This window comes from Ricinus communis, chromosome 5, assembly GCF_019578655.1.
Source record: "Ricinus communis isolate WT05 ecotype wild-type chromosome 5, ASM1957865v1, whole genome shotgun sequence".
Taxonomy (NCBI): Eukaryota; Viridiplantae; Streptophyta; class Magnoliopsida; order Malpighiales; family Euphorbiaceae; genus Ricinus; species Ricinus communis.
The window spans coordinates 10,519,479-10,591,567 of record NC_063260.1 but is presented as its reverse complement, the minus strand read 5'-3'; the positions used below and the strand labels follow the sequence as shown (position 1 = coordinate 10,591,567).

At 29.6% G+C, this 72,089-nt stretch overlaps 6 protein-coding genes and 1 long non-coding RNA gene across 10 annotated transcripts in view; 6 read left to right on the top strand and 1 right to left on the bottom strand.

Moving 5' to 3' along the window:
- The window catches only part of LOC8281260 (protein NSP-INTERACTING KINASE 1), a 3,612-nt gene extending 3,605 nt beyond the window's left edge, over nucleotides 1-7 (top strand). The window contains exon 11 of the mRNA XM_002532844.4: nucleotides 1-7. This exon is cut by the window's left edge and continues 573 nt beyond it. The gene's annotated coding sequence lies outside the window, so the exon portion shown is untranslated.
- Nucleotides 8-22,857: 22,850 nt separating this feature from the next.
- On the top strand, nucleotides 22,858-24,861 carry LOC8281256 (zinc finger protein CONSTANS-LIKE 2). Its single transcript, XM_002532840.4, has 2 exons — nucleotides 22,858-23,688; nucleotides 24,339-24,861. The coding sequence occupies exons 1-2, from the start codon at nucleotides 22,912-22,914 to the stop codon at nucleotides 24,696-24,698; spliced, it is 1,137 nt and encodes a 378-aa protein (XP_002532886.1). The 5' UTR covers nucleotides 22,858-22,911; the 3' UTR covers nucleotides 24,699-24,861.
- Nucleotides 24,862-32,526: 7,665 nt separating this feature from the next.
- On the bottom strand, nucleotides 32,527-35,859 carry LOC112536863. Of its 3 annotated transcripts, none has more exons than XR_007215732.1 (2): nucleotides 35,634-35,859; nucleotides 32,527-34,719 (listed from the first exon to the last, which is right to left on the bottom strand). It is a non-coding gene; the product is annotated as an uncharacterized LOC112536863 (long non-coding RNA). The 3 variants fall into 3 exon arrangements; XR_003080795.2 differs by having other exon boundaries at nucleotides 32,527-33,844; XR_007215731.1 differs by having other exon boundaries at nucleotides 32,527-33,116.
- A 9,313-nt stretch (nucleotides 35,860-45,172) lies between these two features.
- On the top strand, nucleotides 45,173-45,989 carry LOC8286952 (protein GLUTAMINE DUMPER 2). The gene has a single exon (XM_002539922.4). The coding sequence runs from the start codon at nucleotides 45,392-45,394 to the stop codon at nucleotides 45,746-45,748; it is 357 nt and encodes a 118-aa protein (XP_002539968.1). The 5' UTR covers nucleotides 45,173-45,391; the 3' UTR covers nucleotides 45,749-45,989.
- Nucleotides 45,990-56,501: 10,512 nt separating this feature from the next.
- Nucleotides 56,502-58,079, top strand: LOC8263912 (biogenesis of lysosome-related organelles complex 1 subunit 2). 2 transcript variants are annotated; one of them, XM_015726385.3, is made up of 4 exons: nucleotides 56,502-56,671; nucleotides 56,767-56,823; nucleotides 57,522-57,683; nucleotides 57,784-58,079. In XM_015726385.3, the coding sequence occupies exons 2-4, from the start codon at nucleotides 56,812-56,814 to the stop codon at nucleotides 58,048-58,050; spliced, it is 441 nt and encodes a 146-aa protein (XP_015581871.1). In that variant the 5' UTR covers nucleotides 56,502-56,671; nucleotides 56,767-56,811; the 3' UTR covers nucleotides 58,051-58,079. The 2 variants fall into 2 exon arrangements, with proteins under 2 accessions (XP_015581871.1, XP_015581872.1); XM_015726386.3 differs by lacking the exon at nucleotides 56,767-56,823 and having other exon boundaries at nucleotides 56,504-56,671.
- A 1,829-nt stretch (nucleotides 58,080-59,908) lies between these two features.
- LOC8263911 (protein GLUTAMINE DUMPER 4) lies at nucleotides 59,909-60,859 on the top strand. The gene has a single exon (XM_002530768.4). It carries the CDS (start codon nucleotides 60,321-60,323, stop codon nucleotides 60,666-60,668), a length of 348 nt encoding a protein of 115 aa, XP_002530814.1. The 5' UTR covers nucleotides 59,909-60,320; the 3' UTR covers nucleotides 60,669-60,859.
- A 5,051-nt stretch (nucleotides 60,860-65,910) lies between these two features.
- On the top strand, nucleotides 65,911-66,509 carry LOC8263910 (protein GLUTAMINE DUMPER 5). Its single transcript, XM_002530767.4, has one exon. The coding sequence runs from the start codon at nucleotides 65,953-65,955 to the stop codon at nucleotides 66,325-66,327; it is 375 nt and encodes a 124-aa protein (XP_002530813.1). The 5' UTR covers nucleotides 65,911-65,952; the 3' UTR covers nucleotides 66,328-66,509.
- Nucleotides 66,510-72,089: the final 5,580 nt, after the last annotated feature.

The following is a 72,089-nucleotide window of genomic DNA, read 5'->3' as shown; positions in this document are numbered from 1 at the left end:
TGTATTATATCTATAGTTTTATGCTGAAAACAAGTTTCCAGTGCATGAAATTCCAGAGTCATTTCTTTGCAAGCAGAAATAAACCTTGTAATATAGAAAACAAACTTGAGCACTATAATTCACCATAAATTCACTTGTTAGAAACAAGGAAATGCAAGAAATTCCACAATTTGGCAGCAGCAAGAAGAAAGCAAGCAGCTTCAAACTTGGTTCACAAAATCTAGAGACAATGTTGTACTATGAGACTTTCAGACTTTGACCACTTCTATTATTGGACCATTGCCGAATACCAAACAGAACTTAATAACAAGTCCGAGCAGCAATGGTGAATTAGTATGCATAAGAAGCATATTTTGAAAGGGGAAACGTTAAGATTATCAAAAGCTTTATAAGATTTATCTTATTAGCTTGTTTTAGTTAATGAATTTTGCTTGCATAAACTAAGTTAATAAATGCTTAGTCCATGCATATGGTTTCTTTATTAGATTTACGAGCCAAGCTTTATCACTTAGCTTAAGATGTATTTTTTTTGTTAGTCTTGTTAATATACAGGTTAAGGTTCCAGCCAATTTATCTTCGTATCCAATTTCATTTGATTTTGCTCTCTATCAAAATTAGAATTAAAAAAATGGAATTGTGAAACTAAATTCTCTTTTTCTTTTTTCTCTTTAAACCCATATAAAAATAAGTATAGTTGATTTTAAATGAAAATTAAATTTGTAAATATTCGAATGGTGGTTGAAGTTAAGAATTCACCCAAAAAATGAATTTATAATTATTGAATTAATGATATTAGAGCATTTAAATATAAATTGCTAACCGTATAATTTTTAGAATACTAAACTATTAATTTAGTTCCTTAAATCAATTTGTTTCATCAATTCCTTTTCTTTTGTGTATTAGTATTATTACTAATGTATTTTAAAATAGTAATTATCTTCTATATTATTGTACTCAACAATTAGATATAAAATATATTTTAGGGTGTAAAATAAAGATATAATAATGGTTTTATTAAATAATAGAAGGCTTAATGAAGTTGGGCCTGCAAAATTAAATTTAATATGAAACCTAAATAAGTCTAAAGGCATCGTTTAATTTACAAGCCGTATCAGGTCTGCTTAAACATTCTTGCAGTTGCAATAGCTAAGAGAATATAACGAGTAAGTGTTGTGTGAGATTCCCGAGGAGAGGAGAGGAGAGGGTTGGGGTTTTTGAGTAAGAATGACGATCAATGGTATGCTTTCATTGCCGCCAGGTATAACAGTGGATCAAAATCAAGAATAGAAGCTGAGGATCAAAAATCAAGAATACAAGCAGGTTATGTTTATAGAAATCAGTTAATTTGTTTGAGTAAGTTAGTTAATTATAAATAGCATTCTAAGTAATTAAGATTCTGTTATAACAGAGTATTAACTCTGTTAACTTAGCTCAGCTGGCAATATAGTCGTTGGTAAAGAAGCGTAGTTTAATTGCCATATGTCATTTTTTATATAAAAGGATTGTACATAACTCATTTAAGATTAATGAGAATTTACTCATTTCACAACAATAATTCTCTTCTTCATCTTCTCAATTCTTATTTGGTATCAGAGCTTAACAGCAAGATATAAAGAAAATTTTAAAAAATCAAGCTTTTCTTAATTCTCATTAAACGATTCATCATTTTATTCTTTTGCTTTAAAGATAGTGCTAATATTTCTTTTAGATCTTTCTCTTTGTCATTTTGTTTTCTTTACAAGATCATCTGAACTTCTTGTTCTCTGGTTTTTCTTTAAAATCCTAAATTTCTGATAACAATGTCTTACCCAAGTTCAGAGGACCAAAATCCTTCAAGTCCTTTTTATTTACATCCGAGTGAAAATCCCTCTTTAATTTTGGTTTCACCATTGTTAAATGGGCAAAATTATCATTCCTGGGCAAGATCCATGAGGATGTGTCTGTTATCTAAAAACAAATTGAAATTTGTTGATGGCAGTATCTCTGTTCCATCAAAAGAAGATCAAATTCATCCTATCTGGGAGCATTGTAACACAATGGTTCTTTCTTGGATTATCATATCATTATCTCCATCGATTACACAAAGTATTTTGTGGATTGATTCAGCTTTGGAAGTTTGGAAAGATTTATTTGACAGATTTTCTCAAGGTAATGCTGTTCGAATGTCAGATTTACAAGAAGAAATGTATGCTTTCAAACAGAATGCTTTATCTGTTACTGATTACTTTACACATTTAAAGATTTTATGGGATGAGTATTCAAACTTAAGAATGGTTCCAGTTTGTAAGTGTAATCCTCAATGCAGCTGTGATGTTTTAAAGATTGTTAAAAATCAACAAGATGCATATTATATAATTCGGTTTTTAAAAGGTTTAAATGAGAGTTATGCAACAGGAAGAACACAAGTACTAATGATTGATCCTTTACCTAAGATCAATAAAGTTTTTTCTTTGGTGTTACAACATGAAAGGCAAATGGGGATAGGATTTACAGATTCAAACACTCAGATTGTTGAGCCTGCTGTCTTTGCAACTCAAGCAAATTCCTCATATCAAAGAAAAGTTCATGTTTATAGTGTTTTTAATGGTAACAAATCTTTTGGAGTTAATAGACCACCTGTTAGCTATGGTAATTCAAATGGTTTTAGATCTCAAGGAGGACAAAGAAGGTTCTATAATTCTAATAGTAATGATAAATCAATGTGTACTTTCTGTGGTTTTTCTGGACACACAGTAGAAATTTGCTTTAAGAAGCATGGTTATCCACTAGGGTATAAATCTAAGCCTAGAACACAAGCTTATGTCAATCAAGTGGGAGAATTCTTGACAGAAAATGATCAAGAAAGTTACTATATTGATCAAGAACAGATGTTTCAAGGTGCTTATACTGATAATGAATCTGCTGATAATGATAAAGCTGGAAGAGTTTTTAATACAGGACATGTACATGAATCAAAGGATTCTGTACCAATGATGACACAGGATCAATATAAATAACTTATGAGTATGTTGCAGTAGAATGCATCATCAAATTCACCAAAGATCAATACAGTTTCTACAAACTTTACTTTTGCTATAGCAGACTCTGGTATGCATTTTTCTGCCTGCACTTTTATTCAGAAATCTACTTATAAATCTTGGATTATAGATTCTGGTGCAACTGATCATATTGCTTGTTCTTCAGACTCTTCTACTTCTTACAAACCTGTTTTAAATGTGCATGTTACTTTGCCAAATTCACAGAAGGTAGCTGTTACACATATAGGCACAATCATGTTTAGTCAACAATTTATATTACAAGATGTGTTATATGTTCCTAACTTCTTTTTCAATCTAATTCCAACTAGTAAACTGACTGCATATTATTCTTATTGCTTGATTCTTTATAAAAATGTTTGTATAATACAAGATCCTATCAATTGGAAGATGATTGGATTAGCTAGAAAGATTCAAGGGCTTTATCAACTTGAAAAATCACAATTTGAGATTAATAAAACTGTTGTTTCTTGTTCTGTTAGTATTGTTAATTCTGTCAGTACTGATTTTTTGTGGCACAATAGGTTAGGTCATTTAGCTACTTCAAGATTGAAATGTTTGCAACTAGATATTCTGAAATCAAATTACCTATTGATTCGCATTGTAAAACATGTCATTTGGCTAAACAAAAGAAAATTTCTTTTCCTATAAGTAATTATGTAGTTGAGAAATGTTTTGATCTTCTGCATGTTGATATTTGGGGGCCAGCAAGAACAGTTTCTATTTATGTACATAGATATTTCTTGATTATTGTAGATGACAAGAGTAGGTATACTTGGCTTTATTTGTTGAAAGCAAAATCAGAAGCTAGGATACTTATTCAGAACTTTTATACATATATTGAAACTCAGTTTTCTGTTAGATAAAATGTATTAAGTCTGACAATGGTCAAGAGTTTAACATGTCTAATTTTTATGATTCAAAGGGAATTAAGCATCAAACAACATGTATTTATACCCCGAACAAAATTTTGTTGTGGAAAGAAAACATCAGCATATATTGAATGTTGCAAGAGCTTTAAAATTTCAATCATCCGTTCCATTATCTTTTTGGTCTAATTGTGTTTCACATGCAACTTTTCTTATTAACCATGTACCATCTCATGTAATTGAAGATAAAACTCCATATGAGATTCTTTTTAATACTTTTCCTGAATTTAACAACTTGAAAGTATTTGGTTGCTTGGCTTATGAATCTACTTTAGTTCATACTAGACATAAATTCACACCTAGGGCAATTGAATGCATCTTCTTAGGTTATCCAGTAAATACTAAGGGTTTTAGACTTTACAATCTTCAAACTAAACAAATTTTCATATCTAGAGATGTTAGATTTTATGAAAATTTGTTTCCCTTTCAAAGTTTGTCAGTCTTATCACAACCTGATTCTTCATTAGTATTACCTAAGCAGATAGATGTTCCTGTTTTTTATCATCATTTACCATTTGTGACACATATGCCTGTTTTAGAAATTACTCAAGTAACAACTAATTCTGTTAATCCTGTTAATCCATAAATAGTAAATGATACATTAGAAGTCTCTTAGGTCACAAGTAATCCTATTAGAAGATCATCTAGAAAAATAATTGAGCCAACACATTTAAAGGATTATGTGTGCCATGCTGTTTTAAATCACAAAAATAAAACTACTCCACATACAATGTCTAAGGTTCTAAGTTATGAACATTTAGGTAAATCTCATAAAGTGTTTATTGTTAACACTAATATAACAATAGAACCAAAAACATATAACCAAGCCATAAAACATTCTTGTTGGCAAGAAGCTATGCAAAAAGAACTTGATGCATTAGAGCATAATCATACATGGATTCTGACAGATTTACCTTCTAACAAGATCCCTATTGGATGCAAATGGGTGTTTAAAGTAAAATATAACAGTGATGGTACAATATAGAGTCACAATGCAAGGCTTGTTGCCAAAGGATATACTCAATAGAATGGCATAGACTATACTGACACATTCTCCCCAGTAGCTAAAATGACAACAATCAAAGTTTTATTGGTAACAGCAGCAGCAAACAACTAGATTCCTTAGCAACTTGACATCAACAATGCTTTCCTGCATGGAGATCTTCATGAGGAAGTGTACATGGAAGTTCCTCCAGGTTTGTCTTGTTCTAAACCTAATCAAGTCTGTAAATTAATAAAGTCCTTGTATGGATTGAAACAGGCTAGTAGACAGTGGAATATAAAGTTAACTGATGCATTAACATCTCACGGATTTGTTCAAGCACATTCAGATTCTTCATTATTCATAAAGCACCATGACAAGTCTTTTACAACACTGCTAGTGTATGTAGATAATGTCATACTGGCAGGGAATGATAAAGAGCAAATTCAAAGTGTCAAGCCTATCTTGACAAAGTTTTCAAGATCAAAGATTTGGGGTCTTTAAAGTTTTTCTTAGGGCTTGAGGTTGCCTGATCAAATTCAGGAATTAACTTATCTCAGAGAAAATACGCAATGGACCTTCTTCAAGAAATAGGATATGATGGTTCTAAACCAATTTCAACACCTATGACAACATTAACAAGATTAATCAAAGAAGATGGATCACCTCCTTATTCAGACATCAAAGGTTATAGGAGATTGGTAGGCAAGCTGATCTATCTATGTAGCACAAGACCATACATATCATTTCCTGTGCAACAGTTATCTCAGTTTTTAGACTGTCCAACTAAGATTCAGTTTGCTGCTATATCCAAAATATTAAGATATCTGAAGAAATCACCAGGGTAGGGCTTGTTTTTTCCAGCAAAGAACACATTGAACTTGAAAGCTTTTTAAGACTTTGATTGGGCTACTTGCTCTGATTCCAGAAGATCAATTTCTGGATTTTGCATATTTCTTGGAGAAGCTCTAGTATCTTGGAAGACAAAGAAGCAAGTAACAGTCTCAAAATCAAGTGCAAAAGCTGAGTATAGGGCCTTGGCAAACATCACATGTGAGCTTCAATGGATCAAATACTTGTTGAATGATTTACAGACTCAACAAAAACCTCGAGCAAAAGTATACTGTGATAACCAATCTGCCTACCACATAGCACATAATCCAGTCTTCCATGAGCGTACCAAGCACATAGAGATAGATTGCCACATTGTAAGGGAAAAAATTCAAGATGGTTTAATACATCTCTTTCCCATTTCTGCTGATCAACAGATAACAGATTTCTTCACCAACCCATTGCCACCTTCTGTTTTTCAAAATCTGCTTCACAAGCTGGGTGTACATGATATATACAAGCTGGTTATGTTTATAGAAATCAGTTAGTGTGTTAGAGTAAGTTAGTTAGTTATAAACAGAATTCTAAGTAGTTAAGATTTCGTTATAACAGAGTATTAACTCTGTTAACTTAGCTCAGCTGACAATATAGCCGTTAGTGAAGGAGCGTAGCTTAACTGCCATGTGTCATTTCTTGTATAAAAGAATTGTACAGAACTCATTTAAGATTAATGAGAATTTACTCATTTCACAGCAATAATTCTCTTCTTCATCTTCTCAATTCTTATAAGGTATTCAATTCAATCCAAAGGAGGATGAGCTTCTTTCATATTATCTATCAAACAAGATTTAAGGGTACACCAATGCCTTTGAATCTGATCGTGGGATGTGATATTACGAAGATAAGCCTCCATGGGGAATCTGCACTGGAAGGAAACAAGAAGAATGCTACTTCTTTACAACTTCAAAGAAAGCTAGCAAAATTGGGTTGCCAAAACTGCTGCTGGTGGAGAGTGGCATGGCGACAATTCTGGAAAGGAAGTCATGGAAAGGAAAACAATGAAAGTCATTGGGGTGAAGAAACGATTTACTTTCAAGCCTAGGAAAGGGAAGAAAGGAGCTTTTAAGTACTTCAACAAGCAACGCAGAAGCAACAGGATGGATCATGCATGAGTACTCTTTGATAGGAGAAAAAAAATTATGATGATGACTGCGTTCTTTGTCATAGCGAGAAACACGACAGGGGACAGAAGAAAGATGCCTGCCATGCAAGCAGAGGATGAGACAACAAGACAAGAAGATTTTCAAAGGTTTCCAGGTTAGGTTATCAGGCTAAGTCGATGAAGATGATTCACGTAAAATTTACATATGTAAATATTATTTTTTTTCTGATTTATCTACCATTATGTCAGATACTATGAGTGTAATCTTTGTGCTATGACAATTAGTTATTATACGTAATGAATGTTTAACATTGCATGATATTTCTCGCTGCTTTTTTTGATCTGAAACTCCAAACCCTCTGTTTCATATGTTTTGTTGTTGCAGGGGCCTTGTATGATACTAAAATATTTAGTCTTATTGTATATTGCAGGGCCCTTCCAGCCCTGTTTATGTACTCTGATAAGACTTGATATCATGAATTTGAGCGATAAATCAAAAAAGAATAAAGGTCCTTAAGTAGCTAAAACAAGATGATTAGTTTGAATCTTGTCTATTTGATTCTGCATCAATAATACTCTATTTATAGTTACAGCGGCAGCTAATTTTTGAAGTACCCGACTTCTAACTAATTAGAAGCTACTAAGTGCTCTTTCTTTTAATTTCAGCTTTTTCATTTCTCTGCTGGTGTGCTTGGTGGATCTTCGATCTTCAAATAGTTACAAATTATAAACGTCATGACTGTGACTAAATTGAATTATGAGATAATTGACCATATTGAAGGGTGATTCAAGATTCTAAAGGCTTACTTTGAGCTTTCTTGAGCTTAGAGACTGATTTCTAACTATAAGGATTCTGTGATCTTGTACCAAGAAAGCATGACCAGATACATTTTCCAGGGAACAATTTGCATAAGCAATTCTAGCTGCTACATCCATGATTTTCTTGGTGGAAATCTAAGATTTCCAGTATTCTTGCAGTGGGTGTACTGATGTTGCTGTGTAGTTCAATGGTAGAGGAACACTAAGATAGCACGCGCCCTTATAAATTGGAGCCAGAGTAATTTATAGTCTTTGTGAGAATTATGTATTGTCAGGAAGCTCATCTGAAGAGTGTCAAATTCAATTATTACCAGTGTCACGTTTCTTGTTGAAAATAAAATTCTAAGTATCTTTATTTTACTTTGGTTCAAAGTTTCTATTTATGATCTTTTAAGGTAGGAACAAAATTGCCAGGGAAAATACAAATTTCTTCTTTTTCCCTTTCTCCCTAGTGTATAAGACTATATTAGAGCACTATATACTTAAAAAAAAAAAAAGATTAGAAAAAAAAATAAATTTCCCAACTTGAAGAACTGAGGGTTCTAAAAACAATATGTTGAAATTAGTTGTGATTTCCAAGTTGTGTAGAAATATTAAATAATGGGCAGTTATACTAAAGTGTAAAAATCATAGTATTAGATTACTACATGAATACTGTTTATCAACAGATAATATTACTTCAGTAGCTACTGAAAGTAGATGTCAGATATTACTTCATAAGACACATTTCCAATAGCCCAGTTTGATGATATCTTAGGAATTGGATTTCAAGCCCAATTCATGAGCCCTGCACTCATGAATTGGACTGCATCCAAACCCCTTATACATATGGGTTTGATTTTATAGCTCTATAGAATTAGCCTAATTTTCTGCAACATATATCTAAAAGAAATTATATAATAAGTATTTCATGCAAGTGCATGAAATAACAATTAATATAAGAAATTTTAACATTACAAAAGCAATTAAAAATAAGACAAAAAATAAAAGAAACTACCCACTAATTAAAAAAACTATATTATTATTTTTATAATGAAGGCTTTTGAAGGTTTGTTGGCATATAGGGGGAAAAGGGAAACATTCAATAGAAATACAAGTGCATAAATGTTCAATACAATCGAGCTTCAAAGGGCTATACGAATTGCTATTATAAATCACAAATGGGTACAATTTAACAAAACAGAAATCCTCAAGTAATCATTTTGATTATTGAAACCAAACAATCCTTTTCATATCAATGCACAAACTCTAGTTTCCATTAAGCTTCAACCGGATTTTAATAGACAAATGTAATGCACCAAAATATGTTGCAACTATGATTTTCATATAAAATTCTTTTAAGAAAAAAAAGGAAGAAAGAAAAAGAAAACCCATCTATCATTTTCAAATAGACGTTCTTGAACTGTCCTCCACTATGTGTTTGTTGATTAGCACCATACGTAATAAAACAAAGAATGCATCAAAATCAGAGGAGTCTGATCGTAATGGATAGACATGATCAGCAGTATGGTTTCTCGGTCACCATAGATTTTGCCTTAGCAAGTCCTGAATACCTAGCTGCATGTGCTGCTGAGTCCCTACCGACAAGGTATTGCTCATCTAAATAGCTGCCTTTTAGCACTGACAATAACATGAATGCTCAAAGTTAAGGTTCCGTCCCACAACCTTGACTGTGCGTGACATGATTTGTACGAAGGCAACCCTCGGAAATATGAAACTCATGGACTTGTCTGCAAGAAAAAGAAAACCCACATATATTATAAGCTTAGGGATCTCAAATTTCAGAATGCTTGGCAGCAAGAAATTATTAGTTACTGTGTGGGACTTGCATGGATGGAGTTTAAGATCTCTTCGATATTCTTGGAGATAAAATTTAACCAATACAAATAATATATATAATAAATAATACCACATGTTAATATATAATTAAATGTGCTTCCAACTATATGTTATAATATATACATAGAGAGAGAGTGTTAGTTTCCTTAACTATGATGGACCGACATAATCTGAGAGTTATATGTTTGTAGACTATTCAAATTCAAATTTCAACACAAATTAATTTCAATCTAAAGTTAATAGGTTTTATTTCTCAATGTAATCCTTGGCATTCTGAACTTTTAAAAAAAAAAAATAAATAAATAAAAAAGGGTAATAGTTCTTCTTTACCTGAATATAAGATTTAGACTAGTTTTCTGATTACCAATATCTTTTCTTTTTCTTTTTGCTTTCAACCGAAAATAGTGATTTTTCTTTCTTTTTAACACTAGCTTCATGCAATTCTTGCTTTAGGGTACACTGACAGTACTCTAGAAATGAGAAGATAACGTTTAATGTTTTGACTATGATATGTGAGCAACAAATTACAGATGGAGGGGCCCTTCAGATCTTAACTTTGTTAAAAACAAAAGCTAGTGTCAAGAAAAAGGCAATTAGAGTTAATAATAATAATAATAATAAAGAAAACACTTGTGGCCAGGGTGTAAGACAAGGCAAAGATAAATGGCACATCATTATGTTCACTGGACATAAGCCACACATTATTGGATCAGAATTGCTCTCTATGATCGTGCAAACTTGTGGTGTAAATGCATCCTAATCTAGTTGCATGTCATGTGGCACCTTCGTATTGGCTGTAGGAATTTTCCTGGGGTTTTTTCCCAGAGTCAGCTTATTCTCTCTTTCAAGTTAAGAAGTAATTTTGGGTTCGACGTTAGCATTGCTTTGACAAGGAAAGCAAATGAAGTGAGCATTGATGAGATGCTGAAATGTTCTACTGTGGCTGTGGGCCTATCTTAATATAAAACGCAAACGAAAGCAAACAGTGAATGCTGTAAGAGAAAATGTATTGTTGTAATGAAGAAAGCTTGACTTCTTAATTAATTCGAGAGCAGAAACCATACGAATTAAATGTTTTTGTTTGTAAGTTATAATTTTGAATTTCCAGAAAAATAAGTACATTAGATTTGAACTTTGAAATAAAACTCCAATGATAGTTTACGTGAATACTATATTATAATATAATATTTAATTAATAATATATATATATATATATATATATATAAACTTTCTAATGATAGAAGTTCTAATACTATATTAAAGAATTATTCAACTAAACTATTTAAACTGTTAGATAAAGTTCTGATAACAACGATGGTTAATACGGTTGCATGATAACAACGATTGTATTATAGTAAACGAATAAGGTTTTCAGTGCAGGCACATGTCCATGTCTTGCCTTCCCTAAATTTAGGATATATTAATTTCAAACTTTATTTCTTTTCCACTATGAAAAATGATTTACCTACTCCACAAGCATCTTGCCGAACTAATGCAAAAGCAAGACTTTTACATTTTGAGACAAGTTTATTCATTTACATGTCAAAGGGTGAAATTCACAAATGGTCCCACAATCATTGCTTCATGATCCATTTGATGCCCCAATCCATAAATCAAAATTAATAGTACCTTTCTTCCTTATTAATAAATCAAAGTGACGGTTTTCAGTGTTTTATGTTGATGCGGTAGTCGAATTTCTTACCAGATAATATATCATTCCGCTTAATGTATCAATTTATTCTAGCCTAACATGTTAAATTGATACATTAGACAATATAATATGTTCACGGGCGAGAAAATCAATTACCACATCAGCACAAAACAACCGAAAAGTGTACAAAACAGTTAAAGAGTGTGCAAGTATACTACCGTCCCCTGATTCATTAATGGAAAGAAGGAGTATTATTAATTTTGATTTATGAGTTGCAGTACTAAATAGATATATTAGGCATAATTGTGGTACCATTTATAAATTTTATCCACATCTCAAACATATTAATCTATAGTTCCACAAAAATAATTTCATCAATTTTACAGGTGAATTATCCTGCTCGTATTGATTCTTTGTACTTACTATCCAATTGGTATCAATTCTTCGATCTTTTGCTTTTTAGTATCAAAACTTCTATTTCTATATTAATTCGGGATACTTGACCTATTTTCAGACGATTTATTCTGAAGTGGCAATTATAGACAAAATATTAGCCATATCTATAGCACAACATCACTACATATTTAGCCTAATAGGCAAGTGGGTCTAACATTCCAAATTTCTCAAAATTAAAAATAAATTAACCGTATTATAAATAAGAAACCCTAGCCCCAAATTTACCACACTCTATCTTTCCCTATACTTTTTTAGCTGAAAATTCTACAAAACTAAAGCTTTTATTCCAGGAAATTATTCACTCAATCTCCCAAAACTAATGCTGAAAACTGTAAGAAGTAAGGACGTTTGATGCGTGCAAGGGGACAAATCAAAACAACCTGAATACTTTTCTCAGGAAAATAAAGCAACCTAAATCTCTAAAAGCTTTTCATATAATCTCTTTATCTGAAGGGGTTGATTTATCATCGTTGTTCAATGGGAAAAATAAGAAAGAGAAAGAAGAGTCAAGATTTGGTACAATAATACCAACAAGCAGTGTGGCATCAACATTAAAGGAGGTTGCTAAGACTGGAAAATTCAGCATAAAGAATACACAAATCAAAGTGAGGATGTAGGGTCAAGAGAGTGGAAGAAAAAGAAAATTAGCTACAACTACTAAGATACTTTTTGTCATGCCAACGTTTTTAATAATGGAGGTTAAGAAAGATAATAATGATATTTTTGAATATAATCAATTCATTAGCAAAGAGCTTAGACTTGCGCTTAAGGACATCGTATGGACATCCCCTGCTTTAAACTTCAAGTTATTATTTCTAGTTGGTGTTGGTATTATTATTGTTGTTTGAAATTGACATGGAATTAGAGGTCTTTTTCTAATTTATTTGCTTTTCTCATATTTAATGTTTGTCCTATTTTGATTATGTAGGAAATGCTATGTGAATTATTACTCTATTATTATTATTTTATTATTGTTTCAATTAGCAAAAGAATCAACATTTAGGGATTATTACAAGCTGGAGGGTCCCATAATGACTAGATAAAGGTTGAATAGCTAAAAATTAACTGCACAACTGAGTGGCATGCATATATGGAGCTCCGGTTACTACATCATTAAAAATTAAATGAAATTTCAATTGGCATCTTGCTTTGAAAGAGATAACATATTGTGGTATGAAAGACATAAAATTAAAAAAGGTATCGATTGAAAATATAAATCCAAAAACTGCTAGCAAGAGAGCCTTTTAATCCAATTTTACCAAGACTTAGTCGCCACAGAACTCTTGCATCCAAGGTATAGCTAAAATTTAAAAATTTTCACATATTTAATAAATTAAATTTCATTTAATTTCTAATTATAGTAAAATATTCATATTTACTAGTGCATAATACATAACAGAGCATACTAGCTTACATGTGATGGAATACTTAAGACATAAATTTGCGTTGGAAGTTGAATTCAAATTTATTGAATCTTAGAGTTTTTATAATTAGAATGTTAAGAGTCATTTGTTATATGTAAGGTTTTATGTCTAGGTTCATTAAATGATTTTTTGATGGTTTATGCATCTAGAAAGTCAAGATTTTGGTTCATGTTAAATGTTAAGTCTTTGTATTAGTATAAATATGATGTAATTTTTGTATGTTGTACTATCTTAAAAAATTAAAAAAAAAATTTTTTTTTATCTCCTTCTAATTTCCAACAAAGTGGTATGAGAGCCACAAGAAAAAGAAAAAATGAGTAATAAGAGAGGAAAATAAAAAAAAATGAGGAATAAAAAGAAAAATATTGAATGGAGAAATGCTTCCTTTTCAATTTCTAAAACTCACCAAAAAATTATGATAATTGGTGTATTTTTATAAAGTTATGCTAGGATTACAAGATGCATGAGATGTTATTGAGAAATAATTTGAACATCCTAAGAATGAGAAAGGTTTGAATCAAGCTTATAAGGAGGTTTTACATAGATCTCGAAAGAGAGATCTTTTAGCATTAACGTTGATCTATTCGTGCTTGTATAAAAGCATGCTCGAGAAAGTTTTAGATTTAGCAACTGTCAAGCAAGCATGTGAGATGTTGTAGAATTCCTTTAATGGATATGATAAGGTGGTAAAGTTTCATCTGCAGACCTTGAGATTAGAGTTTGAATTTCTTAAGATGAAAAGTTTTGAATCAATCTCAAACTATTTCACCCGAGTATTGGCTGCTGTGAATCAAATGAGAAGATAAAAAAAAGTCTATAAAAAGTAGACTTTTTGCAAAAGATGTCCTACAAGAAGTCTGAAAAAGTCCACAACACAAGAGAAATAGAGGGAAAGCAAGCCAACTCTTTCTCGTCTAAGAGTTTTTAGCTGTATATCTTATGTACATGTTCCAAATGAAACAAGAATTAAATTGGATGATAAAAAGTGAGAAGCTTGTGTTTGTTGGGTATGACACAAAGTCCAAAGGCTACAAACTATATGATCCAAAGAGCAAGAAGATTATTATTAGTCGAGATGCCAAGTTTGATGAAGATGATTTTTAGAATTGGAAAAATCAAGATAAAGACTACAATTTTTTTCCTTTGCTTGATGATGAGTCTAGTCAAACAAGAGTTAATAATAGGAAATCATCATCTTAGCAACCACACACCCCAATAACTAATGAGTTATGATACATATGGAATGCAAGAAAACACCCTCCAATCAAGATGATTCCAAAATCCAAGGATCTCCTCAAGTGAAGTTAGGAAAAATTAGTTCCAACAATGAAACTAGCACTTGAACTCAACTCCAAACACCATGATGATTTCCTATCAGTTAATTAGCATCCTCTTTCACCTCCATCTGTTGATGATCATGATACTCCAAGTTCTTCTGATAAACCTCGTAGATGAGTTGTGCAAGCACTGATAAGATCAAAGATTCTACTATTTATTACCTTTTTGCAGGATCAAAGTCTATAGATTATGAAGAAGCAATGGAAGATGAAAAGTGGAGATTGGTCATGAATGAAGAAATGAAAGCAATTTAGAAGAATGATACATGTGAATTATCATACCTTCTATAAGAAAAACAAGTTATTAAAGTGAAATAGATTTATAAAATAAAAATGAATGCAGATGGAGAAATGGAGAAATTCAAAGCTCGACTTATTATAAAAGGGTTCAACTAATAACATGGAATTGACTATGATGAAGTTTTTCCATTAGTTGCTCGGTTAGAAATTATTCTATTGATCATTTCATTAGTTGCTAAATAATGGAGATTTTTTTTAATGGGTATAAAATCAGCCTTTTCGAATGGATATTTGGAAGAGGACGTGTATGTAGAATAACCAATGGATTATATTGTTAAAAGAAAAAAGATAAAGTCTTGAAGTTGAAAAAAAATTTTCTACTGCTTGAAGTAAGCACCAAGGGCATCATGGTACTGTCAGATTGATGATTACTTTAGAAAAAAATAATTTAGAAAGTGTTTTCACAAATATGGTCTTTATGTCAAGAAGAAAGAGAATGGTGTTATGCTGATTGTTTCCTTGTATATTGATGATTTAATCCTTAGAAGAAATAACTTAATAATATTCAGATGAATGCATTTCTGTTTCTAAAAAAATGCTATATAAAGTAAGTCTTGAAAGAATTCAACATAGAGAACTGCCAACCTGTAATTATACTTGTGGAGTGTGGAACCAAGTTATCAAGATTTGATAGTGGTGAGAAGGTGAATCCTGTTTTGTATTAAAAGCTTGTTGGTCATTTAAGGTGCTTGACTTGTTCTAGGCTTGATATTCTTTACAGAGTTGGACTTATCAGTTGTTATATCAAGGCACCAACTAGTTTGCACATGAAGACTACTAAAAGAATTTTGAGATATGTTAAATGAACCTTAGATAATTGATTGTTTTACATCTCTTCTGAAAATTTCAGTTTGGCTGGTTATTGTGATAGTAATTAGGGAGGACATGTTGATAATTGAAAGAGTAATACAAATTTTATGTTATATATATTGGAGATGTTGCATTGACATAGAATTCGAAAAAAAAAATCAATTATAACTCTTTTAACTTATTAAGCAGAGTATGTTGCAACTACTGCGTGTGTATGTTATGTTACATGGGGTTAAAAAAGTTGTTGGATATAATTCATGTCCACAAAAAGAAGTGACTAAATTTTTTAATACGAGTCACCTATAGTATTAGAAAAGAATTCTATTGTTCATAATGAAAGCAAACACATAGATATAAGGTACCATTTCATTAGGGAGATCATAAACAAGAAAATATAGAATTGAAGTATGTGAAGTTCCAAAATCAAGTTGTTGATATATTCACCAAGACTTTAAAGTTTGAAGATTTTGCAAGATTAAGAGCAAGACTTAGAATAACCAAATTTGAACTTAAGGAGGAGCATTGAAAGTTAAACTCAAATTTATTAAATCTTAAAGCTTTTAATATTAGAATGTTAAGAGTCAGTTGTAATATGAAAGGTTCTATGTCTAGGTTCATAAAATAATTAATTTGATAGTTACATATCTAAATAGTCAAGAGTTTAGTTTATGACAAGTCTTTGTCTTAAGTGTTAAGTCTTCATGTCACTATAAATTAGGGCTAAGAACGGATCGTTCCAATTCGGTTATCTATAAATCACCAGTACCATGCCAAACCTCGATTCTTTTAAAATTGAAGGTACCAGTACCGTACCAAACATAAATGGATCTTTACCGTATTGTACCAATTTTTACGGTTAAATACAATTTGGTTCGGTGCTATTTTCGGTTCTAAAAAATTTAAAAAACACAACTTTAATCTCATATTTAATCAAATACATTTAGAGAAAATACGATTACCAACATGAAAATCTGAATTAGAATTGCAATCACATTTTTTAACAATTATTTTGCAATTCAGTCACTTGTAAGTATAATAATTTATTCAATGTTCAAATACAAACCAATAAAATATATGTTACTGCTAGCATAAAAATATTTTACAGATAGCAATCATTAGAACAAATAAATTTATAAATTTTATTTAGCATTAAAATACAAGTTCAAAATGTTATAGGAGCTTTAAAGAGTACAAACTACAATTTAGAACAGCAATATAACAACTCCAAATCCAAAAAAGAATATCAGCTCCACAAGAAAAGAACAGTAACAACACTAGTACACACCCCAACAACTGAAAAAAGAAACAAATCAGCTAATAAAATGAACCATAGTTTTTTTATACCTTAATTTTAACCAAAATTAAATTAACATACTATATATACACTATACACAAAATTAGTAAATGAATGTTATTACCTCCCCTCAAAATTAGCACTCCACAGTTAATCTTGACATAAGGGACTCACCAATCTTAGGATTTTGAATAATTTCTGCAATAAAAGTTAAATATTATATCAACAAAACTTAACAACATCAACAATAAACCAACATATGTAGGAAGTAAAGAAATGTTACCTGACTCTATTCTTTCAATCTCTTCTAGTGATTTTTCTAGTTGGATAGATTTATTTGAACTTCTAAGCTAATCTTGATAACAAATAAAGACCTCCGCTGTTGTAGGAAGTAAATAACTTCTATATTAATCTAGAGTTCGTCCTCCAGTACTAAATGCAGATTCAGAGGCCACTGTTGAAGCTTGGATAGTCAATACATAATGTTCAACCTTGGACAAGATATGATACCTTACTGAATTCACCTTTCACCGTGCTAAGATATCGAAAGCAATGGTGAATTTTTCTGCAAATTCTTCAAAGTACCTATCCAACTCAAATCTTTAGACAAATTCTGATGCGCTTCTTCCTCTAAAAAGAACTCATCAATCTCTTCTTCTGTTTCCGCATCACTTGACCCACTATTATATGCAGATTTCTCTAAGCTCCCTACAACCTCACTGATATATAATTGGTCCTCAATTATCTTGTATTCATCCACCATCAACTCTAAAGCTATTTTCACCCTTTTTTTCTAAATGTTTTACCTCATCTTCACCATAATGAATGGTATATTTAGCTTTCAAGTACTTTAATTTACACCTAGGATCCAAAACAACAGTCACAAATAATATAACATTCATTTTATCTAAAGAACCCCAATATTTGTCAAATTTAGCTCGTATTTTAATAGTCATTTTACTTAGCTTGTTATCCTTGCTAATTTGAGAAGCATCTAGTTCTTTTAAAATCTAGATCACCTCGGGAAAATAAAGATTTGAAGTATAATGTGCTAGATAGTTTGTAAGTAGCATCATAAATTTTTTTAAGAAACTTTATTAGTACCTTAGCTTTAGTCCAATCTACTTCACTAGGCAAATCATCACCAAAATCAACCAGGAATTTAGAGTCTATGACCTCCAATATATCAAAAGCCTTTTGATAGCCCAAAGTACAATCTAACATCAAATAAGTTGAGTTCCATATAGTTAAGCAATCTAACTATAAAGAGAACTTATTCTTTAAATTTGCTAACTCACAAGCCTTCTTAAATAGATCCATTCTTTGAGGACTACTTCTAATGTACTTCACAACATCTCTAATTTTTTTAATGGAAACTTGAGATATTTGAAGTCCATCTTTCACAATTAATTGAAGGATATGAGCAAAACACCTCATATGAAATGCATCTACACCCAAAATAAATGTATTTTTCTTTAATAATCTTTTTCTTCAATTGTTGAATAATAATGTCATTACTAGATGCATTATCAACAGTTATGCATGTGACTTTTTTCAAACCCCACTCCTCCATACAAGCATCTACTGTATTACCTATATTTATACCCCTATGACTCTTAACAACATAAAAATTTAATATTCTCTTATGCTTATTCCAATCGGCATCTATAAAATGAGCAGTCAATCAAAGATAGCTTAAATCTTGCACACTTGTCCAAGTATCAGTGGTCAAATAGACTCTTTGACATTGTATTGTAATAGTGGCTTTCAAATTTTTCTTCTCTTTAGCAAACAAAGTGAAACAATCCCTCATAATGGTGAATATAGAAGGAATTATAAAATCAGGTACAACAACTTGAATAAATTCTCTAAACCCTTCCCTTTCCACAAATCTAAAGGGTAGTTCATCTTTAATTATCATTCAAACTAATCCTTTCCTACAAGCTTCTCGATCAAAACACTAAGCTCCAATCTTAGGACTTTCTATATCTATGGACTTTAAGAATGTTAGGGTCTTTTGCGATTTGTCTTTCTTATTTTCTGCATCAATCAACTGTTGTTTATAAGAAAATTTTTTGCAGGTTACTCGTAAGTGTTTCCTAAGATCCGAAGTTCCCATGGCACTACCACCTTGGTAATTCTTACCACACCATAAACACCTAACTCTACTCGTTTCTTTACCATCAGAGTTCTTAATTTTCTCAAAATGCAACCAAACAAATGACCTTATTTTCCTAGAAGGGGAAGTTGGTGGATTACCAGTGTTAATACCTTCAGTAATAGTGTCAACATTCTGCATTTCTTTTTCTGTTGGTAATGGACACAAATGTTTACTTGAACATGCAATGATACTAATATTGCGAGTAGATGAAACATTATTTTCCAATGGAGGTGGAACTGAAGCTAAGCACAAGCCATCACTGTTTGAAGAAGTAGGATCAATTATTTTTCTCTTCTTAGTACTGGATAGTTGGCTAACTCCATGTTTTACCATCTTTAAAAGCTATAAAATATAAGATAAAGTTAAGTTAAAGCTAAAATTGATAGCCATGTATCTGTTTAGAAATCACAAAATAAATATGCAAATTCTTAAAATCGACTAATGGCAAATGTAGGTTACTCAATCATAAGACAATTAAGAGAACAAAATAGATAAAATCATTCTCAATCATAGGGTCTCGTAGTATCAAATGTTAAGCAATAAGGTAATGTTGTATGCTTGAAACTAGCATAGACCATGACTTAGCTTTACAAAATTACAGGCATATTTTATGATCAATCTAATAAAATAGAGAAAAGAATAGCATTTTTAATGATTATCATGCGCAAAACAGTGTAATGTAATAGAATACAAGACCAAAATAAATAAACAACTAGTTGAGATACTATTATCAATGAAGAAAAGGATTACAGGGCAATACACCCTTTGCAAAATACTCGAAATTGAACTTCTGAACCTAAACACATCCATTCTCTTAGGTGTTTTTGACATGTCGATGCAGAACGTGATAGAGCAGCAATTTCGAAGAATTTGACAAACAAAGCATTTTCAGATTGATTAAATTACTTAGGGAAGCTACCTCTTTTACTTGATAAGTGATTATGCAACTCGCAGAAGAAGGCAAGCAACCTAGATTGACAAACAAAGCATTTGCAGATTGGTTAAAGGTTTGATGATATTATAAACCAGCCTAAACCTGACCTAGATAACATGGTAAATGGTTCTCAACAAGCAACCCTCCATCACACATTAACTCAGACTTTCCTTTCAGACAAGTACCATCACCAGCACATATGAATTTTGATCATAGAAAAAAATCATTGATATCCCTCATTAAGGAAGCAAAACATTTGAGTAACTAGATACCCATATGCAAAATACTCATGGTGCAAGAGGATTAGAACGCACTGCTTGTCAATGTTACAACATTATGAAAACATAAACTAAGGAGGCCAACTTCACTCATTACCCATATGCAAAATGCCCATGATGCAAGAGGATTAGAACGCACTGCTCGTCAATGTTACAACATAAGGAAAATAGGAACTAAGGAGGCTAACTTCACTCATTACAACACTTTGTAAAAGTTTAGGAGTAAAATACGAATAAGATATACTATAAAATGTAATTTTCCAAAGAGAGCACCTGTATTTGTAGGAGTGGGTTGTGCTGCTACGTTACTTATATTAGCTGCTGCAGAAGCATTTCTTCATAGCTTAGGAGCATCAAAAGGACCTTCTGCCCCTCTACACGAAAAGGAACACAATCAGGTTAAAAAAAAACCATAAAGCTAACATAATTTTACTAGTTATGCATCTCAACAAGATCAAATAAGAAGAAACCATCTTATACTACCTTGAAGCAAATTTTGATTTTCTTCCTTCTGCCTTTCCGTGAGCCAATTATGCGTGGCGCTAAAGAGAAAGATATCACTTACTGTACTACTATCGTACGCAGGTTGAAGAACAAGAAAGCTATTCTCCGGTCTAGGAGTAGGAGTTCAAACAACTTCTATCCAGAAATTTGCCTTAGAAATTTTATATTTCTGAATTGAAAATTGAAAGGTGCGGCGGTTTAGTGTTGTAGACTTGTAGTATGTGGTAAGTGAAAAAAGGTATTAGGATTTAAGTTAGTCGATAGTAAATTACAAATTTAGTATTGTAGTATGTACATTAGTATCAGTATATTATATGATATATTAATATATATAACTTATATTTTTTTTATAGAGTATAAAGTACATTATAATATTATAGTTATTTTTAATATGTATTATTCTTTTTTTTTATTTTGATAATAATGCTTGAATTATATAAAATGATAAATATAAAATAATTTTTTATAGAGTATAAAGTATCTTATAATATTATAGTTATTTTTAATAGGTATTACTTATATAATATAAATAATTATTAATAAATATATATAAAAAATCTGGTTCTATAGTTGGGTCTGGATTAGTACAAGACGGATTGGTTCTAGTACAGTTTTTACAAAAAAACCAGTACCATACCATAATAGTAAAAGATTTCGGATAAGTTCAATTCGGTTATAAAAATTTTCGGTTATTTCAATTCTGGTACTTTTCGGTACGGTGATTCGGTTCAGGCGGAAATCATTGAGATCCATGCTTAGCCCTAATATAAATATGATGTAAGTTTTTTATTATAAAAAAAAAATGTGTTTTCATCTTCTCATCTTCAACAAAGTGGTATTAGAGCCACAAAAATAAAATAATAAGAAAGAGTGAATGATAAGAGAGAAAAAGAAGAAAAAAAAGTGATAAAATGCAAAATAATGAATGGAGAAATGCTTCTTTTTCAATGTCCAAACCTCACTAAAGAAAATTATAATAATAGTTGTATTTATATAAAATTTTTATTAAGATCACAAGATGCTTGAGATGTTGTTGAGAAAGAATTTGAACATCTTGAGAGTGAGAAAAGTATTCAAGCCCAAAGAGAGGCTTTATATAGATCTCGAAAAAGATATCAGCTGATATTGATGTTGATTCATTCGTGCTTAGATGAAAGTATGTTTAAGAAAGTTTCGGTGTAGCAACTGCCAAGTGAATATGGAAAATATTACAAAATTCCTTCAAAGGAGTTGATAAGGTGGTAAAGGTTTGTATGCAGACCTTGAGAGCAAAGTTTGAATCTCTCAAAATGAAAAGTTCTGAATCAATTTCATACTACTTCGCCCGAGTATTGGTTGTTGTCAATCAAATGAGTTTTGTATTATGTAAATTCCATATGTTTTGAAAGTTTTAGTATGAATGAGTTGGCTTTATTTAGTTGTATAGATCAAATGAAGATATATAGACATTGAATTCAAAATCTGTTAAATACTTGTCAATATTATGCGGCGGGAAAAACTAAATATATATGTGAAATCTTGATTATATGATGTTTTTAACTCTAACAATAACAAAATTCATCTATTAAGTTTTAGAAACAAAAAGGATGTTAGTACTAAGATTGATATATTATACAAGGGCCTTTTCCAATACTTCTAAAATGAAAAATAAGGCTTTTTCTTTTTTATGGTACTACAGAGACAACAGCCTCATCCCATCTTCAAAGAGCCCCACAGCTAAAAACCTTATGCAAGACCACGTGTGACTCACATGTCAAACTTCACTAAAAACAATGAATTCTAAGTAAGAAATTTCCTAATTATCTAGTATTCTGTTACCGACACGTGTACAGAAAATCTAATTATAGGAAACCAGACCCACATGAACTTGGACAAAGACAAGTTCTTCATTACAAGGCGAGTATCACTTATTTCCTCTACTCGACCCCATACTTATCTTACATTAAAGCCAAAGCTGCCAACTCAGACTCAGATGGGTCCCACCACCAAACCTCAGCCAGCCACAAGATAATGCAATTACTGTTCTCACCCACTACATTTTTGCCACGTGTCCCTACATGGATTCTCTCCTCTGCCCTTCCTTTCTCTACTATTATACAGCAGTGTTCTGCCTTCACTCTTAGCTCATACCATATTGATATAGAAAAACGAAACTCGTAGTAATCATGTTGAAAGAAGAGAACACTGGCGGCGGCGGCGGCAACAACTGGGCAAGGGTGTGCGACACATGTCGCGCAGCTGCTTGCACAGTGTATTGCAAGGCAGACTCAGCATACTTATGTGCAACCTGCGATGCCCGCATACATGCTGCCAATCGAGTAGCTTCGCGCCATGGGCGCGTGTGGGTGTGTGAGGCATGCGAACGCGCTCCGGCTGCCTTCTTGTGCAAGGCAGATGCTGCTTCTCTATGCGCCACTTGTGATGCTGATATCCATTCAGCAAACCCACTCGCTCGCCGCCATCAGCGCGTGCCCATACATCCCATTTCAGGATGTCTCCATGGACCTCAGGCTGGGCCTGTTGGTGGTGGCGGTGAGACAACAACTGAAGATATGTTCATGACCGAAGATGGAGAAGATGGTGTTGGTGAAGAAGAAGAGGATGAGGCGGCTTCATGGTTGCTGTTAAATCCTGTTAAAAATGGTAACAGTCAGAATAATGGTACTAATGGGTTCTTGTTTGGTGGGGAAGTTGAGGAGTATTTGGATCTTTTTGAGTATAATTCAAATTCTTGTGGTGAGAATCAATACGCTGATAATCATCAACACTATAGTGGTACTGTTCATCAGAAGAGTCACGAAGGTGATAGTGTTGTGCCTGTTAGATGTGGAGACGGTGCAGGAAAAGATCATGTTCATCAACAATACCATAATTTTCAATTGGGTTTGGAGTTTGAATCCTCAAAAGCTGCTTACAGCTACAATGGCTCAATTAGCCACAGTGTAAGATTTCTTAATTTGCTGCTAATTATATCAAACTTTATTGATTAGTTCTTTAAACTACTCGTTCAATTGCACAACTATTTTAGAATAATTTAATATTAATATATAAAATTTAAATAATTTTATTATTTTCACATTGGCAAGAAGGGATTAACACGTTGAATTTCTTTCGTAATTCTTCTATAGATTACCACATGTCAATAAAGATGATTAAATAAAATGTAAGAATTAAATGATTGGAAACAAAACAAATTAAAAGTTTTGTGACTAAATTGAACTAATTACAAAGTCCATAACCATCTGTATCACTGCATATTGAATAATCTATGAGATTATCTTTTTCTTGTTAGATTAAGATTGAAGAAGGTTTAGCTTCTTAATAACTTCCAAGGATCTTCAGCAAGATGTTTTAAGCAGATCTATGAATTAGCACAGATTAAGAAATTCAAACCTAAAGTAATCTAGAAACTTTAATCTCTTTAGTTTGCAAAGGTAATTGGGAATTGCTCTCTGGCTTCTAGTCTATAACTGAATTACACCTGCATATACCATTCTAGTTATCAATGGGAACATAAAAGAGTTAGTGTTTTCCTTGAAAATGTCAATAAAGAGTTTATATAATTATAAACATGTTTTCTTTGTGTAAATAGGTATCCATTTCACCAATGGATGTTGGAGTGGTTCCTGATTCAACAATGAGTGAGGCCTCAATATCGCATCCACGGCCTCCCAAAGGGACCATCGACCTTTTCTCTGGTCCTCCCATTCAGATGCCATCACAGCTCAGTCCAAGGGACAGGGAGGCAAGGGTTCTAAGATACAGAGAGAAAAAGAAGACAAGGAAGTTTGAGAAAACAATTAGGTATGCCTCGAGGAAGGCATATGCAGAAACTAGACCGCGGATCAAAGGCCGGTTTGCAAAAAGAACAGATGTAGAAGTTGAAGTAGACCAAATCTTCTCAACAGCACTAATGGCAGAAACTGGATATGGCATTGTTCCATCATTCTAAGCCTTCAACAGGATATCTTTTCAAAAAAAAAAAAAAGAATTAAAAAAGATTAAAGAACACTTCTTTAGAAAAGGGTTCTACTGGTACTAGTTACTGTTGAAGCTGTAGTATTAACAATGTATGTTTCTGAATCTAATTGGTCTCAATCAGAGAGATATTTGTTTAGTGTTTTCTTAGTTATCTTATTCATGATGCTTGTATTTTGTAAATGCTTGTATATTGTATAATTTTGAAATCTAAAAGTTAAAGAAATATTCAAGTACCGTCCAGTTCCTTATATAAGGGTCTATCCTGAGTGATTAGGCAGTGATATTTGAGAAAAGAGGACAGACTATTATACCTTTCTGGAGAAGAAGATGAACAGACTTGATACATTATGAAAAAATGAAATAGATGGTGCAAAGCCAGTAAAGGTTCTTGTCTTTGTTGTAATTAGGGAGCTTTCCAGCTTTTGGCTAAACCAGTGCTACCCCTTCAAAATCTGCTCTTTTTGCCAGAGACGACACGTCATGGCCAATCTTTTGGCTCCACCCGAATATTCTGATTGTAGATTCTATCCACACCAACAAAGATAAAGAATGGAATGTCTGTGTCTACAGGAAAAAGGAAAAAGGAAAAGGAGAAAGAAAAAAGAGCTGATAGTTTCAGGGAAGGTCTATAAACAACCAGCACTCTATGCTTCCTTTCGGGTTGACAGTGTGAATTTCCATTAGAGAACCTCTCACTTAACTTCAGGGGAAATTATGAAAGATCTTTTGAGGTGCAATCAATAAACCAGAAAAGAAAAATATTATTGAACAATATAATTAACATAAAAATTACATACTAAAACTTTTTATGTAAACTTAAACTATTTTTTATAAATTTTTATTGAACAATACATCAAGACATTAAAAAAGAATTATACTCTAGAATTTATCTAAAATCTGTATACTTCATAGGAAACATCTTTAACTGCATAAACCAAGAAAAAGAGTTTGTCCTAGCTAAATGAAAATCATTCAAATCAAGGCACAATTCTCTTTTTGGGCCTTTATCAGTTAATTCAGTGTTAATATCAGGAAAAAGAATTGTATATTCTCTTTTGATCCGGTCAATGTTTTCAGGTATCCATGTAGGCAGTTCATGAATCCGAAAATCAGGCCTAGTCTTAAGATACCTTATCTTTCTTTTCAGTCCAATTATCTAATGAAGCATATTGAAGAAACTAATTGGGTTCACCTGCAAATTGATTAAGAATAGCATAGCATCGATCAACACTGTAAAGTATACTTTATTCTCTCTATACTTCTACTCTGATAGTGATCCACCTGGTTTGCATACTGAGCCAGAAACTTTAGCGGCAAGTCATGCTTGGCAGAAACATTGCCAAAAGAAACTTGACAAATGAGCTTGTAGACATGGACACTCGAAATTTTTAATTCATCTTGAAAAGTGGGCATAATATAAAAATTCTCATTGTTTGTGGCTTTAGTTAAAGATGATAGGAATCGTGCATTTTTTACCATTCAACGGTTTCTTTTAGAATACCCTTTTCCAATGCATGTTCTTCTCCTTTTCCTTTTCCTTTATCTGTTTCTATTTTTTTCTTTTCCTCTTTCGATCTTGTTTTTTGTCCTTCCAGTATATGAGAAGTGTAAAAGTGCACATCCCCTTGCTTAAGGAATTCGACCATTGCTGCCTCTTTTTAATATTTGATCGTTGCTTCTTTTTCTACCTCAACCCTAAAAAGGGGGAAGGTTCAGCTTAAACTTTGGTCCTTCCTAGGAATTAAAAGCCTTTTTATAGATATGCATTGATAAATGAAGTGGGCAGGTGCTTTAATAGTATTACATGATCATCATAAGTACATTCTAGTTACATATCATAAACTTGGAAAGAAAAAAAAAAAAAAGCCTTTTACTTAATGTGATGGAGCAAGCAGAATTTCATATTTCGGGGCCCGAGGATCTGTTCAAGCTTATGTTAAAGTGAACTTGACCAGGGTTAGGTGATGCATTTAGCACCTGCAAGGTTTCAAGCATTTGGCTGCTTAATAATAAGCTCCAAGATTCTCCACTTTCTATGGCTGAATATTGTTCTCTTTTATTCTCCAACCATTTAAAGTGCAAATGTGCAATCTATTTATTCTTATGGCTACATCAGCCTTATTATTAGCAAACTCTTGCCTTGTTTTCTCCTTTATGAGTTATTTTATTTTCATTAAGATGCTTAACAAAGGCTGCATGATTTATGAATGGAAATAAAATCGATCATATGTAAGGAAAACCAGTAATGAATCTGTAATATCTGTCAATTTAATTTGCAAAATTATCACACTGTATAGAAAGTTTCCCATTTATCACATTGAACTCTGTCACTTTGTTGCATTTGGCTGCTAATCTAGTAAGATTGCTCCTTCTTAGAACACTAACATTGGATCATCCTATATTAGTCCATTTCCTTTAAATTAAATATACCTTTATAAGTTAACATAAATATTATCATATTCAATTAATTTTTATATTTTATATTTTAAAATTATAGCTTTTATAAAAAATTTAATAAGGATATTTTTAAAAAATAGCAATAAAAGTTAAGAATATTAATTAAAATAACCTATATTTCTTAATCTGCGTAAAAATTAAAAATAGCAAACAAAAGAATATTAATTAAACAATAAAAGAATTTAAGAAAAGAAACTTTAGACTGACATCTATTATTGTACAATAAAAGAGAAAACCTTATGAATATAAATAATTCCATCATCTTCTGAAAACAACAAAATAAATAAATTTTATCATATGTAAAAAAACACATATAAAGCATACATTTTTAATCTAGTCATCAACTTAAATATACAAAGCATAAATCTTTAACTTAATTGTCAAATCACACATAGAAAGCACAAATTAGTAAAAGAACAAGTTTAAATAACAATATTGTTACTTCACAATCAATAAGAATGCTCATTTGTTGTAATAAAGAATCTTCTAAAGATTAAAAAATCCATTTCTTGTATACTCTTAAAAGGTGATTGTAAAGTCTAGTCTGATAAAGATTCCAACAACCACTGCTAGGTTACAAGGATCTAAATGGCAACGATGCAAGATATGAAGAGAGAATGTTGAGTTGTTAGGTGCTCCAAAACTAAGAAAGGAAAAGATGGAAGGAAATGTAATTTGAAAAATCATAGAGAGTGAATAGTGGTATCAAGGAAGAGTTTCTTCAATTTTCTAGAAAATCGATAATTTTGTGGTGGTGGATTCAAGAAAGGAGTAGCTGGATTAGAAGAGCGATGGTTATTGTTATTATTGTTGAAAGAGAAATAAATATTATCTTGGTGGTGATCGGAATAATATGAAGAGAAAAAGAAGAGCCAGAACAACCATATATACTGAATAAAGTATTGGTAGTAGGCGGTGGTGGAGGTGGAATCAAGGCAGGTTGAAATCGATGGATTCTTCAGGATGGTTTTGAGGTGTGATTGTTGTTGATGACTAGTTTATGATTCAATATAAAAAATGTTTACACTTTTTTTTTTTTTAATTTAATTACCACATAGGAGTCAAACTATTGCACAAGTTAAAACTTCGCCGTTGAAGAGCTATTTTAAAAAGAAATAAAATGTTTACAAAATCTTTTATAAAAGTTGAAAGAAGTAATTAAAATTGTTAAAACGTGAAAAGTTCATAGGCCAAAATCAGTAAATACAATAAGATGACTACATCTATTCTAAAATTCTAATAATAAAACTATAAAATTAATCTCCAATCATACTATAAAAAACAATGCGAAAAGAACGAGAAACATATACATTCACTAATAGGACCTTACTAATTCTTTAGTTAATCAAAATAATTTATTCTTGATGAGTTTAATTGATTAATATATAATACTAATAATTAATAATTTATTTTTAGTATAAGTTTAATTTTAAAAGTTCAAATTTAGGAGAATTTTAAATCAATAATAATTCTAATATTAAAATATTATATATTAATTGTATATTTAATCTAATATTGATGCAATAAGTAAAAAAAATTAAGATAACATACTAAATAGTAAAATAAATAAATAGTACTATATGAGATAAATATTGCATAATTTTACATGTAAGTTTCTAGATATTCATAAATAAAAAAAACTAATCGTATAAAAATTTCATAAAAAAACTAAAAATATTACCAATTAAAATCATATACTAACATATTATCATAGCTTTATTATGGCAATATAAAATTATTATATACCTTATAAGAAAAGAGTTTTGATTCATTATTTACCCAGGCTCAATCTTGGTGTATTTTGTCTAATTAATTGGAAGAAAAATAAATATAATTGTTAAAACTTATTAATATGGCTTGATTATTACCTAAATCTAATATCGAATCTAATTGAAATAAAATCCTAAATATATATAAATTTAGCTACTTCATATAAATGCTACATAAATTTAAGATTGGATAACTCCATATTCCTAATGCAATTAAAACGTAATTAAAATGAATTTAATGTTACATTTTACATTTATTTTCATATATCAAAATTAAGATTGTTTTATATTTGGAAATAAAGGGCAGTGGTATGTAAAATATATTTATAAGAAGTATTAAATTATTACTTTAATATATAAAAAGTATTAAATTATTTGAAATATATTTGCCTTTCTCCATTACACATTGACCATGGGTAGTTGCTATTAGTGAGATCATATATTATTGAACAACTCATAATATATGTAAATATATTAATAAGAATTGTAATTAAACCCCTGAACTACAACCTATGAAAATATCTTTTAAGTTATTATAAAATGTTTAAAATATTTAAAAACATATGTATTTTTAGTTACAGTTTATTCTCTTGGCTTGCTTTTCTTTTTTTATGTCTTTTCTATTTTTGTTTATAAAAAAAGAGAGTAAATAACTTCTAAATTAAAAAATAAATAAAAATAGTAGGAAAGAAAAGTCGAATTGACATTCAGAAAAAAAAAAAAAACTTTTTTGCAACAGTTTTCATATAAAAAAGGAGATTTTTATAATTTTTTTTCTGAAATAAAAATGTAATAGTTATTGTAAAAGAAGTATTTCTGAAAAAAAAAAATATTATATTATAATAGATAGCACCCATGGTTTCTTTTCCTAAATTCTTTTCTTGTACATTTATAACAATTTTAACTACTCCATTCGTATAAAAAAGATAGTCTTTTTTAATTTATATACGAATTAAGAAATATAATTTTTTTTTAATTAAGGTCATGAATTTTTATGACTATTTTACTATAAAAGTTAAAATTTTAAAAATAAAATATAAAAATTAATTGAGTACGGTAATATTTTTATTAATTATGAATGTTATATATGACAATTTACCTTGAGGTTTATGCTTTTAGATTGGGAGATTTACCCAAAAGATCATCTTTACATCTTTAATAGACAGCCTTGGTTGGCGGTCTCTTAACCAAAACCTTTAACAGAGTCTATTCTGCTGCCTAATAAACTTAATTACAGTGTATTTAACATATAACACCAAAAGAGGTGCAATCCAGGTTGACATAAATGATATGAGAGAGATGCCGAAATATTAAAGAAAGGAAGAAGATTCCAAAAAGAAGCAAATCGATAGTTGGGAGATAAAAGAATAGGCCCAAATAGCCATTATTTCCTTCATCATGAAAACACCACTCCAAAATATCTATTTACTCTTCCTGACACTAATCGGAAAAACAATAACTAAAGACCAGATCTACTTCAATTCTAAGCAACTTATAATTTCCAATTCACTGGCATAGCACTAGTCCTTAACCTACAAAAATCTGCTACAACCTTTATCATTCAATGCCACAAACAAGTCTTGACCTATGGGCAATGGACCTCTTAACAACACTGAATAAACATTCTCAATGCTTGATCTTTCTCATGATATTACTCTAAACTAATGTCCTACATGATAATATATCCTTAAAGAATGTGGATTACCAAAGTATGAGAAACTTCATTCTTTTGCATCCAAACTGAACTAGACATCAATTTTGACATTTTAGCTCTTTCTCAAGCATCTTGTAATTTTCAAATATTCTTAGTGAAGCTTAAATCCCAAACTTCTTGGTTTCAAAAGAGATTTGACAAAATTTTGGCATCTTACATATACCAAAAAATTCATAATTCTTAGGACAGTGCTAACATATCAGCTAGCAGGAAACAATATGAATACAGCAATTGCAAAACACAAGCAACAGACAGACAGGAAAACAATCAGAGTTGTACAAATCCCATCTCCTGTGAAGTAACACTTTCTTAGTTCTTCCTTTACTTTTAAAAAAGTCGAATCTAAAATTGCAATAACAGCAACTGAAACCACAACATCAAAACAATTGCATTCAAAATGAAAAAAACCCACGTATGATTTTCAAAAGCAGGAAATGGATTAACTTAATATAATTAAATTGAATCAAATTGAACAATTAAGACAGTAAAATGATAACAATAGAACTAAATACTTATACATATAAATACATGTATAACATACAGTAAATACATATAGTAAAGATGATGTTATGCAATACATGCATACAAAGCAAAACTAGTAAAAGAATCCAAAAGGCTTACCTCTCTAAGAGACACCCAAAATCCAACTCTATGGAAAAAATTATTATGGTGGTATCCTCTAACGAATTAATAAGGAAAAATAACAAAACTACCCATATTTTTTTTTTTTTTATCAAGTTTACGGTATATTTTTTTTTTCATTTTTACTACGTTAAAATATCAAAAATACAATTTTTTAACTTATTTTCTTTTCAAATTATGGTTTTGATTTTTCTTTGGTTGTTTTTTGGTAAAACAACCCAAAAACAACTAAAGAACAACCACATTATAAATTTTTAAAAAAGTTAGACAAACAGTATTTTAAAAAGAATTACACAGTAAAAACTGATTCATGAAATTATGCTAGTCAATAGTGAAATGATAGCAAATGCAGGGGTGACATCCTCTTACACTCATCATACAGGCGAAAGCTCACCTAGTACGAAGGAGAGGACCCGAACTCGAGACCTCTCACTCTCTCAAGAGCAGCCGCTCTTGTCACTTGAGCTGCGCAAATGTATTACCATTTAATTTTATTGATCAATATTATTAAAAATTTATAATATGTATAGTGGATACAATAAAATGACTATATCTACTTTAAAATATATGATTTATTGGATTTCTAATTAATAAAGAAATTATAAAATTAATATTCATATAAGCATATGTTATTTTCATTTAAAATTAAAATTATTAAAATATGTAAAAGAAATGGAACTTATTTTATATTATATTAAATGAGAAAATAAGGCTTTTATTTCAAGAATTTACTTCTCATTCCTAGCTTCAAAGGCTAGAAGTCTAGAGTATTGGTAATATTCCTAGATTTTATGCTTGCCTTAGATATCTTTATATATAAGAATTCAGAGATATAGTTTTTTTTTTAATGTGTGTGTTTAGTTCTGACAAATAAGAAATGTTTTTGACATGTTTATTTATCTTTACCATATAAGCATTATGCTGTAATTTTTATGTTTATTAGTTAATTAATTTATTAATTAATAAACTATTTTATAATTAAAAATTGATTCTAACCATAGAAATTTAAATAGCAAGATTTTTAATAACAATGGATCTATTTACTCTCTTCTTCTCCTTCTCAATCACTCCCACAATTCCACCTGTCACTATCATTTTCCCATTTCCACCATTAACATCTCATTACCTTCTAACTTTCTTTTGTACACCACCACGGTGTCACCATTCCTCCACCACAACTTTCACTTTTCTAATTCTACTATAAATTAAAGAAAAAGTAAACACAACCAATCTTCATCACCATTAACAAAATTAGCAGATCACTAACAATCAACAAAATCTGCAAACTAAATTACCCAAAACAAGAAGTTCAAAATCTATAACTAAAGTCTACTTTCTCTCTCTCTCTCTCTCTAGATTTTATCCATAAAAAGATAAAATTACAAGATCATGTCATCTTCTACTTCCACATAGTTAATTTAATGCAATTACCAAGTATCTTTAAAGCATTGCATTTGCTGTTGGAGAAGGGCCAAAAAAGAAAAATCTCATTACCTCTCTCTTTCGGACCCAGAGGACCCCCCCCATCACCCACCCCCACTTTACTTTATTCTAACCTTTAAAGGAGAAAATAAACCAAGAGTGTGCTAACAGTAAGGCAGATCTAGCTAAAACAAAAGTAGATTGCACTTTTGCACTTTACACTTTTATGCATTAGAGGATAAAAGAGAACAAAATTCAGCCACAGAAAGCTGAGAATCTTGGAGCTTATTGTCAAGCAGCCAAATGCTCGATACCTTGCAGGTGCTGAATACATCACCTAACACTGGCAAGATCACTTTAACATGAGCTCGAACATCCTTGGGACCTGAAAGTATGAAATTCTGCTTGCTCCATGATATTAAGTAAGAAAATAATTCATAGCATATAATAAAGAACAATTTGGTTCAGTTATTCTCCAAAGGTTTCCAGTTCTGTTGGACAACCAGGGGCACTCAACTCCATAGCCTTTCTTTTTTATTTCAAGTTTATGATGTGTGATTAAAATATATTTATGATCATGTAATACTATTAAAGCAACTGCCCACTTTATTTATCTACAGCATCCCTATGGATTTTTAGTCCATGTATATGCAAATCTTATTACAATAAAAGGCTTTCTAATTCCTGAGAAGGACCAAAGTTTAAGCTGAAATTTTCCCTTTTAGGATGAGGTAGAAAAAGAAGCAATGGTCAAGCATAAAGAGCAGGCAAGAACATGTGGCAATGGTCGAATTCCTTAAGCAAGGGGAAGTGCACTTTTACACTTTTCATATGCTGGAGAAAGAACAAAAACAAGATCAAAAAGAAAAATAAAGACAGAAAAGAGGAAATGGAAAAGCATACATGGAAAGGGTATTCTAAAAGAAACTGCTGAATGGCAAAAAATGCACAATATATTCCATCATCATTAACTAAAGCCACAACCAAGGAAAACTTTTCTAGCATGCCACTTTTCAAGATGACATGGAGATTTTGAGTATCCATCTCTCCATGCTCATTCGTCAAGCTTCTCATGGCAATATTTCTGCCAAGCATGAATTGCCGCTAAAGTTTCTGGCCCAGCATGCAAACCAGGTGTATCAGTACCAGAGTAGGAGTAGAGAGAGAATAAAGTAAACTTTGCAATATTTTTTGATGCTGTGGTCTCCTTAATCAATTTGCAAGAACCAAATAGATTCTTCAATATGCTTCATTAGATAAATGGACTGAAAAGAAAGATAAGGTATCTCAAGCCTAGGCCTGATTTTTGAATCATGGACTACCTACTTGGATACCTGAAAACATTAATTGGACAATAGACGTTTCTTTTTCATAATATTAAACTGAATTAACTGATACAGGCCCAAATAGAGAATTGTGCCTTTATTTGAATGATTTACATTTAGCTAGGACAAACTCACATAGATAATTTGATCTTTAAGAGGGGTTATATTCTTTTTGTTGGTTTCTGCAAGTTAAAGTTGTTTCCTATGAAGTCTACAGAATAAACTATATGTTAAAGTTTAATAGAGCTAATATCTTTATACATATATCTTATGCCAAAAACTAGCATTCAATTAAGATAACAGCTTATAAAGATAATAAAAAAAAAAAAAAAAATCTATCCAAGGACCTCAACTTCAATTTCTTACATCTGTGAAAGCTCTAAAGGAAGAGAATGCGAATAGTTTTCTGACCAGTCTACTGCAACATTGCCATTATTATCAGAGTTTGGCTTTAACCTTCAAGGCCTCAACAACACCGTATTTCAGTCTCGTGTTGCAATTCAAAAGCATAAACCTCCATTTAACATCTCTCCCATTTCCATTATCACCAGGAAGAAGATTCCAAAAAGAAGCAGAAGGATAGGAGGAAGATAAAAGAATAGGCCCTAATTGCCATTATTTCCTTCATCATCAAAGACCATTCCAACATATCTATTACTCTTCCTGACACCAATCAAAAAAATGCTGACTAAAGACAAGATCTAATTCAATTCTAAGCAACTTATAGTTTCCAATTCACTGGCATAGCACTAGCCCTTAACCTACAAAAATCTACTAGAGCCTTTATCATTAAATGACACAGACAAGTCTCAGACCTATGGGCTCAACAATGGACCTCTTAACAGGACTGAAGATACATTCTAAATGCTTGATCTTTCTCATCATATTACTCTAAACTAATGTCTTATATGTTAATATATCGTCAATGAATGTGGATCACCAAAGTATGAGAAACTTCATTCTTTTGCATCCAAACTGAACAAGACATCAATTTTAACATTATAACTCTTTCTCAAGCATCTTGTAATTTTCAAATATTGTTAGCGAAGCTTAAATTCCAAACTTCTTGGCTTCAAACAAGAAATTTCACAAAATTTCGACATCTTACATATACCAAAAAATTTATACTTCTTAGAACAATGCTAACATATCAGCTAGCAGCAAAACAAAATGAATACAGCAATCGCAAAAACACAAGCAACGAGCAGACAGGAAAGCAATCAGAGTTGTAGACATCCCATCTCCTGTGAATTAACACTTAGTTCTACATAATATACATAATTTTAAAGAAGTCGAATCTAAAATTGCAATAACAGCAACTGAAATCACCGCACCAAAACAATTGCAGTCAAAATGAAAAGACCCACATATGATTCTCAAAACCAGGATATGGATTAACTTAGTGTAATTAAATTGAATTAAATTGAGCAATTAAGACAGTAAAATGATAACAATAGTAGTAAATACATATACATATAAATACATGTATAAAGATACAGTAAAGACATACAGTAGAGATGCTGTTATGCAATACATGTAAAGAAAGCAAAAGTAGTAAAAGAATCCAAAAGGCTTACCTCTCTGAGAGACACCCAGAATCAAACTCTATGGAATAAATTACTGTCATGGTATTTGCTAACGAATTAATAATTAAATTCTCGGGTTATAATTGATATGAAATTATTGTTGTTATTTATCGTTTTCTTTTTTCCATAGATTTTGAGCTTTCGGAAGAAGAAACATAAAAAATCAAAAAAGAAATTTACAACATGCAGGCCCAATTATTATACGAGTAGCCCATGAATGAAATAAAAATAGAAGCTAGATTTCCAGAATCATTTTTGAACTGATTGATAATGTTCTTTTACGCAAATACGTGTTTTTACCATTTTAATAACAAAAATATCTGTAAAAGAAATTGCTTATAAAAGTACTCTTTCTAAAGTAACTTATTTGCAAAAATTACTCTTCCTCTTATTCTTTAGCTGTTAGGTTTTATTTGTTCTCATCAATTTCTAAAATTATTATAGAGACACTAATTTGTGTGATTACAATATTACTATAGTAGTGGATATTTTATTTTAATTAATATTAGAGAACTAGCCTTAATTATTTATTATTATTCTCGTTAAAAATTCCTTTTAATAATAATTGAGAATCAATTTTCTTTTAATTGTTTATATATTTTTCCCTCTCTAATTTTTGAGATTTCATTCAATTGTTATCTTATTTTTAGATCTATTCAGCTATATCAATAAACAATTCTTGCAATAAATTGAATCTTTACAATATCAAAGCTAGTGCGTGCAACCAAAAATTTTTTTAAAAAAATCAATACACTTATTTTAAAATCAAATTATGCTAATCTGAAAGATGTTTCTCTTGCTTTAAAAATCTAAAATAAAAAATTAGTAATAACAAATCTATATATATTTAAATAAGGAAAAAAAATATTTAAAAAAATATACCTATTGCAATTTTTTTCGATTTTAAGAATGAAGTGTTGAGGTAATTAGATGAATTATGAGGGGTTAAAGACAATGTTGTTGTTGCTTTTTTTATTTTTATTTTTATCTTTTTTCTGAATTTAGTGATGATTCAATCATAAGAATTCAATAGGTAATTCATTAGTGTAATTCAATAGGTAATAGATGATGATTTGATCATAAAAATCAATAAGTAGATCATTAGTACAATTCAAGAAGTAAATAATAATTCAAAAAAATTGAATGTAATTCTTCATAAATCTAAAAGTAAATCAAACATTGAGAAAATTAAAAAATTATTAAAATAATTATTATATATATTATAAAAAATTATTATTGACTATATCTGTTTGCTAATTTTATGGCAAGACAACTCCTAAAGTATCCAAAATGAGTGTAATACTTCACTATTTCCTTTTCTTCTTTAATGATTTCTTGCATCAACAAAATAATGCATAAGAACCCAAATAGCCTTATTTCAAAATGTTTCCTATCTCTTACTTAGTTTTTACCTTTAAAAAATGTGTAAGAAGCCAAATATTAATAATTTAATATTTAGAATTTTCTTCGATAATTAAAATAATAATTCAAGAAAATAAGTTTAAAACAAATCTTCATATATCTAAATAAATCAATCGAAATCAACTAAATATCAACAATACCAATAATGTTAAAATCAACAAACTAATATCTTCTAACATATTTGTTATAGGCTCTTTCCTAGATTTAATTATGTACACAAGAATGTTTCACATATGTTATTGTCGATAACATCTAATTTAGCAAAGAAATTTCTCATAGACTTACAGAAGACAATAGGATTCTTTGCTAGAAAGGCCCCATAGGCAGCTTCAGATTCTTCCTTCAATGCATTCAGTTTAGAATAATATTGTGCCTCACGCGTGCTCTTTGTTGTATCCTAGAATAGTTTTTTGAATTGAGGCTCAAAGTACACTTTCTTCCAGTTGGCTTAAATATGCCTAGCACAATTTTTGTGCTTTACCATAAGAGTCAGTTCATGTAATCAATAAGTGTAAAACATAAAGAAAAATCTCAAATGACATCTACCTTTTATTGATCATTTATGAAGCACCATTCTAGGCTATCATACAATCCAAGTTTTTGAAATAAGATCTCAAAAAACTAGGTCCAAGTCTGCTCATTTTTCCTCTCTACCACTGCCTATGCTATAGGATACATCTTATTATTAGCATCCTTAGCAACATCAGCTAACAGTGCTCCTCCTAAAATAGTTTTTAGGAAGTATGCATTGAAATCCAGCATGCTTCTACAGCTACCATGAAACTCCATTTTCAATGTACTAAAACCAATATATAATCTTTGAAATACACAATTACCCTTATTATCTAGTTCGTTCTTCAACTCAAACCTCCTTTCTTTTATCAATTCTTTGTAATTCAGCAACATAAAAACCTATGTTTATTATAATGCTCTTGAAAAGTTCCCATAAACTTGTTAAGAGCTTTCTACTTAGCTCTATAATAAGTTATTAAGGTTATATCAACATCAAACTTTAATTTCACATCATCTTTCATCTTTATCGCATTGTAATTAGGATTCCTCTTAAACACCAAAAATTACTCGTTACTTAACTACTCAAATGTTACCTGCCTATTAGTAGGTTCTCTAACATAGTTATGAGAATCTCCTAAGGTCTTAATGACAAAGATTTTCTCATCCTAAAGCTTGGCAGTATACAACCTCCAAGGGGAACCAAGAACACCTTTGGCATCTAACTTTCCACTTCCACTCCTATGCCAATAAATATTGTCTCATTGATAATTACCCACCTCTTAATTCTCTCTCTGCACTAATCACCATCCTTAAACCTCATACTAAACTCAAAATCAACTCCTTATAATCATAGTTTGGTGCATATACCTTAGCTTTGATTCTCGTTTTCCTATATAGGGTTAAGTCACCCTCTTTACTTAAAATCAGTGTAATAACACTATCATCTGAAGAAATATATTCAGTGTTATACCCATTTTCCTTCTACTGAGCATTTATTTGTTCTATTGTGTTATTTATAGCTTGTCTAAAATCAGCAATTATATTTCTCTTTGCAGCTTCTTTTTTGTCCAACTCTTGACTGTATCTGAATTCTTCCAAGGTGGTGCACTTGTTGCTTCATCATATCTACTCTTAATTCTATCATGCAATCTTGCCCACCTTAAATGCCTTATTGCTTATAAGTGCTCCTCATCCTTAGAAGAGAAGTCATCATCTTCAACGTTGTCATCAATTTCACTTTCTTGAGTAAGTTCATATTCTTGATCTTCACTGTCACATCCACTCCCCACAATAACTCTCTTAATTTGTTGCACCTCAATATCATGAGAACCTGCCTCATTCGCAGTACCTCCAATATCAGAACCTTCAACTCATGCATACTCTGCATCCTTATTCTTACTATCCACTTCTATTGCATCATCATTATCTCTTGCATACCTTGCATTCCCATTTTCATCAGCATACTCCACAACCAATTCAATCTCCACATAAACAGACACAATTCTATTCCTAATATACTGCATCATAGTCATCATTAAAGAAATAATGCACACAACTTATTTAGATCCATGTATGACATTCTTATTATCTTTGCATAACCTAAAGATTTGACATCACTCTCAATATCAAAATAACCTGTCCTATCTAGATTACAGTTTCATATTTTAACCATCTTCCCACCAACATATGAAATGTCATTTTTGTCCTTATTAAACACCTTCCCATGGTGAAGTTCAGTTGTATACAAATCTACTCTGCATATTTAGGAAAATTAATATTATTAAACATCTTGTTAACAACTTGTTTAATATAAAGTCTGACATCCATTGATAAAATATCCAATTAAAAGCATATTATTTCTAACTTACGAAACCCTAACCATCCATTCAAAAAGCATACTATTAATAAATTTTAAAAATCTAAAGATATACTTATTTTAAGCTTACAAACACCATTGTCAACCCAACATGAGTTAAAAATTAAAGATTCAACTAAATATACCTGTCGATATTGTTGTCATTTATGGAAATAAAGCTACAAAATGCAGAATTAATGGCGGGACCACAAACAGTTAAAAATTTAAACAAGAATCTTTAATCAAAGGGTGCAAACAAACACATGTTATCAAACAGCCATAATTGAAGGGACCACAAACACTAGCTTCAATCAATGTTCCTTTTTGTTTATAAAGTGTAAATTGTTAAAGTTAGGATTATGGTTAATTTATAATTCATTTTAGAAAAGACAACAATTGCCTTTTTTTGTGTTTTCATAAGTTAAATGATGAGTTTTGATGCTAGCAAGTGAGTCAGTAATAAAATGCTGACTGAAATTTATTTATTTTTAATCCACATTAGCATTAAATTACCAGTTTTGGTCAACCCTTCGTCGCACAAGCTTTTTTTTGAAAAGAAAAATTAAGCTTGGATCTTTTTTTTAAAAAAAAAAAAGTGATACTATGACCTAAATTTGTTAAAAACTTTAAAATTCAGGTTTTTTTAGATAATTGGGTCTATTATTTATAATTAAAATAATTATAATCATCCTAAAACACGAAAATAAACCAATAGTACTTCATAAATGTTAGATCAAGAAAGTTGAACTCTAATGCTATGTTTAGTTTAAATCCATAAAAGAATTCATTTCATTTAAGAAAAAAATATGAGAGAGAAGATAAAATAAAAATGATAAAGTTAAAAGAGATATTTTGGTGTTATGAAATGTATTGACTTACTAATATGGAATTCATTTGAGAATATTACCTATTTTATTAGAATTTAGTTTAATATTAACTAATTCCACATAAATTTGATTATGTAGAATACTAGATTAATTTTCACTATATTTAAAGTATATAAATTTTAGATTCATAAATAAATTCCATAAATATTATGGATTTCAACCAAATATTATGTAAACAATAAATAATTGGAGAGCAAATACACTCCAAGAGTAGAAACATCTATTGCTACAACTCCCATTGTTTTCATTCGGTCATGATACATAATTTTCTATTTAATGGTGATAGTCATTTACGTTCATTTATTTAAGGCGGGATGTATAATTAGCGATCTAAGCTTTAATTATTTAATTATTTTAATATTTTAATTTTAAATTTAATTAACAAATATCTAATCCTATTATTTGTAATTTTTTAAATATATTTTATTTTTAACTTTTAATTTAAATTAACGACACTTGTAATGCATAATAAATTAGACGTATTAAATGAAATATATAACAAAAAATATTTAAATATAAAAGAAATAGGGAAAAGTATTACATAAAAAAAATTAAAATGCTAAAGGAAAACCAAATAACCAAAATTTATTTATTTAAAGGCAAGGCAACTCAAATAATATTAATAATACTGCCTAATACTAACAGCATCCATAATAATTTATACTCTTTAAATATGTAATCACTTTATTAGTATTATACTATTGTTACTATAGATTATATTTTAAAAAGCATAATAGTATGGACCCAATCAAATCACATATTTATTTTAATAATTTATAATATTATAGCCCATTATTTGATAAATTTCTAGCATTTTCGTCCATAATAATGAAAAAAATAAAAATAAAAGTATCTCTATTTTGAATGAAGGGGTAGAAAATTTTGAATAAAAACATAAGAATTGAAAATTTTAAATAAATTATCGCTTTTTTATAGATAATTTTTATTTAAAAAAGCTACCATTGCAATTTTATCACGGGAGAATGTTAAACATAAAAGAAGTCACTTCACGATCGTGGCTTACTTGTCTAAATTTACAACAAATTAATTATGACTTAAAAAAAAGGACAAAAACCTGTAAAAAGTAGCCCATTCTGAATGTAATCAGTACTATAAATAGAATCCACACTATGAATAGAGTATAATAGACATAGAATGAAGGGTAATGCATCCTTCATTACGCTCCATTGTAAATTCCTTAAATACTAACCTTCTTCATTACTTTTGAGTTACAAATGAAGAAAAGAAATTCAAACTTAAAATCTTATTTTAACTGATAAATATATCTATTAATAGACTAAATTCTAAAAATGAGATATGTAACTACTCGGATCATTTCCTAAACAAAATATAAGAATATGAAAACAAAAATATATGTTTTGTTGATATTAATTAGGGAGCAAAAAGAAGGAGAAAAGAAATGTCATTATCTTGATGATGAGATGGCATGTCCATTTTGCAACTATGGTATCATGAGGGGGAAGTACCATAAAATCACAGTAAGAAATGTCAAAACTTGCAGCCTCACCTAAAATTGTTGTTGTCAAATGTATAAGACTATTAGATAAAAATAATTTAATGATTTCTTTTTCTTTCATAAAATGTTTTTTTTTTTTTGGTTCAATCCAAATCCTCACATTCATTTCTCCTTTCAAGTGAGTGGCCAATTTATTAATTTATATTATTATTTAGAGCAAGCAAAGAAGTCTATTAATTCCAGGGTGAGGGACTGCCATACCACCTCAACATCAATTCCCATTCAAATTACCAACTGCTTTGGTCCGATTTAAATTTTTTAACTGTAAGTTTCAATCTAATCCGTTTAATTTTTACACTACGATAAGAGAGTAATCGGAAAGTAATGTGTCTAAATTAGTACTCGCAAGTTCACGAACCGTTGCTATAACAAGGATAAGTTCACCACAGAGTCGAACTCTTAAAAAACTATAAGTCACTTATTATAAAAACTAATTATCAACACAAAACAATAGAAGTAAATCTAAACACTTTAAATCAGTTTTTTGGAATAATATTCATAAAATAAAATAATTAATCAATAAATAAAAATAAAATACAAATGCTTATAATTTAAAACTATATGCTAAAGATAGTATTTAGCCTAGTCATTTATTTAGTAATTTCTTTGTTTTACTTTAAGTCTAGATTTAATGAATGAGATGGTAATGTGTTTTTTCTTTTAGTCGCTCAAACTAATGATGCAATTAAAGCTTCTTATACCTACATAGATTAAAGCAAAGTTAGTGTCTCTAATACATTCAACCTAAATATGTTCATAACAATTACTATTGCTAAATTAATATGATGGTTAACTAACAATAATAACTGAAACTAATAAAGATATGAAGGTAAAGAAATTATTCATTAAATAAATAAATAACAAGATTTATACAAAAGTAAAAAGGCTAAACTAAATACTTATGAAAACTAACTTAACATATTTAACCCAATAATCATGGTATTAATAGAAAAACATAAAAATAAAGTAAAAGCTCCTTCTAGATCAAGAATTTTTTCAAGTAGAGAGATAATTGATCCTCACTCTCCACTTTTTAAAAAGCTCTTTAGATTTTAAAAAGAGTAATAAAAACTAAACTAAAGTATTTATGGAAGAACTGTAAAAAATAATAGTGAACAAATGCAGAAAGCCGATAGGAGAAAACTCTCCTCCTTAGTATAACAAATCTCCACTACTTGTGGAGATTCCTTTTGCAGAATCTTTCTTTAAGCACAATATATCTAATAGTTATCACTTAACTATCCTGAATATAATAAATAATTTAAAAATAGTTATCCATAATAACTGATTAATTTCCCCTTATGGGCCTTTATATATTCGGTTAGGCCTTACAATCGTAATCCATGCATCTTAATTTTAGATTTTTGACGGCAGCAGTCCTATTTAAGTCCATTATTGAATATTTTGCTCTATATTTTCCTCTCTTGATTAATATTACCTGAAAATAGATAATTAAACTTAAGTGAGATAAAAATACATATTCTCACCAAATTATATATATATATATATATATATATATATATATATATATATATATATATATATATTATACTATTAACGTACTAAACCATCCTAAATATATATATATAATTTGGACCTATTATAAAAAAATTCTTTTTATAGAAAATTAATTACACTTTAACTTATGAAAAGCATTACAATTCCATTAATTATTATTTTTTATTTCTATATTTTTAAAATAAAAATTTAAATTAATTTTTAATAATTATTTTTTACCAAACACAAGAGCTCGCTTCAACTTCATTCTTTTTCTTTCAAAATACCTTCCCTCCTCTCTTCTTTTAGAATTTTAGCCGAGTCCATAAATAATAAAAAGCATATATTATATTTTTAAATATAAATTTTTTAAGAGAACTAAATTTGTGAGACAAGTCTCAAATTAATAGCACTAGTTATTTACCCATGCGCTACACAATCATTATTATTATATGATTATAAAATTAAGTTTATAATGAATTTTGTAATATTTAATCATTATATTTAGAAAATAGCAAGTTAGATATTTTTAATTTCTTCTCTAACTTTTTAGTATTTTACGATTTTATTACTATACTAATATAAAATCATTTTAAAAATATTTATTAACTAATTCTAATATTATATAAATCAATATCAATATAATTGCTATTACTATCTTTTGAAATTAAAAATTAATTCATTCGTTTATATAATTTTTAAAATATTACTATCTAAGAATAGAATCATATTTAATTAAAAAATTAATTTATTAGTTAATATAATATTAAAATATAATTAATATACTATTTATAAAATAATTATTATCTAATTAAAAAATTAATTTATTATTAATGTATTACTTCTTATTTATTGTTTAATTAAAAATATAACTTATTAATTAATAAATTAATAGAAAAATTATAAAATTATATATAAATTTAAATTTCATATATCAAAAATAAATACATATATCAAAATAAAAATTTTACAAGAATATATTTAAATTTTAAAAATTAATATATATATATTGTGAAACACGGAAAGGCAAACAGACTTTTTCGAATTTAAACCTGTGGTAAGCTTAACAAAAGTATATGTCTAAGTCTGAATTTATTTGAACGGTCCCAGACGATAATGCACACATACCCAAGTCCAGGCCCACCCAATTGATGTTTCTATCTGATGGGCGGGTAGTATCCATGAGGAAGCTCGTGTGCCTAAGGGACACGTTTATATTCTTTGATAAGAAGTTATCTTTTAGACGATGAATTCATCACATTCATACCTTTCGTGTTTTCAGTTTGTTTCTTCTTCATTCATGTAATATGAATCCAACCAACAGATTGTCACTCATACAAACAAACATGAATGCTGATGAAATCGTTCCGCTACAATTTTAACTAAGTTTTCGAATTTCATCACATATGTACTGCTATACATCTATATATTAGCAGTTATACATCAGTATTGTATTATGTTGCTTATGATTAAGCATAATCATTTACAAATAACGAAGGAAATAACTATAGTTTATTTACAATATTTGACAAATCCTTTAACGTATGGAATTTGTGCTAATTAATTAATTTTCTCTCTGTGCATTTTCATGTTAAACTAAGTAAATCCCAACTTGAGAATCTTAAGAGAAAATCCTGATCCCCATTTGCTTTACCAAGAGGCAATAATAAGCATATAGAATTGATTGTACATCAGGAAAATGCAATTCCTTTTTTCTTTTTTTTTATCTTTTCTTTTTTAATGAGGAAAAGAAAGGATATTTTTGGATCCCACTTAACCACACGAAACTTCCATTTCATATAAATGAATGGCCCCTCCTTATAAGTATAAGTAGAGTCTAAGGAAGAATCATCCAATTTTTTCTTTAATTCTGGAAACAAAATGGCAATTCCGTAACTTCCCAAAAAGCAATCCCTTTTGTTTGTTCATTAAAGTTCATACAACTTGGTGCTATAAAATGCTAAAAGGTTGCCAATCTCTCATCATCACCTTGCAACAATATAAAACCCAGCAAAAATATTAGCAGAAAAAAATAAAAATGAGTCATGGAAGTAACTCTGGTACTGCATCTGCACCTTCTGTTAATGGAGGATTCCAGCACTGGAACTCTCCTGTTCCTTACCTCTTTGGCGGGTTAGCTCTGATGTTAGGACTCATCGCCATGGCATTAATGATTCTAGCTTGCTCCTACAAGAATTCATCACCATCCAATAATTCATCACCTAGAGATCATCAGGCGGCTGAAGAAAAATCTCGTCATGATCATAAAAGAGCCGAGTTGCAGATGGAGATGGAGCCAAAGATTGTGGTTATAATGGCTGGTGATCACAACCCTACATACTTTGCTAAGCCAGCAGTTCCTTTGCACTTGCCAAAGTATGAACAACAAGTTTGACCACCTTTTCATGTATATATATATATATATATAATTTTCTTTTCCTTTTCTTGGTTTTTCCTTTATAAAATTCTTCCTCACGATTCTCTTTCTTTTTTTCCCTTTTCCTGGTTTCTTTTGTCTAGTTCAATTAGAATTTTGTTGTTGTTGTAGTTATCGGAAATATGTACATGTAAATTGATGGGAGCTCAAGAAAAATCTCTGTAAAGTGATATTTTGATGAATTATTTTCTATTCTTAATTTGTCGTGCCTCCTGGAAGAAGAAAAGTCCGTCAAATTAAAGAATGTGAATATGTAATATGTTTAAAAAGGATTATTGAAGGAAGAGAGAAAAGAAAGGGTGTGGACATGAATAGCTATTAATCATGTTTCAGCTAACCAGTTCGAACAGGTCGAGCCTAATACTTGTCTCGATCTTTTAATTTCGAAGAATTTATGGTTATTTTTTGTCTGAGTTTGATTTATACCATGATTGCTAGAATGGATGTAATACATAGTATTGCTGGATCAGTAATATCTTCTTGACTATTTTATATTTGGGCAATGATTATAGTATTTTTCTTTATAACTAAGGGTCAGAAATAGTTAAATAAATTTAATTGGATATTAGGGTATGCATAAATTATAAGCATGGAGAATCTTAAAATCATTCATAAGATGATTTGGTAAGGAAATGAGAATAATGGATGTGGCCGCAGTATAATCTCTAACTTGGAGTAATTGATTGTGAAGATATGCTCGTCTTGCGTACGTCTTTTATGACAATAAAGTGCGAAACAGAAGAAGAAATGAAATTGCAGGGAAACAGCCCATGACGATGTTGAAGAATTAACATTAACACTCACGTGTAGAGAGTTATGGTAATGGAAAATTCTTGAATACTTTATAGGTTAAATTTATAGATAATTGACGTTACTAGGATTCAAGAGTGTGTAAATGAGATGGTAAAGATCCCTTCTAACTTAATTAAAATTTCGAGTTCAAAACTTATATATGCAGCTGCATTCTAAATTAAATTTAGATGTATATAATCTGATACCCTCTAATTTAAATTTAAATATGTATAAAATTCATTTAATATTAAATACTTTTATATCCAATATAAATAAAAATTATGGAACAAAAGATAGCTTTAACCTAGTTTGGAGAACATAAGAAGGAGTCCATTATCGGTCCAATCTGTCAGAAAAAAAAAATTGAAGACAAGAATTCTTTTGTAGAGGATCACTTAGTTAAGAATTATGGATAAGTAGAAAGTGAAGAATGAGAAATTTCCGTAGTGTGACATCAATATCTTTTAAAAATAATAATAATAAATTTCTGGGTCATTATCAACCACATCATATATTATATGATAGATATGATTGGAAATGGAAGAGAGAAATCTTCCAAGGTTTCACACTACGATGATCCAATGATGTTAAGACTTATTTTTTACTTTAAGAATGAGAAATAATTAACTTCTGCCATGAGTTTGTGCCATGCTGGGCATATAAAGTCCTTAATGATAGACTAAGGACTAAAAGAAAAAGAACAAAAATAATAATAATAATAATAATAATAATAAGAAATAAAAGAAAAGCCTTTCAAAATCTTTTTTTAGTATTACAATGAAACTAAATTATATTTGAATAAATAAGTTGCACGAAGATTTTAAAAATTGATTTATTTAGATTTTATTTAAAGATAATATATATATATATATATATATATTTTATGTTCTAGCTTTTCATTTTTTAAATTTTTTTTAAAAATTTTATATTCTTATATTGTATCTTCTTCTTTCTTTCTTTTCCATTTCCCTACAATCTATACAGATACTATCCTAATTCTTCCATATGTTGGGGCGCAGCTCGACCACTAAGCTAACTCATTACCATTGCATTTATAAAGTATGATCCAGACGAACTCAAAAGTAGGGTAGGTTCGCATCAGCACCTTCACCTTCGTCACCGAAAAGCAGCATCGAGAAATTTGGAAGTGGATCAGTAATGTATAAAAACTTACACATAGCACATAAGCTTGACTTACCCTAGTCTTTAATTAATTCTTTAGTCTTCAATTATCCAAAATAGTCATGAAATGGCATGAAAAGGTGACTGAAGTTGTTCTAGTTACTCTATTTCCTTGTATTGTTAGCCAACTATCCTTGACAAACCGAAGAAAATTACTTAGCAGTTGTTGCTTTTTTTAATCTTCATTGCTGGATAAGGTTAAAATAGATGTGGCCACTCGGAAATGTTATTTTAAATTACTGCTAGTATTGGGAGACAGAAATAATCTTAAAGGGGCGTCAGTGTACATGGAAAGATGTGGAACAGACAAAGGAGTAAGTATTAAAAAGATGTGGGAATGTGAGTTTTCTTAAACATGGAAATAAGTCTAAAGAGAAGTGCATTTCTGCATCATCACTGATAGCAATTTCCACTGGCTGGTTAGGTCATATCCAATTTATTTAAAAATATTTTCAGTTTCTTGGGCTCTTCTCATCCTTGATGTTGATGGTAATGGATACAATTCCCATCTCTTTACCTTCCTCTTATGGTTACACATATGATGCTAGATTATAGTCATCAAGCCTATATGCACTCATGTTTTGCTAAATTTTATATGTATGGCAATAATAATAAAAATCACATTTTATAATAATAAATTTTATCTGCGTTTTATTGTAATTTTATTTTACATAATTTATATCCACCTATATATGTATATAAATTTAGAGCAATTCGAAATTTAACTTTAATCTTTTAAGTCCGATACATCTAAATTTAAAATTTAATAAAAAAATTAAAATTCATACTCAAAATAATTTCAATTTGAAACTGAATATAAAATGTTTGGATCTAAAACGGCTTAAAATAGAAGTTATTCAAAACTCAAGATATATAGACCCAACATAATCTAATTTAAAATCTAAAAAGACCCGAAATATAATTTTTGTTAAAACAAACATATTTTTTTGTGAAATTTAATTATCATATAAATAAGTAATAATTTTGATACTAATTTCTTAAAAATATTTATTTTCAATTAAAATTTTAAAAAATTTATCTCCAAATTTATAATCTATTAATAATATTAATAAATTGTTAATCATTAAAAAGAATAATTAGCTTGAATTCATATGGATAATATATCATGAAAGAAAAATGTTAATGAATAATCAAAGAAAATAATATGAGTTAGAAAATAGATCTTTGGTTTTGTTTTCTTGCAAATTTAACTTAATTATTATATTAAATTTATAGAAAAAGAAAAATTGAAATTTATGATGTTAATTTACAAGGAAAAATATGAGATTGAAAATAAAATTATACTAATTAATATATGGTTTTAATTTTTTTGATACACAGCATATAATTTTAATTTGGTCTTTTAATAAGATTCAAAATTAATTAAATGAATTTGATGCTGACACTATCTTAAATTTAAATTTTACGTTATTTCTTATGTAAACTAAATAATTAAATAAATTATTCTTAAAATAAATAATGAACTTAATTTCATAGGTATTTTGATATTGATATTTTAGAATCTTAAAATAAGATAATTTGCTCACCTTTACAGTGGAAACAATACTATTTATAAAATTAGAAATATTTATTCTTAAAGCACCATTGATTCCACATTTTCACATTGCTTTTGATTTGGGCGAATGGGCTAATTTAACAAGTCCATTTAATTTATAAACTAATACGTAATAAAACCCTTAAAAAGTTTAAATCATGTGGCACTAAAACTATAAATATCTTGTTACTTTTAAAAAATAATATTTTTATTCCTAATATTTATATGCTATTCCATAAAATAGTCTTATTATTGGTTATATATTAGTTCAAAATATGCAAAGTTGGTCAACAATTTGAATTATTATTTCTTTTAAGTACTAAAGTGTTGTTCTACAATACAAATATCAAAGACTAATTTGTTGTTTAAAATTAAAACAAAAAAAAAATCAGTGATTAAGTTGTAAAATAGTATATATACTTTTTTTTTTCAATTTATGCTTCACTAATAAAAATATCAATACCAATAAACAGCAGTTTGAAGTGAGGGATTAAAAATGTTATTTTTAAAATATAAAAATAAAATAATAATAATAATAATAAAATGTGTAAATATGAATTGACTAGCAAGTCCATATCCCTAATGTGAATTGATTTGATCATCCAAGAAACAAACAGTTAATTATCACTATCAATTTGGTCTTCCCAACTCCAGTCAATACATAATTTCCAATGGGCTACAAATAAATATTTATATTTCAAGAGACTTCATCATTAGTCACATATTAGTAATAAATTGATAATCTTATGAACAAAATGGGATGTGAACTAAGTATAGTGGGTGTTTATGTTCAGTCTTTGCACTTAAATTTCTTAGTGGGAAGCATACCCCAATACACTCATTATATAAACATTTTCTCAACAACAATAAATTTGTGCCCTCTCCAACACAATCTTGCAATATGTGACCCACATAAGAAAAATATACATATATATATGTTTTCAAACTACAAATTTGCAAGACAATTAATGATGGCATGAAGGAAGGAACATGCACTTAATCTAACATGGATTTCAAATTATAAATATGTTTAAAGTGTTCATAAAATGGCAATATTGGGTAGGTGGATGCGGCCATGGAGTTGCAACATCAACTATATACTAAAATCTTGTATATGCCCCAATGTTGGATTCGATCATCATTTTCTCGAAAACTATCATCACTTGTCACTTGGGTTTGCCCAACTTGGGTCAATCTTCCAATGGGCTACGTATATTTCAAGAGGTATATAATTAATACTTGTGGCTTGACTTGAATTTTTAGAAATATTCAACGTTATGTTTTGATTTAATTTCTATGATTTGCTTTTCTTTTTTTTATAATTTATTAATTTCTTTATCCACATATATTGCATATAAATATTGATTATTTGATCCGTTATCACTTAAACAATAAAAAATAATGAATTTATATAATTTAATTTAACATTATAATTTTACAAGTTAATTTTTCATTTATTATTTTCATCATTTTAATATGTTATTTTAATTTTTTATTTATTATATTGATATTAAATTAAATATGTAATTAATATTAAGAATATAATTAATGTACTTTTCTTAAGATTATTAATTATTGAATATTTAAGAAGTATTTTGTTAGTTAATATATAATTAAGAAGTTACTTTTTAGGATTAGAATTATTATTGATTTAAAATTCTAATAAAATTAGACTCTAATAATTAAACATTTACTAAATAAAATTAATTAATAAATATTTTAAAATAATTTTTGTACTATTGAATTAATAAAATTTTAAATATTAATTTTAAAACATACACTTAAAAGTTTAATTTATTATTATTTCTAAAATATCATAAATAATTATAAGATATTAAAATTTTTATTCAATTAATTTAATCTATAGATTCAATTTATATTACTATTTAGTTATAACAATATTAACAATTGTACAACTGGTAAATATTACATGTTAAAATTTTATTATTGCTATTTGCTATTTGTTGAGTATTACTTAGGCTGCCACCAATAATACCGGTAGTAGCTAATCTATCTATCTAAAGAATTACTTTCTAATCATTCTTATATATATTAGTTTAATTATATACTTCTAACTAGCATTTCTGAGCATTGAGTCCTTAATCTCTTCATGATAATTGCATTTATTTATATGCATATGTTTGGTGTTGTGATGGAATCATGGTTGGTCGTCATTTTCAAACATAAGTTATTCTGTTTTATACTGTTTATATTAAAAGAATTAATTTAAATTTTATATAATTGGTGCTTATTTATTGAATAATAAAATCTCATTGAATTTAATGCTTAACATTGTACTAACATTGACCTATCATATAATTTTAAACATGAGAGGATCTTAATTTTTATTATTTTAAGACTCGATAAAGGGTAATAAAAAGAAAATCTCTTATTTCAATAATAAATAAGGTGATTTTGAGTGAGATTTTTAAATTTTTTAAATTTCTTTTTAAAAGAACAAGAGAACACATGTAGATAGACAATTTCCCTCTTCTTTTTTTGAAATCTAATAAGGTTAATTAAGATAAATCAGAATTTAGTACATCAATTAGGAAAGAGGGAACAAAATTCCCACCCCTTGGCTCCAGTCATAGATCTAGTCACACGAGCAAGCCTGTGTGCAGCTAAATTCATTGAACGCCTTATTAAATAGATATTACATTCTGTAAAACAAGAAATAAGACTTTTGCAGTCATCTATAAGCAATCCGAAAGCGATAATATAATTGGTTCTAGACAGTAGTGTTGTATGAACAATCTGAGCATCCATTTCAACCTGCAACCTATTCCAATTCTTATCCTTCAGCTAGCTTAATGCCTCTTGCACCCCCATAGCCTCTGCTTCTTTAATAGTGAAGGATCCAATCATTGCTTTTGAGTATCCTCTAATCATGAGTCTAGAATAATCCCAGACAATGTAACCTAAACCAACCTTGCCCTCGTTTTCAAATAATACAGTGTCAACATTGACCTTCAGAACACCAAGAGGAGGTTTTGTCTAGACCATTGTTCCATTAGATACCAAAGCAGGATGTACACTAAATTTAGGCTCGCGAGCATGTTTCCATTCAAACAGCAATATGCTCGCTAGGTTCAACAAGAAACGGCCAGAATTCTCTTCCCATTCCACATCACCTCATTTCTATTTCGTCATAACACCTAGCAAATCATTGTAAAAAGATCACAGTCATCTTGATTATGTCCTTAAAAAAAACATAAAACCAATCAAATATGCTGATTGCATTATCAGCAATGTTTCTCAAACTAGACAATATCCAACATTCTTTTGCAAATGAACAACTTACAAGAATGTGTACAGTCGATTCATGGAAATTGGAATAGACTTGACGGAGTTCATCAGCAAGGACTCTCTTTTGGCGAAGCATGTTCGTTGTTGGGAGACAATTCGCACAACATCGCCACATAAAATTCTTGACCTTGCTAGGAACTTACAGCTTCCAGATTCTGTTCCAAACAGGGTTAGCTTCAATTCTGACTTATCTAGCAATGAGCCTATAGCAACTTTTGACTGAGAACATACCTTTCTTATCACAAGACTAAAACTTAGCATCTTTAGTGTTGCGATGGTTGAGAGAAATTTGCTTGATAAGCATTTGATCTCTATTACTGAAAAAAATATCAGCATCCTAGCTTTTAGACTCAGTATTGATCAAGTTTGCTACCTTTGCATCTTCAAGTCCTTGAGGGATAAAGGAAGTAGTGTATGCATTAGAATCATCAGGTAACCAAGGGTCATATGCCATATTCGGGTGTCTGCACCATCACCAACTCTATGGGCAGCGAGTTGGAGCTCTTACCCAAATACCGTAGAATTTTTCCATCTTTTTAGCTTTAGAATCGTAGAGGAGCTCACAGAACCTATCTAAATGTCCAATTATCCCATAATAAAAATAGAAAGTGGGACGTCTTTTATATTCAAAATTGATCCAGCTCCATTCACCACTAGCTTGCTTGATTTTCATCCTGTGTTTTAATGGCTTTCGTACATCCATGGCCACCCTTATTCACAAATAGCTCCGCTATAACCCATTCAAATTATTTGGATTAGAGGAAACAAAACATCAAAATGAAATTACTTATTGCTTTGCGAATACGTTCTGATATGAACCTATAGGAGAGGTCAAACACATGTATCCACATCTCAATATTAAAAAGAGGAACACTCGCTAGCAAAATGTCCACTCATAACCTGCTAAAAATAAACAAATGTTGATTGAACATCCAAGGACCACCCAATATTACCTGGTCAATATCAAGCTCATGGAGGAATTGAAAAATAAACAGATAGGGCTGAGGTCCTTCACACAGACACCCTTCACCGGCCTTCAAATAGATGCCAATGTATTCTTCATGACAACTACACTAATAACCTTATCTATCAGAAATTGACCCACAAGAAATAATTAGTCACATCCTGCCTCCAATGTCTCCATTTTATCCACTTCCAAACCATCTTCTTCCTCCACAGCTAACGAGATTCGAGCATATTGATTATTCAGAGAATCTATAGGGAATAAGGGGAATGCAAGACAAAGAGCAAATGAAGAAAGACTAAGGTAAAAATGAAAGAAACAAAAGCGTAAATGCTTGTCAATAGACAAGAAAACAAGAGAACTTGTTAAGAGACAAGACCTTCGGTCCTTTTAACATTACACATTTATTAGTTTTATTTTGATAAAGGATATTGAAAAACTTCTCTTTTTTAAGTAAGAAACTATTTATTATGAGTAATTAGTATGATATTTTGTTTGATACTTTCTTACTTCCATTGTTTTCTTTAATAATAATATAAATGATTACAAAAATTCATATTTAGCTTGTTCTTATTATAAATTTTTTAATTTATTTAAGTTCAGTTGTCAATTTTAATTTTAATTTTTCACTTTATAAGTACGGAATTGATATTTTGCATTTTTCACTTTTAAAATTTTATTATTATTTATTTTTATTATATAAAAATGTTTTATTTATAAAATAATGAAATATAATTGAAATTGAAATAATTAAAATAAAACTAAATATAAGATTTAAATGATCGATTTATTTATTTATTTATTTTGTTTTATTTAACTCATGATTTGCTTTGATAGCCTAGTATGGTTGTCTAGTTACTCTAGTGTCTTTCATGATTCTACTCTTTCTTTCTTTTATTGAACTTCTTATAAAAAAATAATTTTTTGTAGTTAAAAACAAAGAAAATGAGACTCAAACTTGAAATATTAATCAAATTAAGCTATGCACTTGCTACCATGCTAAATCTATAAGTACCCCTCTAAGTAATAATTTAAATTGGCTTAAATAGATGGATATAATGGGTTGGGTACTTTCAAATATAAACATAATCCCAATAATAAATTTCCAAAAAAAAAATTATAGTAATACAAATTTAATATATATATATTTGATAAATATAATGCTAATATCTAACTTTTATATTTACTTAAATTATATATTGATAACAGTTTATATCGAGGTCCAAGCTCCTTGAATTTAGCAATGACCAATAGAGAAAGTCCATTTAATTTTTATCTAAATCTAAAGCCTATGGATTTGGTCCATCCTAAGAGAAGACTTTTGGCCATTATCCAAGGTTAGTTAAATAATTTTTAAAAATTATTAGCACGTGAGAAATGAGAAAGTAGGAAGGTGAGAAATCATTTACAAAAACTTCTAGAAGTTGTAAGCATGTTCTTTATGAAATGGAAAGAAGGGATATAAGTGTAAATCAGTGAGAAAGTGGTGAAAGTCCAAACATGTCCGTGAAAGGAGATGAATACATTTAGAGAAAGTTGAGCAGAAACATGGAGTGAAGTGAAATAAAGTTAGAAAGTTGAGAAGAGTAAGAAAATGGTATAAAAGGGAAGTATATCTAATTAAAAAAATTTGTTCATATGATATGAAGAAGGTAGTTGAGCAAAATCAGAAAGTTGACTAAAATAAAGTCAACTTAAGAAGAGTAAGGAAGTGGTGTGGAAGTGAAGCATATACGAAGAAGAAAACGACACATTTACATTATGTGAAGAAGGCAGTTAAGCAAAAGAAGAAAATGAAGTGATCCTTATCAATATATAAAAATGTGGAAAGTAATAATACGTGCTCTCGTGATGGGGAATTAATTGAGGACTAATCTAAGGATAAAAATATTTGAAAAGGATTCTACAAGCCAAGAAAGTCTATAAATAGGCAAGAATCTCTAATGAGCAAATCCCAATCACCGAATCAATTAAATACAAAATAGACACAAAAACTTTATCTTTACATTTATTTTTAGATTAGTCCAACAATCTTTAATATTAATTACAGTACATTCAAGTCTTTAAGTATTTTTCTGTGATTATTTATATCCTATAAATAATTTTTATACAATTAAATTTCTAAAGCTTTCCAGTTATTGTTTCAACATTCATTTATTATAATTAAGTTCCTTAGTTCATATAATTACATTATCCCTCTTAGTTTACAGTTTTTGTAGCTATTAACTTTATTTCTCAAGCTCATTTTTACATTTCTAACTTCTTAAATACATATTCTTAGCTAATATTTTCTTTTACATTCCTATCTTTTAACTTATTAATTAGCTCTACAAAGTGTTTTGGTAATATGTATAAACTTAGCTAAGAATCCAAGATAATCTAAGTTTTTTTATTACCTACACAATCATCTCGATTAAAAGTCAAATAGTCATACATTTTATATTTATTGCATCAATTGTATTTATTTAAAGTAATCAGCCTTTGACATGCTCAATAGTTAATCACACGTGAAATAGATGAAATACTAGCAAACAATAACATTATAGTAATGCTTAATGCAATAACATATTATAATATTTTTATATTAAATAGTAATTTTAATTTTAAAAATTATATTAGTTATATTTTTAATATTAATTTATATAATATAATTAATAAATTAGTAAATTATTATCTTTTATACTATTGTTAATTAAATTTTATTAAATTAAAATATTATATATTTAATAAAATATTAATTAGATATTATGTATATAAATATTTTTAGATAAATATTCAATTTAAATTCTGAAAATTAAAAATGTTTTATAAAAGGTGGTCTGTATAATAGAAAGAAACGCAACGCAACAGCAAAAAGTACAACCGGCTAACTTCAAATGACCATATAGCCTCTTACTGTTATAAATAACTACGAAAAAGACATTGACAAATTCAAACGGCCATCAGCTCAAGTCTCTCGCTTCAACAACTGCAATTCCAAAGCTTGAAACCCTAGAATAGACCATAGACAGATCGTTTGAATCACCGCTCTATTTCAGTAGCTGATTTTGGTAATAACATTCTGGTATTGGTAATCGAAGTAAGTTAGTTGTCACTCTTTTTTTTACCAAAGATTGTATCTTTTTCCATTTTCTTCTTTGTTTTCTTGTTTGTTATAAGTTTCTTGATTTACAGGGAATTGTCTGTTGATACGACACTACTACTGAACCCTGCAAAATCATGTTATTTGAGGCAAGAATTAAATTCTAACAATTATGAGATTTTCAAGCATGAAAATTTGACTAAATAAAATTCAACTGAATTCATTTCTTGCTTTTTTAAACTTTCGAAACAAGGGCACAGTTATAATAAACATAGATTGACATTCTCTAGAGAACGGTATATTTCTTAATATTGATTGATAGTTTATGTTCCACTATTATTATTATTGTTTCTTCTTGTTGTTGTTTTTTTTCCTTTCATATTGTGATGAAAGTCTTAAATATAGATTGCTGGTATTCATAATCGTCCTTCTAATACTAAAATGGTGAAAACAAATTTAGTTTGTTGAGTAATCAGTTCGTATCTCATGCGAGTACTATAATTATTAAAGCTAATTATAACCTTTTATGTTTTTTTAGAAAAAGTATGAATATTTTATTAATGAAATTAATAAGTATATATTGATATAAAAGATAAAAATATACATCAACATCAAGAAATACAAGTAAATAAACTTATTCATAACAATCATTAATCGTATTGACGGAGCAATAAATTGTAATTCTGCAAGAAGATTGTATCGCTCGGTGGCACTAAGTCATATATCGACTTTATATATATCTTTTGATAAGTTTGATTGTTTGAGTGTTGGATTTGATTTTTCTTTTCTTTTCATTTGCATAAAAAAAGAGATACTAAGAAATATACTGAGTTGCATTTCTTCTCAGGAAAGCAGAAATAGTGTTAGAGAAGTGAAAGCTGTGTCTTCTATTGGATTCGTAGTGATGTCTGCTGAAAAGCAAAAGGAAGTAGAGGTTCAAGATGAACTTGCTGATTCATTAAACGATCTCTTCGCCAGTGTTTCAACCATGGTCAAAGGTGAAATTCAGGTATCAAAACCCGGAAAACGTTCATTCTATTTTGCTTTTCTTTGGCTCTAAATATTTGCACATTATTATTATTACTTTTAATTTATGTTTATGGTTTTAGGGGACAAACAATCTGTTGGATCTTTTGGAGAAAATGAATCTAAGAGTTGCTGAAGAGTATAAAGGTTTTGGTGATGTGGCTTCTGGGTTGAGGGTTTTCGTGGAGCAGTTGCAGTCAAAAAGTGGCAGTTTTGATGAGTATGTTCAGCAAATTGATACAATAGAGCGGCAAGTTACTGAATTTGAGGCTGTAATTTCAGTGCTTGATCAATATGTATCCATGTTAGAATCAAAAGTACAATCTGTGTACCAACATCCACCATCATAAATAAAAGGGTATATTCTTTGCCGTTTTGAGTTTTTCTTATTTGGATAAAACTGATGTTTCCGTTTGTTCTTTCATGGAAGCTGTTTCGCAATATAGATTCTTGTGCTCAGGATCATAAATTTACAAATGATGGAAGTGAACTTACCTGCAAATTCTGTTGTTTAGCTTCAACATCTTTTGAAGGACTATGTCTCTGTTCGGTACATCTAGTTTTAGTTTTAAAGTTTGTGCTGTAGTTGTTTGTATTCTCTCCTCTTGCTGAGAAGATCTCATCTTTGAAGTCAGCCAAGTCTGTTTCTCTATTGTTTAAAGTTTCATTTCCTACTAATAACAAAGAAAAAGAGCTTCCGCAGCATCAGTGTCTCTGCTGTTGGAGATTGTTAATGTTCAGTATCTCATTGATCACTAATCGCCAGAATGATGCAAGAATATGGATTTTTGATGGCATGTCAAGGTCAGCAGCTCAGCATCCAACTAGAATTAAAAGTGCCTCCATCCTTCACAGTGCACCTTCTGAGTTGTCCAAATAAATTTTCTCCTGTGGGCCTAAAACATTGGCTGCTATTGTACTTCTTGGAAATTTCTCTGATGTTTTCTCTTATTTTTCTTTTTGTTGTTTGCTTTTGTTGTTTGCTTTTGTTGTTTTCCCGTTTTAAATCAAATAGTTTGGATTATGATTTCTCATTCTAAGTCAAAAGTAATCAAAGAGCTGTTTCTTCATTGTCTCTTAATTTTCTTGAACAGCTTATTCGAGCTGTTCTTGTATAATACCCATCTCCCCACCACCCCATTTTGAAACTTTTAGATTTAAATTTCCATAATTGAACAATAGTAGCTGAAATTTAAAAAGAATAAAGAACCCAAAAATTTATTACTTAATGAAGGACCAATCTGTTTCGTGAAACGTGTGAACCTAAGCAATAAGAATTTCAGGAACGTTCCTCTTCAGAACAAAAATGCCTTTGGATAACAGAGCACCAGCCAAAAGCAGGACTCTGTTTTTCATTTCTTTTCGATAATCAGATTTAAAGCCAAAAATAATTAAACCACTTTCATATAGTATGCGTCCGACCGTCAAATCAAAAGGGTCGGTAGTGTCCGGGTAAAGCTTGAATCTCAACTCCCTATGCTAATTCTGTTTATTCAAGAATGCTGTTTTAGATGCTTATTTTATATGGGGATGGAACCCAAAAGGATAGACCAAATAGGTGAAATTCTAGTTTAGTTTTAACACATAATATTTAATGTAACATCTTAAAAATACAAATTATAGATTATTTTATTATATATTAACAACTGATTGATTTTTATTTACAAAGAATACATATACCAAAACTAAATAAATATTTATTCAGATCAAATGATAAATTTTGACTATTTTTATTATATGTCAAATAATAATTAATTTTAAAAAATATTTTATCCAGTCTTGATATCTATTTCTATCTATATACTAAATATATACTAAACAGATGAATGTTTCATATATATTTATTAATTTTAAATGATAAAATATTTATCAATTATTCAATATAAAGTGTAAAAATCTCATGTATATATATTATTTTTTTATTAGTTATGATATACATACCAAATCTAGATAATAATCTAGATTTAGCGAAGTAATTTACTTAAAGAGTATGATACAAATTCAGCTATTATTGGAACTAAAATCTTGATTTGAGAATTGAAATTTGATCTCTTTTTCTTTTATTTATTTATTTCATATGGCATTAAAGTGCTCTTAAATGTTTAAGAATCAATCCATTGTTTTATGGAGACTCTAGCCTTGGACTTCGATACGTATGGGTAACGCGCGTCATTTGGTATCATCACAAGTTTCCCTTTTACGTATTTTCCATCTAAGAAAAAAGAATACATTGTTTAATAATTAATGGTAGTGGGACGCGGCGGTCAGGAAACGCAAGCAAGAAACCACTAATTTTTATATAGTAGGAAAAAGGAGACAAGATTCCACAAAAACCAGATATAGTGCAGACCAAGAAAGAGCCACGCATCCCATCCCATCTCTCTTTCTTTTTTTTTTTTTTTTTTTTCACTTATTCACAATACCAATGGCTTCTTGGTAACTGCACAAAACCCCACTCTTCTCTTTCTTTTCTTTTCTTTTCTTTTCTTTTCTTTGTTCCAATCCATTCTTTACTGTACAACTTTACCTTTATCACTATAAATCCCATCACACTCAGAACACTTTTCATTTCATTCCACAAAAAGAAAAAAGAAAAACAAGAGAGGAGAAGAGATTGGCAATGAGGCCTGTAAGCAACTCTACAACAACTGCTGGATTTTGGCATTGGAGCTCTCCTATGCCTTACTTGTTTGGTGGGTTAGCACTGATGTTGGGTGTTATTGCTGTGGCTTTGATAATTCTGGCATGCTCTTACAGGAAGTCTTTGTCTGATGAATCAAGAGGAGATGGTCATGAAGAGAAACCAGGTGCTAAGCAAGCGGAACTAACGGTGGATTCTGATGAGCCAAAGATTGTTGTTATCATGGCTGGTGATGACAATCCTACTTTCTTGGCTAAGCCTAAGCCTAAGCCTAGGCTTGAGCCTGCAGTTGTTGTTTGCAATTGCCAGAAGATTGAACAAGTTTAGGCTCGCTTTTCTTTCTTTTTGCTTCTTTAGAGCTATTCTTTCTTTTCTTTTCTTTTTGCCTTTTCTGTTCCTTTCGGTTTTGCGGGAATATTATGTAAAATGATGAGCATAAAGAGGATGTACGACAATTTTGTAGGAGAAGAATGCAAATAAAATTCCAGTGATTTATGAATCAAAATGAGATTTTTTCAGATCTCTGTTTCTGTACTCTTTTCTTTTCAGATTCATAGTCAACCCATCAATGAGAGCTATCTTTAATTTGCACAATGTTCAAGGTTTCGCCCTTTGATTGTGAAACCATGGTGGATTAAATAGATACTGAATTACAGGAAACTTAAAATCATTATTTTTCATATTAATGTTTCTTTTAACACTATAAAGAAAAAAAAAAAAGAACTGATTTATATCAAAACTTAATATTCGCCCACAACCATACACAGAACCACAAAAAGCACTCACTAATAGTTCTACAAACAATGGCTACAGTATAAGAAAGATTAGGGTAATGGGTCATGGAAATCAGTAAATAAATCTAATAGTTGCACATGTTCCACCTGCAATACTAGTTTCTTTCTTGACATTTAGTGGTTCTCAGAAAAGCCGGTGCTTGTTTGCACACTCTCCCCCAAATTAGCATGTTATCAATGTTGTTTAATTTCCCGATAGAAAATAAAGGTCTATCAATATCACTTAAATAATAAATTAATTAACAAATTGAAAAATAAATAAAACTTTCTTCCATTTAATACTGTCGTTTTTTTAGTATTTATTCAGATAACGAATATTCAAAAAAATTAATTAAATTAAACTATTTTTTTTATATATTTAAAAATTTATTACACATATTTTAACATAAAAATAAAATAAAAAATTAAAGTATTTTTATTTAAAAAGGGACAGCGTTACAATAGGATAGAGGGACAGTTTTATAAACTAAGTGGGCATTGGAAAAAGACCTAATTAAGAGGTATTTAATAAGCTAAACTTCACTAACTCAATGGTCTTTCACTTTCTATTAGCATTCAATTCATTATAGGCGTTTTAATCATCAAGAAAATATTGAATAATATTGACAAAAGTCTTAAGAGACGTGGCGGCTTGAAGATGTAGTTGTCGTGCCATTGTTTCTTTTTCACATAGGAAAAGACAAGCAAGCGTAAAAATATTAGAAAAAGACTTTAAGATTAGGAGTTTGGAAAGAAAGTGGCTTCCACATCATTGTTTCTTTAAGTGGAAGACAAAAGAAAACCACAAATTCTTATTGGGCGTTTCTCATTAATCGTAATGAACCCATAAAAACAAACAAGGTATATGCTCCTACTGTTGTAGATGAACTCAGCTGCTGCTTAATTACTCAGAGCTCCATTTTAATAAAAAGATTATTTAAATTTATTTATTAAATTAAACAAATCTAGCTCGAACTTAATTTACAAGCTTAATTTAATAAACAAATCCAGCTCAAATTTAATTTAATTCATTTAGAGTTATAAGTTAGTCCATTTAATATTTTACGAGCATATTTTATAAATTAACTCATTTAAAAGTTTAAAAATCAATTTATAAGCTGGCTTATTTATAATCGAACTAGTTATGAAGTAATTTCTAAATATAAATAATTAAAATTAAAACTCAAATTAAAAAATATAAAATTTTATAGTTTATTTTATCAATATATAATAATAATTGAATTCCTTATCTAATAACGTTTGTTAATAAATTATAAAAGATTTTATGATAAAATTTTCTACATCTGCGTTTGAGTTCAAATTGAAATTTATTAATAATTTTATCTTTCCACTACGTAACTTTGTATTTTTCATTTTTGGGTAACTGGATTGAAGTTTGAATTGGAGATTTTACGAATACCACGTTAGGAATATAATTGATGAGCAAATCTATCCCTGTCCTTGTGTTATAAGGGTGGCAAAGCCTGGCCTTTGTCTTGTCGGCAACGCAGCCAAAATCAACTAACTCATGTTCTTTCCTTTTCCCTTTGGTAACATCAGATAGGCATATCCACAACAGTGAATCTGTAACATCAGATACCTAAAAACTATGCCGGACGAAATCAAATCAAATCTAACCGATCCCACCCTGTGAAACCCAAAACAACCGAACCGTCTTCTTAATATTACTTTTGACTCAACCAGCTATTTAAATTTAAATATTAAATAATTGATATATATATATATATATATATATATATATATATATATATATATATATATATATTATAATTTAAAATTAATAAATATATATGAAATACTTATATATAAATGAATATATATATATATATATATATATATATATATATTTAAACTATTTAATAGTTTTTTTAACCTAATAATTCTAAAACTGTGCATAAAAGATTATTTCATATTTATTCATGAAATTATATTACGAATTTTAGTGAAAAGTCAACATTATCAACAAAATTTAATTGAATAAGATTGTTGGAGATACATATTAATCGAAATGGTGGTTTAATTAAGTGTTGCCCCTTAAACATTTTTGAACAAGTTTTAAAATATATATAAAACAAATATGTAATTATGGAAATTTCATCAAATACTGATAATACCTATAATAATTGAATAAGTATTTTCTAAATGAAAAATCACAAATCATATAATTAATGTTTGTGCCTTAGTATTTGAATAATTATTAATCTATTCCATATTTTACATATATGAGTTCGGTTGAGCTGAAAGCGTTTATTTTTATTTCACATACTCTTGGGGTATGCATTAAGTGGGAGACAACGGTGGATTGGAAACTATTCATGGCCATCTTCCTATTTTGATGTCAATGTTACATTTTAGACCCATCAGTGCTGTTAATGTGGCATCCTCATCCTCATCATCTTCTGCAAAAGTGATCGCCTATCTTAAACTCGACCAACCCATTTATGTTTACCCAACTACAGCTTTTTCTCATTTTTCTTTTCTTTCTTTCTCGAGCATTACCTCCAGCAACAGCAACAAGGGATTATATATATATATATATATATAGCGAAAATTTGATGTTGAGTGTTCCATGTTGTAAGTTACATGAATAATTGAAATTGAATTGGGCTTTGACTTCTAGAATAGAGTAATTGTGAATTCCTAAATTCTTTTACCACAATTTACTTAGATTCTAATAAAATACCGTTGGAAATAATGTATTTGAGTAAAAGCTAAAGAATTTGATAGAAAGAAAATTGGATTGCATTAATGATAATATCAACATTGTTGGGAATTAAAATAATAATTTGAAATTAAAAAATTTGAATTGAAACAATATTTGTATATGAAAAATATTAGAATTGAAACAAACAAAGTTTGAGTAATTAAAAAAAAATTAAATGATTGAAAAACTTTTGCCTGTTATTGTTTTTATCGACCTCTCATTGTTGATGCTCTCTTTTTCTATTTACAGAGTGATCTAAGTTAACTGCATTTTGAAAAAATAAATGTTAGAGTTGCGTGTCTTGTTTTTCAGCAACTAGAACCCTATTATCTCAACTATTTGAAGAGTTATTTTATAGAGAGTGCCAAGTAACTTCTATTTTGGTGCTAATTATCAGTTTATACTTTAGTTTTATAAACTCTTTTTGAAAACTGTTGACCTAGTATAACACTTAATTAATTAATTAAATTAGATTTAAAATTCTACTTTCGAATAGCTTAGGCCTAAAAAATAATAATGGTGCCAATGATATATATCACGGAATGAGATAATGCAATAAAATTAGAATAAAATTGTGACATAGTAATTCTTTTTTCAGAGTAGTTGGATTACATCCCTTACCATGAGACATGATATATATTTTTGTTTGAATTATGAAAAACAGTAATCATTAGAATTCCAATAAGCACCGTCAATTGAGATATAAATAATAATCACGATTAAAAGAAAATAAATTAAAGAATTAATACTATTTAAATATAAATAATAAAATTTTAGTACCAATTTAAGTGTGATGTAAACGATGAGTGAAATTATGATGTACAGTTCTGTTTTCCATATCATAAAAAATTAAATAAATTTTTAATAGATATTGCCGCTTGTAACAAAAAAAAATTAATATAAAAAAATCTAGAATATTAATATTAATTAAAAAATAAAAATTATAATTATAATAGCAAGGATGCTGTTTATCCTGGAAAGAAAGGAGCATAACCATTTGGTAAAAACGTGTCAGAAACTGAACCATGAGACTAAGAATTTGAACAACCTTTTCATCCTCAGCAGAGCACCGGCTAAAAGCAACACCCTGGAATTTGTTCTTTCTTTCTATATTTATCAGGTTTTTGTATTATATTTTTAATTAGTATTATACACATTAGATATCACTAATTTCAATTTTAGTAGATACGCATAATATTGGTAGGGTTCACCTGAAAAAATATTGAGGCCATTCTGCCACGTATGATATGGTTAATGCCTATTCATTGCCGTCACCAGAAGTTTCCTATTTATTTCTCGTGTCTTTAAAAGCATTTGTCCAGTAGTAGTGGACGCGGCGGTAAGGAAACGCATGCCAACTCTGAGAAGAAGGAAAAGAACAAAAAGAATAAAAAACAGTAGAGTAGGAAATAGGAGGCAAATATTCCACAGTAGCCTGAAGTAGCGCAGGCCATGAAAGAGCCAACCATATCTTTTACCCTTTTTCTTTTTCTTTCTTTTTTCTTTTCTTGGTAATTGTAGAGATCAAAATCTTGTTTGATTTTCTTCTTGTCGCAGATATAATAATTACTTGAAGATTTCAAAATCTTTATTATTTTGATTACCTTTTAGAAGTTAATAATTTAGACAATCAAATATGATTTTAGTCAATCTAAATTTCTAATAAAAAATAAATAAGATGAATAGTGTTATAAAGAAATAAATCAATCTGTCATATCATTTATTTTATTTTCTTAAATAATATTTTTACATAATTTTAGTTTATAATTCAATTTTTGCTTAATTATGATTTAACTAATAATTTTTAAATTATTAACTGAAATAGTAACCTTTTAGAAAATTTGAATCTTTAAAGCTGTTAGAGCTTAATTTAATTAAATAATCATTCTTTTTATAAGTCATACTCTCACTTTAGTCATTTTTATTTCCATTTTATAAATATTTAATTGATTTTAATAATACCCCCTATATAATAAACCACCCCATCAATTTATTTTTCCAATTTTACCATTATTAAGTGCTATAAATTACCAATAGACTTAGCACTTTCATTTCATTCCACTACCAAAAGACAAAAGAAATAGAGAGAGAGAGAGAGAGAGTGAAAATTATAATGAGGCCTACAAGCAACTCTACAACAGCTGCTGCTGCTGCAGGATTTTGGCATTGGAGCTCTCCTATCCCTTACCTGTTCGGTGGGTTAGCACTGATATTGGGTATTATTGCTGTGGCTTTGATAATTCTTGCCTGCTCTTATAGGAAGTCCCTATCTAATGAATCAACAGAAGATGGTCATGAAGAGAAACCAGGTGCTAGGCAAGTGGAAATAATGGTGGATTCTGATGAGCCAAAGATTGCTGTTATCATGGCTGGCGATGATAATCCTACTTTCTTGGCTAAGCCTAAGCCTAAGCCTAAGCCTAAGCCTGAGACTGCGCCCGAGCCTCAGCCTGCTGTTTGCAACTGCCAGAAAAAAGAACAAGTTTAAGCTCTCTTGATTTCCTTTCTTTTAGCTCCTTTAGGCTTTTTTTCTTTATCATTTTTGGTTCCGGTTCTTGTTTTGCGGGAAAAATGCTATGTAAAATAATGAGTATAAAGAGGATGTATGACAATTTTGAAGGAGAAACACAGAAATTAATTAATTCTAGTGATTTTGAATCAGTTTTGAAATTTTTATTGAATTATTTTTTAGATCTTTTGCTCATGTGCTCTCTTCTTTCTTGACTTTTATAAGCATTACAGATTTCTGTCTGGCATTTGATTCACTCATCCACTGATCTTCCTTAATTATCAAACAATTTTTTCTTAGATATGATCAACCCATCAATGGGAGCTATCTTTGATAATTGCCATAATGTTTAAGGGTTTCATCCTCTTGATTGTGAAAACGACCATGATGAATTTTGCAGCTCCTGAATTCCAGGAAAGTTCAGGTCTGGACCAAAATAAAAACTGAAGTGGGATTCAATCTAAAGTTCATGTTGAATGAATTTTTGATGCTACCCAGTTTGTCTGAGCAGATTAATTCATTGGAATATGGTACGAAGATGATAATATCTTCATCTAGTGGTTTAGGCATTCTATCATTCATTGTTATAATCTTAAAATCTAACAGCTCCGAAAACGGTCCGTTAATATTATGTATGTTAGCTTCTATTTATTTAATAATTAGATAATTTTACTTATTTGTCTTATTTCTATAATTCACATTTTAAAATTTTTTAAAAAAGAAGGCCAATTAGACAATCTGAGGTCTAAAATATAAGAATTTCAGTACATGAAAAAAGAAAAGAAAAGAAAAGAAAATAGATTACATTTGTTGGGTTCAACACACAAAAAAACTCACTAATAAACCTGTTAATAATCTTCAAAAAATAAAAAAACCTGCTATTGATATATATTACTATTTGAAAGATTAGGCTAATGGGTCTTAGAAATTAGTAAACAAATCTTATAGTGGCACATGTTCCACCTTCCAATCTGTTGCTTTCTTACAAATTCTCCTCTAAATCAACATGCTATGTTGCTTAATTACTCACCTGATGCAAAAAGTTGGTCCAACCATATAATAACTTCATAAAAAATTATCAACAAGACATTATTTTATATAATTAAAACTGGTGTTAAATTTAAGTCTTTATTCTTGTATTAAGTTAATTTTTATTTTTATAACGAATATAAATAAATGATTATTTATATTATATAATCTTAATTTATTAACCTTACATAAATGAAATAATAAAAAATTAATTTGTTAATTATAAGCAAGCATTGAAGATCGAAATTAAGGGTATTATAATGAGCTGCATTCTCTTTTTCTTAGCGGTCTTCAGTCTTCATTTTATTCTACTTAATCACCCAAGTGGGTCTTTTATTAATACTACTTTCCTCTTAGCATTTAGACAAATTTATATCATCAATTCAAAGGATTAAAACCTTTTTGAATATGGGATTAATTGGATTAGGTACAAGAGAAGTGGCGGCTCGGAGATGTAGTTGTCATATTACTGTCAGTATTGGACGAATAAGGAAAAATTTTAATAAAAAGCTAAGCACACAGAAAGGAAACGACAAGCAACTGAAAATACATGGCAATAAATTTTATTATTAGAATGAAAGGGCAGTGCATTCCACGTCGTTCATTTGCCTTTTAATATTTTTAACATTTTAGTGGGACATATTAATTATTATTTTTCTTATAATCATTATTTGATCCATTTATTCAAAATTGGTTGAATGTCATAACTCAAAAAGTGTGGGGTTAGTGGCTGTAATCAGCCGCCTACTCTGGAGATAAGGCATATATTTTAATTTGAATAAAATTAAAGAGTTAAGGATATAAAATTTAAACCATATTTCGAAAGAATATACATGTTTACATCATTACATGCATAAAAACTATGCAAAATCATATAAAATGATATCTAACATGTTCCTTCTCTATAGCCGTCTTTTGATTGAAAACGAAATAGACCAGTCTCGAAATTTGTAATTCTTTAAAATTATCATGTATTATAAAAAGTATTATTTTATGTTTTTTTATACAATTTTTTCCCATTGGAGTAGAATATAAAATTATTAGTGAAGTTCAAACAATATGCATGCGTGTTTATAGTGCAATCGAATGCTAAGCATGTCACATGCTTATTATCTCCAATAAATACAATTGATGTAACTATTTAATATTTAATATTTAATATAATCGTGTAGGTAATTAAAAAATCTAAATCATTTTAGATTTTTAGCTAAACTAATGCCCTTTTGCTAAATTACTATGCAGAGCTAATAAATGAGCTAAAAATAATCCATTAATGAGTTAAGGATATAAAATTTAAGCTGTAAGCATGCAATAATGAGCTAAAAACGTAAAATTGAGGTATAAATATACAATTATGAGCTGAAAATGTAAAAACGAGCTTAAAGTAGCTAAGAGCTAAATAACTGTAAGTTAAGAGCAATGAATATAATTATAAGCTAAAGAATTAATTGCAATAAATGTAAGCATGAAACAATAACTAGAAAGCTTGAGAAATTAATCAGGATTGTTAAACTAAAAATGAATTTTCTACTCTAAAGATTGATAAACTAGAGATAAAGATAAAATCTATAGACTCCGAGTCTCTTTTATTTGTGTATTTGATTGGTTATGTGGTTGAAGTTTGCTCACTAGGGAGTTTTTGCCCATTTATAGACTTCCATGATCTGTAGAATAATTCTAAAGTATTCTTCATTCTTGGCTTGATTCTCAATTAGCTCCTCACCTTGAGAGTTTGTATTGTTGCTTTCCAAATTTCGTACATGTTGATAAGGATGTAACTTTCTTGCTCAACTTTCTCTTTATATAACATAAATGTGTCTTTTCTTTCCTTGGATATGCTAATTTCCACACCGCTTCTTCCTTATCTTACACTCGTACTCCTTCTTTCTCACTTCAGAAGAACGTGCTTCAAGCTTCTAGAAGTTTTTGTAACTAACTTCCACCTTTCGGCTTTCTTATTTTTCACATGTTAATAATCCTTAACGATTATTAAATTTGGATCAAGAATCTGAATACGGACAAAAATCTATGGACTTTAGAAATTGGATGAAGATTAGATGGGCTTTCTCTACGGGTCTTAACAAACTTACTAGGCTTGGACCAGTGCTAAGTTTAGGTCCCGCATATAATATAGCTAAAACTCTTATTTGAATGGATGGACCCATAAAAACATATATAGCCTTTATTATAAAATAAAAAGCCAAAAATAATAGAGAAAGAATTAATTGTTACTGTGTTTGATAAGTATTCAGCCCTTTCACGTGCGATAGATTGCTGAACATTCTAAAGGCTAATTACTTCAAATAATTGCAATGGATGAATTAAATGTAAAGTGTGCGATCATTTGATTTCTGATCTAAATGATTATGCAGGTAATAAAGGGATCTAAATTACCTTAAATTCTTAGCTAAGTTAATACAGTTTTTCTAAATCAACAAAGTTTATTAATGAGCTAAAGATTAATCTAATAATGAGCTAAGGATGTAGAATTGAGATGAGCATGCAATTATGACCTAAGGATGTAAAATTGAGCTTAAACAATCAAGCTAAGAGCTAAACTACTGTAAGCTAAGAGCAATGATGTAAATATATAAGCTAAGGAACTTAGTGGCAATAAATACAAGCTGAAACAGTAATTGAAGAACTTTAGAAATTGATTGCATAAAGTAATTGACTTACAGATAAAATTGAATGCTGAGGAACAGATGAAGTTTTGAATGTATTGTAAACTGAAGCTAAGGATTGATTGACTATATTAAGGATTGTTTTTCTAATCTAAAGATTGTTGTCTAATCTACTGATAACTTTCTAATTTAAGGATAAATGATAAAGTTTATAGACTCCGGGTTTTGTTTGATTGATTGATTGGTTGCATTTGGGTCCTTGTATATTGATAGACTTTCATAGTTTGAGAGATGCCCTGGCATATTCTTCTTCTATGGCTTGATCCTTAATTAACTCCTTACCTTGAGAACACGTATTGTTGCTTTTTACATTTTGCACATGTTGATGATGTAACTTCCTTGCTCCACTTTCTTACTCCTCTCACCTTCTTGACCTTATTTCTCTACATTTTATGCTTTTGCTCAACTTCCTTCTTCACACATTATAAATGTGTTTTTCTTCCTATAGATATACTTCACTTCCAGACCTTTCCCTCTTTAGCTGAACCTATATTCCTTCCTCTCAAGAACGTGTTTCAAGCTCTCAGAAGATTTTGTAACTACTTTTCACCTTTCTACTTCCTCATTTATCACATGTCAATAATCCCTAATGATTATTAAACCAACTCCTAACAAGTAGGCCAGGGATTTACACATGGAGCAGGATTGCGGATGGGTTAAAATTCATGGACTTCAAGATTTAGATCAACATCGAATAGGCTTTTTCTATGGGCCTGATCAAATTTAATGGGTTTGAACCAGTACTAAATTTGAATATAAATAATTGTCTCCCGTATACAATAAGGTTAAAAGCCTTATATATATATGAATGGATCCCCTAAAATTTATTTTTAGCCTCTATTAAGAATAATTAAGTAAAAACTAATAGACAAATAATTTAATATTTAAGAATATTTATAAAATAAAATATTTAATTTTAAATTCTAAATATCCTATAAAATATTTCACTAAAACTCAATTCTATATCCATTTAAGTTTATCCAAATTAATTAAGAGAGAAATCTCACTTTAATTAGAGATAATCTAATTAAAATAAATAAATCCCTTAATTCTTCAATCAAACACTCCTTTATATCTTCTATTAATTTATTTTCATCGAAATTCTTAAAAGGATATGTCCTATTTTAATTAGAATTTGTTTAGAAAATAAATCCAATTAGAATAAGGAAATAAGCTTTTAAATATTTTATCCAATCGAACACTTCCTTAACCAAATATGGAGTTAGATGACCATGACACTTCTCTTGATACTTCCACGGTTCAGATCACTCATGTGTTTGAGGATGAGGATCCGCCGATCAGTGAAAGTTTCTTGAAGAACCTATTATTATTGTGTTGATTTCAATGCCAATATTGAGTTTGATCCATCTGAGCTCCTTGGTTCAGGTGGCACTATTGGTTCTTGAGCTGCTTTAAATAGGCCTTCTCTTGCTCTACTTAAGGTACTTCATCCTTACTTTTTTCTTTCTGTATATATTTTCCTTTAACAACTTTGTATAAGTAGTTACATAAATCCTTTAGTATATGATTCTCAAGACTTATGGAATACTTATACTTATTAATTCAGGATCTTACTTCTCTGAGAGCTATGCTTGCCATGCCTTAGAAGGTTACTATACCTTCTTGTCAGTTTGACTTTAGCTTTCTGGACGCTCCACCTTCTTCATCTGGTCCTCCTGTTAGGCACCACCTAAGGCTGACTTGATGGTTGCCAAACATACTTTGAGGCAGCTCCTCAGTTTAGACATCCTCACCTTGACTCTTGCCTTGAGATCCGCCTTCACTGTTGCACTTGCACTTCTTCAATCTGCTTATGCTGGAATACATTATTGGGTGGTTTATCTATTACCAGCTCTATCTTTTATACTTTAGATTATATGCTCAACATACTATTATAGATGCTTCTAGCAAACTGAGTATGATTAAGACTTAAAAAGAGGAGTAGAATAATGTAGTTTTTTCTAGGCATAAGTGTATTAAGGATTAGACTAGTCTTTTACAGACTTATGATATTGAGGATGTTAGGGT

Coding starts and splice junctions, on each gene's coding strand:
- LOC8286952 (XM_002539922.4), top strand. CDS start 45,392: ATGAGTCATGGAAGTAACTCTGGTACTGCATCTGCACCTTCTGTTAAT.
- LOC8263910 (XM_002530767.4), top strand. CDS start 65,953: ATGAGGCCTACAAGCAACTCTACAACAGCTGCTGCTGCTGCAGGATTT.
- LOC8281256 (XM_002532840.4), top strand. CDS start 22,912: ATGTTGAAAGAAGAGAACACTGGCGGCGGCGGCGGCAACAACTGGGCA. Junction 23,689..24,338: donor ATGGCTCAATTAGCCACAGT/GTAAGATTTCTT, acceptor TTGTGTAAATAG/GTATCCATTTCACCAATGGA.
- LOC8263911 (XM_002530768.4), top strand. CDS start 60,321: ATGAGGCCTGTAAGCAACTCTACAACAACTGCTGGATTTTGGCATTGG.
- LOC8263912 (XM_015726385.3), top strand. Junction 57,684..57,783: donor TGGTCAAAGGTGAAATTCAG/GTATCAAAACCC, acceptor TTATGGTTTTAG/GGGACAAACAATCTGTTGGA.